General features: G+C 44.3%; 1 protein-coding gene across 1 annotated transcript; it reads left to right on the top strand.

Moving 5' to 3' along the window:
* Window positions 1-22,544: 22,544 nt before the first annotated feature.
* On the top strand, window positions 22,545-29,610 carry LOC141180559 (olfactory receptor 1468-like). Its single transcript, XM_073660659.1, has 3 exons — window positions 22,545-22,709; window positions 22,898-22,920; window positions 28,659-29,610. Exons 1-3 carry the CDS (start codon window positions 22,545-22,547, stop codon window positions 29,608-29,610), a joined length of 1,140 nt encoding a protein of 379 aa, XP_073516760.1.
* Window positions 29,611-72,089: the final 42,479 nt, after the last annotated feature.

Here is a 72,089-nt window from a genome sequence, read left to right as displayed (position 1 = left end):
ACTGTGCTTCTTATATGTGTGACTGACATGTTTCTATCTATCTAATCTATGTGTGATGCTCTATTCCTTCTTGTCTAAATTGTCGGGTACCGGTGTATGCCGCTGCTGAATTTGCCGGCCGGCTTTTTTAAAGAGAGTGTCTTCTGAGCAGTTTGTCAGCTTTTGGACACCTTTGCAGGTGTTTTCTATGTGTTTCTATGTGTTTTTGTTTGCCTGCCATTGGTTTTAACGGTGTTCGACGGTGTTCTAAGGTGTTCGACGAACAGTTCGACGAACAGTTCCTCGAACATCCCGGTGTTCGACGAACCGAACCGAACCCGAACACTACGGGGGTGGCTCAACACTATCGGAGATCCCACTTACTGTCAACCCACAGTCAGCCAAGAGATGAGGTCAGCAGAGGAGGTGGAGAAAGTAGAGGAGGAGGAGTTGTATGCGGAAGGGCTAACATCTGCAAGGTCCAGACGGTCGGCAGCACCAGGGCGGCAGGCATGTGAGGGTGGGGGAGATGATTTTACCAGGGCGCATGGTAGCAGCCAAACTAGTGAGGAAGGTGCAGGAGCCCAGGAAGAAGTGGAGGACGAACTGATGGAAGACTCATCAGATGAGGGAGACCTTGATCACATTTCTGTTGTGCGAGGTTGGGGGGAGAGGACAGAGGAAGGAAGCATGATTGTTACCTCGCCACCAACACAACAGGGACTTGGTGCTCCTGGATGCGCAACACACATGAGTGCCTTCTTGCTGCACTACCTGCAACATGACCCTCGAATTGTGAGAATTAGAAATAATCCTGACTACTGGGTTGCCACACTGTTAGATCCCCGGTACAAAAGTAAATTTGCAGAAATTATTCCTGCCATAGAAAGGGATGCATGCATGCAGGAGTATCAGCAGAGACTGTTGCAGAATCTTACATGTGCTTTTCCACAAAATACCAGTGGTGCACGTAGTGAATCTCACAGTTCCAACTTGCCAACCGTGGGACCGTCAAGTGTTCAGCACTCAAACCGTAACAGAACCACAGTATCTGCTGGTAACATCAATTTTGCGGAATCATTTCACCACTTTTTTAGCCCATCCTTTGCAAGGCCACAGGAGACAAGAAGTCTGACACATAGTCAACGCCTAGAGACGATGGTACACGAGTATCTCCAAGTAAACATTGAAGCCACGACTGTGTCACTGGACCCTTGCTCTTTTTGGGCTTCCAATCTGGATAAATGGCCGGAGCTAGCCACTTACGCCTTGGAGATCTTGTCATGCCCCGCAGCCAGCGTTCTGTCTGAACGTGTGTTCAGCGCTGCTGGTGGTGTGCTGACAGATAAGCGCACGCGGCTCTCCACTGATAATGTAGACAGACTCACGTTCATAAAGATGAACAAATCATGGATCCGAAACGACTTTTCTACCCCTGTGTCATCCTGGGGAGAGTAAAAGCTTGATGATTGGTTAAAATCACCCTACCAACCGTTTTAAGCTTTCAAATTACTAATCATGTTTATCTGTATCTTGACTGGAAAATAATTTGGGCTTTGTAGCAGTGTGCAGCACTGATTCTATTAGGCCATCTATAATAAGCTTCACCAGATTTAAAATTAAAAATAATTTTTAGCTGCATCTAGCCCGGAAAATAATTTTGGGGCTCCGAGATGCGCAAGACACATAAGTGCCTTCTTGCTGCACTACCTGCAGCATGACCCTCATATTGTCAGAATTCGAAGTAATCATGACTACTGGGTTGCCACACTCTTAGATCCCCCAAACTTTTCGATCAACCTTTTCATTTTAATAAAGACCAAAAAAATGGTCATTTTTGAAATTATAAGCATTAGCAGGTTGTTAGAAACTGAAATCAAACAGTTTTCAACTCAAAACTTTATTCTAGGTGATGTTACATTTTCACATAGGACCCCTTGTTCGAAAGGAGCTTCTGAACTCTCTCGTCCATTGAATTTGTCAGGTTTTGGATGGTTTCTGCTTCAATTGCTTTGCATGAGGACAGAATACCCTCCCAGAGCTGTTTCTTAGATGTGAACTGCCTCCCGCCATCATAGACACTCCTTTTAATGATGCTCCAAAGGTTCTGAATGGGGTAGAGGTCAGGGGAGCATGGGGGTCACACCATAAGTTTGTCCCCTTTTATGCCCATATCAGCCAGAGATGCAGATGTTTTATGTGCAGCATGAGATGGTGCATTATCATGCAGAAAAATGATCTTGCTGTGAAATACACGGTTCTTCTTCTTGAACCATGGCAGGAAGTGCTGTTTGAGAAAATCCACATACATTATGGATTTCATCTTTAGCGCCTTCAGGGATCCTAAAGGGGCCGACAATCTCTCTCCCCATGATTCCAGCCCAAAACATTACTCCACCTCCTCCTTGTTGGCGCTGTAGCCGTGTTTGCGTGGGGTGTCCATCAACCAGCCATCCTCCACTCCATTCATCTGGACCATCGAGCGCTGCACGGCACTCATCCGTGAACAAAACAGTTTTGAAATCAGTCTTCATGTAATGTTTGGCCCACTGGAGCCGTTTCTGCTAGTGTGAAGTGGATAGAGGAGGTCGACAGGATGGCGTATGCACAGCTGCAAACCTCTGAAGGACCCTGCATCTTGTTGTTCGGGGGACGTTGGAGGCACAAGCAGCTTCAAAAACTTGTCTGCTGCTATGACAAGGCTTTTTTGCCGCTGCTCTTTCAACCTGACGTAATTGCCTGTAGGAAAGAGTCCTCAATTTGCCCTTATCAGCACGCACACGTGTGTACTGTGAATCAGCTACATACTTCTTGATTGCCAAGACACTTCATCCTGATCATCGCACAATGTTGATTGTAGTCATGCCTTGACCTAAACACTCCACAATTTGTTGCTTCTCAGCAGCCGACACATCCTTTTTCTTTCCCATTTTGGCAGAAAATGTAGGCTGCTTAATAATGTGAGAGAGCCTTCTTAAGTAGTCTTGCCTTTCATTGGACACACCTGCCAAACTAATTAGCACAGGTGTCTGCAATTGCTTACAGTGATATAAAGAGCCCTGACACACATCACCATCAATGAGTTTAACTGACAAACAAACAAATTCTTCCCTTATCACTCCTAAACACTTTTTGCATAATAATTTGGAACGCGGTGTACATGTGCTTTTCCACAAAACACCAGTGGTTCACGTAGTGAATCTTACAGTTCTAACTTGCCAACCGTGGTCTGTATGGAATTGTTCAATAAAGGGCCCAAAATTAAGATAACATAGATGGGAGAGGTCTCTATGAATAGGAATTCCTAAGTATTTGATACCCTGTGAGGGCCAGGCAAAGGGAAAGTTGGACTGGATGGAATCCTATATGGATTTAGGGAGGGAGACATCGAGGGCCTCAGACTTCGCTGCATTGATTTTAAAATTTTACCATGTAACAAAGTGATCTATTTCAGCCATAACAGCAGGGATGGATATATGTGATTGAGTGATATATACTAGGACATCATCAGCAAATAGAGAGCACTTGTACTCGGTGCCTCCCACCTCAATCCACCTAATTTTGGGGTTATGGCGAATTGATGAGAGCAGGTGCTCCGTCACTAGGATGTATAAGAGAGGGGACAGAGGACATCCCTGCCTTGTCCCATTGGTGATTGTGAAAGGTGATGAAAATGTTCTGACGCACCCCCTGGGCCTTGGGACACCCGGAGCCGGACCCTTTTTGGTGGATGCTGGTGGTTGTAGTCTTCGTGGCGGCGATCCGGTTCCGTGGCTCAGGGCAGTCAAACCAGTGGCGGAACTATTTATGTGGTTTTGATGTTTAAATGTCCGACTACGCCACCCGTGGATTGCGGTCAGAGTGAACCGCCGCTACAGGGCAGACCGCTAAGGCTGGTGTTGTGGGTGCAGCAGAGCGTAGCATAACTCCCCACGGGAGGAGTATAGCCTCAGGGCAGTGTATGCGGAGGATGGGGGTGATGGTGCAGGGCAGCAGCAGTAACGACACGGAGTCAGTGATGCAGTTCAGGGCCTTTACTCACAGTTCTTATTATCCAGACCACGTCTGCAGGTAACGGCTGCCCACGTCGTACTGTGCTCACCAGGTGAGGGGCTCAGACAACTCCCAGATAACTTTGGAGCGCTTCACAGGACCCCCTTTGTGTGTCCTTTGTCTGGCCTTTCTTACCAACACTTCTGTCCGGCTGCCTCGGGCCTCCTCTTGGTAAACTTGGCGCCAGTTTCCCTGACCCTATGTGGTGCCTTCCTAGCGGGTGGAGCAAGGGGCTGCGCCACATAAAATGTCAGAGCCTCCGGTTTCTAGCTGAGGGTCGTTTCCTGCCTCCACTAGTTCGGGGACCGGTCTCCCCCTTTGGCCTGACCCCTCCACGCAGGTGGATTCGGGCGTGCGGTGGCGACTCGCCCGTCCGCACCCCTGGGATCCCTTCATTCCTCGTTCCTGGAGCCTTCTCCGCTCCTCTTCCTTCCTTCTCCCTCTTGCAGGCCTGGGTCTCTGTTACTAGGCCCGCCTCCGGAGCAGAGCTCATGCAGAGCCCCTGCTCCCTGCCACTTCTGCTCAGACTTCTCTGCACTGAACTAAGATGGTGCCCACCTTTTATACTCCCTTCTCAATGCACCCAGGAACTGTTTCCTCCCTGCTCCTGCACTGCAGGGTTCCCCTTCCTCAGTGTTCCCTCCCCCCACTCCAGCCAGGGACAGGGACTGTCGTGCCCATCTCAGGGGCATATTGGTCGCCCTGCCCCACGGCAATGTGGTGTAATGCATGCAGGTGTCGGGTCCTGATCCACACTCCATCCTTATCTGAGAGTGAGATATCACACCTCTGGGTGAGGTGCAATACGTCTGTAGCAACCGAGCCCTCGGTGCTACAGTTCCATTTATCTTCAGCCTAGGTGACGTATTGTGATACAGGGCCGTGATTTTGGCTATAAAAGGGTCCCCTAGACCCCTACCCCAAGCTTTTTAAGAGAATCATATATGGCGTGCCAGGAGACTCTATGGAATGCTTTCTCAGCATCCAACGAGAGTATCTACTTACAAATTTTTAACTGCATCTAGCCCAGGAAATACTTTGTGCCTAGTAGCAGTGTCTGCTAGTCAGCGGATTATCCCGGCTGTTAAGCAAGCTACACCACCTGTAGTTTGGACACTTAATTTTTTCAAAGGAAATGCTTCGGGACCACGGGATACTTAGTGAAGAGCATCAGGAGGCTACCCAAGGCATAGGGGCTGGGACTGGCACTAGGATGCCTTGCGGTGGACAGCCGAGCTCGATCCTTATAAAAGCTTTTTAACTGCAGCAGCTTTAGTGGACGCTACTGGAGCTGGAATTACGCGGCTGCTGGCATGAGACTTGCCCTCCAATAGATCCTTGTAAATGGATTTAAAGTGTATTCATTCAAATTAGAGGGACAATTTAAATTAAAAAGCTTAGAGCTGCCTCCACCACAGGGGGGCTCTCTCGACCCACCAGCGGACAGGCACCAGTATTGGGAGAGGGGGGCTGGCCGTCAGGGTTCACCGCGGCTCTGGCACAAACCCGGCGACACGGAGGTGGCACGGGCAGGAGCGGACTGGCCGTCTCGGCTTCTCACTTTTTGGATTTTAGAAGGGCATGACATGCCTATATCTGTGTCTCCCCCTCCTTTTACTCCTCCACCTCTTTTCTTTTCGCATGACTATATGTACTTGTCACTTTTCCATGTGTTAGTTGTGTCTTCTGAGCAGTTTGTCAGCTTTTGGACACCTTTGAAGGTGTTTTCTATGTGTTTCTATGTGTTTTTGTTTGCCTGCCATTGGTTTTAACGGTGTTCGAAGGTGTTCGACGAACAGTTCGACGAACAGTTCGGCGAACACACGGGTGTTCGACGATCCGAACCGAACTCGAACACTACGGGGGTGGCTCAACACTACCGAGCAGCTGTAAATACTCGGAGCTCGACCAAAGCATTCTCGGACAGAACATACTCTCTCAACCCTAGTGTTGAGCGAATTTGTTCTGCATTTCAAATTCGTGTTCATGTTCGGGGCTCCGATTGTTCGCTCCAAAAAATCGACTCCACCCATGAACATCCCTAATTTGCCATGCTGTCACGCAGATAACATTTGCAATGTTATTTGCCTGACAGCGTGGCAAATGAGGGATGTTCATGGGCGAAGCCGATATTTTTGGCGTGAACAATTCGGAACCCTGAAAATGAACACGAATTTGAAATGCCTAAGAAATTCGCTCAACACTAGTAACAATTATTTTTTTGTAAAAAACATATTCACAACTTATATTGATTAGTATGTACCAGACATTTTATGTTTTTTGAAGGATCACTAAAGAGGTTAGTGATGTTTATAACATGCAACACTCCCCACATAGCCATGTAGAGCTTAGTTAGTGGAGGCACCCACTAGGAGAACTGGAAGGAGAAGAATAAGTCAAAAGAGGAACTCTTCAAGGATCTGAGTGGGGAGTTGCTGTGGGAAAGGTATGGGGAGGGCCTAGGAGAAGTTATAATACGTCTATGTACTTATATTATTATATTGCCTTTACCAGCCACCATTTTCTTGAATTCACATGTTGCAAAATGCCCAGAATTCAGATTTTCCTGAATTAAAAAATGTAGGGACATTTAAATGAATTTGTTTATAAAAAAATTATCTTTTACAGTAAATGAATGTAATTGTTGTAATCTTTCCTCATAACTAAGATCCTCCTTAGCAGTTTTGTGGCTCTTCTTTGTAGCTTTTCTAACCTTTGACCATATTTTTGCATGAACTTTTTATGTACTTGTAGAAGTTAATCAAAATCTTCCATTGGACACCTCTTCTCAGCACTAAATAAATTTCATTTATTCATATTTCCTCATTATGAAGATTTCCAATGCATCTTATCAGCTTTATGGCCCTTCTTTGTACTTTTTCTACCTCCAGGACATACTTTCTATGAAATGGTGCCCAAAACTTAACTGCATATTTGAGATGAAGTTGTAGCCAGGCTTCGTAAATTAGCAGTGATGTGTCCATATCCCATAAAACTATGGCTCCTTTCATACATGACAACATCCTACTGACCTTAGAAGTAGCTGATTGACTTTGCATGCTGTTATATAGTCTGTAATAGAGGAAAATTGAAATCCATAAGGACATCTCCTGAGAGGAAACATTTCTCCCTCACATTGAATATTTGGGACTAATTATAACTTGGGAAGTGAGAAAGAGCTGACATTTCAACCTCCATTGAAGTATGGGCCTCTTGTCATGAATGGGTGATTACAGTAGCAGCCTGCCCTGAGAACCAGCCACCAAGACTCAGATTTGTTTACTCAGAGGCAGAGAAGTATGGTTCCAAGGCAAGAGCGGCCTCTGTTCCAAGCACTCATCACAGACTTTTTGGAGCCAGCGGACAGTGATGAATATTGGGGTTTGCATCGATCTGATATTTATGTGAGATATATTTTTCAGCATCATAGCAAAGGGGCGAACATAACACATTCACTTACATCACCTTAAGGCTATTCTAACCCCTCCAACTTAATATTAGTCCAATGGATGAAGCTATCCATGCCATGTTTCATCTCTTTAGAAAGGCAAAATCATGATAGCAAACATGACAACAATATCTACTGCCTGGGACCTCCATGGGCAAAGATATCCTGAAAGTTGGAGATCTCATAAACTTCTAAAAGACCTAGCACTTCCCATAACCTGCCCCTTTATGAGCTACCAATGGGAGGTATGTGGGCATAACCTTGGTCTAATAAAAATCAGAGGTTGGGTTTCTGTCATTGTTCATTTTCTTGGAGACAAAGTTCACTGTGTGAGTGTTCCATTTTCCTAATCGGGGTGCTTCTCTCCATAAAGATAAGAGCCATTTCTGCAACGTCAGGTTTAGTACTTTTCTTTTGCTATCCTTTTTATTGTATGTAATTGTATTTATCGTATTGTTTTGTTCCCATTTTGTAACATACAGTAATTATATTTTTTTTTATAAACACTGCCTACTTTTCTGGATTGAATATATAAAATGTAATAGTTGTGTTCCTCTTGCTCTATAACCCACACTCCTGAAGCCATACACTACCTATAAGTGGTTGGTGGTGGCAGCCAGAAGTTCCTTTTGTTATTGTGGAGTTGACAGTGACCGTAACAGGATATATATGTATATTCCATGCCTTGGAATCAGAGTTGTATATACCATACGCTCACTGTTACTTCCCTAATAACTGGCCTAGTAGCAGAATCAACCGCTGCTTCATCCATCACTCTTCAGTCAATTGCGTAATTGCAATGATGATTGGAGACAACAGAGTTGCATCCCCTGACTAATTGGTGACAGAGGTGGGATCAGCATGATTCCCCTTGCTGTTATCCGTGACATAGTCTATGATATAATTACACCCAGATCCTTCTCATTCGCAAAACTAGAAACAACTCTATTAATTCCATTATTTTCAATTTTTTATTATTTTCCAAAAATAGAAGCAACAATATTAATTCTGCTTTCTATACAATTGATAAAAAGTAAGCAGAATAATACCAGACCCAGATTTTAACAATTTATAATTTTTCTATATTTTCGTTATGGCGTTAATTAAGCATTGTGCAACTGCACTTGTCAATCAAGGAAATAAACTACAGGGATTGGAGCTAACTGAGATTGCTGACATTTCAGGTAGGTGCAAGCTGTATAACACAGCCATCACCCACCATGTTTTGAGGAGGCTCATCTTCTAACTCTGCTCCATATTTCCCCTGTTCCCATATACTGTATGAATACTATAGATAAACTAATCATTTAAAATCAAATTGAATTTACTTTGAATTTTATCAAAAATTCGGACTAGAGTCTCAATTTTTTTAGATTTGCTTTGGACCTTCTGCCTCCATTTTGTAGGACCCTAAAGAGCCAGGAAGGTGATAAAAACATAATAAATATAATACTTGCCTCTCCTTGGCCCAAACCTGTTCCTTCATATAGCTCTGCGCCTGGTCTCTGGTCCTTTTCTGGATGCAGCCAGTCTTCTCCAGTGGTCTTCGCTAGTGTTGAGCCACCCCCGTAGTGTTCGAGTTCGGTTCGGTTCGTCGAACACCCGTGTGTTCGCCGAACTGTTCGTCGAACTGTTCGTCGAACACCTTCGAACACCGTTAAAACCAATGGCAGGCAAACAAAAACACATAGAAACACATAGAAAACACCTTCAAAGGTGTCCAAAAGCTGACAAACTGCTCAGAAGACACAACTAACACATGGAAAAGTGACAAGTACATATAGTCATGCGAAAAGAAAAGAGGTGGAGGAGTAAAAGGAGGGGGAGACACAGATATAGGCATATCATGCCCTTCTAAAATCCAAAAAGTGAGAAGCCGAGACGGCCAGTCCGCTCCTGCCCGTGCCACCTCCGTGTCGCCAGGTTTGTGCCAGAGCCGCGGTGAACCCTGACGGCCAGCCCCCCTCTCCCAATACTGGTGCCTGTCCGCTGGTGGGTCGAGAGAGCCCCCCTGTGGTGGAGGCAGCTCTAAGCTTTTTAATTTAAATTGTCCCTCTAATTTGAATGAATACACTTTAAATCCATTTACAAGGATCTATTGGAGGGCAAGTCTCATGCCAGCAGCCGTGTAATTCCAGCTCCAGTAGCGTCCACTAAAGCTGCTGCAGTTAAAAAGCTTTTATAAGGATCGAGCTCGGCTGTCCACCGCAAGGCATCCTAGTGCCAGTCCCAGCCCCTATGCCTTGGGGTGCCTCCTGATGCTCTTCACTGAGTATCCCGTGGTCCCGAAGCATTTCCTTTGAAAAAATTAAGTGTCCAAACTACAGGTGGTGTAGCTTGCTTAACAGCCGGGATAATCCGCTGACTAGCAGACACTGCTACTAGGCACAAAGTGTTTCCTGGGCTAGATGCAGTTAAAAATTTGTAAGTAGATACTCTCGTTGGATGCTGAGAAAGCATTCCATAGAGTCTCCTGGCACGCCATATATGATTCTCTTAAAAAGCTTGGGGTAGGGGTCTAGGGGACCCTTTTATAGCCAAAATCACGGCCCTGTATCACAATACGTCACCTAGGCTGAAGATAAATGGAACTGTAGCACCGAGGGCTCGGTTGCTACAGACGTATTGCACCTCACCCAGAGGTGTGATATCTCACTCTCAGATAAGGATGGAGTGTGGATCAGGACCCGACACCTGCATGCATTACACCACATTGCCGTGGGGCAGGGCGACCAATATGCCCCTGAGATGGGCACGACAGTCCCTGTCCCTGGCTGGAGTGGGGGGAGGGAACACTGAGGAAGGGGAACTCTGCAGTGCAGGAGCAGGGAGGAAGCAGTTCCTGGGTGCATTGAGAAGGGAGTATAAAAGGTGGGCACCATCTTAGTTCAGTGCAGAGAAGTCTGAGCAGAAGTGGCAGGGAGCAGGGGCTCTGCATGAGCTCTGCTCCGGAGGCGGGCCTAGTAACAGAGGCCCAGGCCTGCAAGAGGGAGAAGGAAGGAAGAGGAGCGGAGAAGGCTCCAGGAATGAGGAATGAAGGGATCCCAGGGGTGCGGACGGGCGAGTCGCCACCGCACGCCCGAATCCACCTGCGTGGAGGGGTCAGGCCAAAGGGGGAGACCGGTCCCCGAACTAGTGGAGGCAGGAAACGACCCTCAGCTAGAAACCGGAGGCTCTGACATTTTATGTGGCGCAGCCCCTTGCTCCACCCGCTAGGAAGGCACCACATAGGGTCAGGGAAACTGGCGCCAACTTTACCAAGAGGAGGCCCGAGGCAGCCGGACAGAAGTTTTTGTAAGAAAGGCCAGACAAAGGACACACAAAGGGGGTCCTGTGAAGCGCTCCAAAGTTATCTGGGAGTTGTCTGAGCCCCTCACCTGGTGAGCACAGTACGACGTGGGCAGCCGTTACCTGCAGACGTGGTCTGGATAATAAGAACTGTGAGTAAAGGCCCTGAACTTCATCACTGACTCCGTGTCGTTACTGCTGCTGCCCTGCACCATCACCCTCATCCTCCGCATACACTGCCCTGAGGCTATACTCCTCCCATGGGGAGTTATGCTACGCTCTGCTGCACCCACAACACCAGCCTTAGCGGTCTGCCCTGTAGCGGCGGTTCACTCTGACCGCAATCCACGGGTGGCGTAGTCGGACATTTAAACATCAAAACCACATAAATAGTTCCGCCACTGGTTTGACCGCCCTGAGCCACGGAACCGGATCGCCGCCACGAAGACTACAACCACCAGCATCAACCAAAAAGGGTCCGGCTCCGGGTGTCCCAAGGCCCAGGGGGTGCGTCAGAACATTTTCATCACCTTTCACAATCACCAATGGGACAAGGCAGGGATGTCCTCTGTCCCCTCTCTTATACATCCTAGTGACGGAGCACCTGCTCTCATCAATTCGCCATAACCCCAATATTAGGTGGATTGAGGTGGGAGGCACCGAGTACAAGTGCTCTCTATTTGCTGATGATGTCCTAGTATATATCACTCAATCACATATATCCATCCCTGCTGTTATGGCTGAAATAGATCACTTTGTTACATGGTAAAATTTTAAAATCAATGCAGCGAAGTCTGAGGCCCTCGATGTCTCCCTCCCTAAATCCATATAGGATTCCATCCAGTCCAACTTTCCCTTTGCCTGGCCCTCACAGGGTATCAAATACTTAGGAATTCCTATTCATAGAGACCTCTCCCATCTATGTTATCTTAATTTTGGGCCCTTTATTGAACAATTCCATACAGACCACGGTTGGCAAGTTAGAACTGTAAGATTCACTACGTGAACCACTGGTGTTTTGTGGAAAAGCACATGTACACCGCGTTCCAAATTATTATGCAAAAAGTGTTTAGGAGTGATAAGGGAAGAATTTGTTTGTTTGTCAGTTAAACTCATTGATGGTGATGTGTGTCAGGGCTCTTTATATCACTGTAAGCAATTGCAGACACCTGTGCTAATTAGTTTGGCAGGTGTGTCCAATGAAAGGCAAGACTACTTAAGAAGGCTCTCTCACATTATTAAGCAGCCTACATTTTCTGCCAAAATGGGAAAGAAAAAGGATGTGTCGGCTGCTGAGATGCAACAAATTGTGGAGTGTTTAGGTCAAGGCATGACTACAATCAACATTGTGCGATGATCAGGATGAAGTGTCTTGGCAATCAAGAAGTATGTAGCTGATTCACAGTACACACGTGTGCGTGCTGATAAGGGCAAATTGAGGACTATTTCCTACAGGCAATTACGTCAGGTTGAAAGAGCAGCGGCAAAAAAGCCTTGTCATAGCAGCAGACAAGTTTTTGAAGCTGCTTGTGCCTCCAACGTCCCCCGAACAACAAGATGCAGGGTCCTTCAGAGGTTTGCAGCTGTGCATACGCCATCCTGTCGACCTCCTCTATCCACTTCACACAAGCAGAAACGGCTCCAGTGGGCCAAACATTACATGAAGACTGATTTCAAAACTGTTTTGTTCACGGATGAGTGCCGTGCAGCGCTCGATGTCCAGATGAATGGAGTGGAGGATGGCTGGTTGATGGACACCCCACGCAAACACGGCTACAGCGCCAACAAGGAGGAGGTGGAGTAATGTTTTGGGCTGGAATCATGGGGAGAGAGATTGTCGGCCCCTTTAGGATCCCTGAAGGCGCTAAAGATGAACTCCATAATGTATGTGGATTTTCTCAAACAGCACTTCCTGCCATGGTTCAAGAAGAAGAACCGTGTATTTCACAGCAAGATCATTTTTCTGCATGATAATGCACCATCTCATGCTGCACATAAAACATCTGCATCTCTGGCTGATATGGGCATAAAAGGGGACAAACTTATGGTGTGACCCCCATGCTCCCCTGACCTCTACCCCATTCAGAACCTTTGGAGCATCATTAAAAGGAGTGTCTATGATGGCGGGAGGCAGTTCACATCTAAGCAACAGCTCTGGGATGGTATTCTGTCCTCATGCAAAACAATTGAAGCAGAAACCATCCAAAACCTGACAAATTCAATGGACGAGAGAGTTCAGAAGCTCCTTTCGAACAAGGGGTCCTATGTGAAAATGTAACATCACCTAGAATAAAGTTTTGAGTTGAAAACTGTTTGATTTCAGTTTCTAACAACCTGCTAATGCTTATAATTTCAAAAATGACCATTTTTTTGGTCTTTATTAAAATGAAAAGGTTGATCGAAAAGTTTGGGGGATCTAAGAGTGTGGCAACCCAGTAGTCATGATTACTTCGAATTCTGACAATATGAGGGTCATGCTGCAGGTAGTGCAGCAAGAAGGCACTTATGTGTCTTGCGCATCTCGGAGCCCCAAAATTATTTTCCGGGCTAGATGCAGCTAAAAATTATTTTTAATTTTAAATCTGGTGAAGCTTATTATAGATGGCCTAATAGGATCAGTGCTGCACACTGCTACAAAGCCCAAATTATTTTCCAGTCAAGATACAGATAAACATGATTAGTAATTTGAAAGCTTAAAACGGTTGGTAGGGTGATTTTAACCAATCATCAAGCTTTTACTCTCCCCAGGATGACACAGGGGTAGAAAAGTCGTTTCGGATCCATGATTTGTTCATCTTTATGAACGTGAGTCTGTCTACATTATCAGTGGAGAGCCGCGTGCGCTTATCTGTCAGCACACCACCAGCAGCGCTGAACACACGTTCAGACAGAACGCTGGCTGCGGGGCATGACAAGATCTCCAAGGCGTAAGTGGCTAGCTCCGGCCATTTATCCAGATTGGAAGCCCAAAAAGAGCAAGGGTCCAGTGACACAGTCGTGGCTTCAATGTTTACTTGGAGATACTCCTGTACCATCGTCTCTAGGCGTTGACTATGTGTCAGACTTCTTGTCTCCTGTGGCCTTGCAAAGGATGGGCTAAAAAAGTGGTGAAATGATTCCGCAAAATTGATGTTACCAGCAGATACTGTGGTTCTGTTACGGTTTGAGTGCTGAACACTTGACGGTCCCACGGTTGGCAAGTTGGAACTGTGAGATTCACTACGTGCACCACTGGTATTTTGTGGAAAAGCACATGTAAGATTCTGCAACAGTCTCTGCTGATACTCCTGCATGCGTGCATCCCTTTCTATGGCAGGAATAATTTCTGCAAATTTACTTTTGTACCGGGGATCTAACAGTGTGGCAACCCAGTAGTCAGGATTATTTCTAATTCTCACAATTCGAGGGTCATGTTGCAGGTAGTGCAGCAAGAAGGCACTCATGTGTGTTGCGCATCCAGGAGCACCAAGTCCCTGTTGTGTTGGTGGCGAGGTAACAATCATGCTTCCTTCCTCTGTCCTCTCCCCCCAACCTCGCACAACAGAAATGTGATCAAGGTCTCCCTCATCTGATGAGTCTTCCATCAGTTCGTCCTCCACTTCTTCCTGGGCTCCTGCACCTTCCTCACTAGTTTGGCTGCTACCATGCGCCCTGGTAAAATCATCTCCCCCACCCTCACATGCCTGCCGCCTTGGTGCTGCCGACCGTCTGGACCTTGCAGATGTTAGCCCTTCCGCATACAACTCCTCCTCCTCTACTTCCTCCACCTCCTCTTGTGCCACCACCTGACTCCGAATTCTGTTTAACATGTGCTCCAGCATGTAAATCACCGGAATAGTCATGCTGATAATGGCATCGTCAGCACTAAACATCTTCATCGCCATTTCAAAACTGTGCAGAAGGGTGCATAGGTCCCTGATCTGAGACCACACCTCCAGCGTGATTTGCCCCACCTCTGAATCTCGTTGGCCCAGGCTATACGTCAGAACGTATTGCACCAGGGCTTGTCGGTGCTGCCACAGTCGCTGCAACATGTGCAGAGTTGAATTCCACCGGGTAGGCACATCGCATTTTAGCCGGTGAAGTGGCAGGCCCAACGACTTCTGTAGAGATGTAAGTCGCTGAGCTGCGGGATGCAAACGGCGGAAGTGAGCACACAGCGACCGTGCCCTCTGCAGAAGGCCATCTAGTCTGGGATAGTGGGCTAAAAATTGCTGGACAACCAGGTTCAACACGTGAGCCATACAAGGCACGTGTGTGACATTGCCCCGGCGAAGGGCCGCACCCAGGTTTGCAGCATTGTCGCACACGGCCTTCCCTGGTTTCAGGTCCAGTGGAGACAACCATTCATGAAATTGGTTCTCCAGAGCTGACCACAACTCCTCAGCTGTGTGACTCACATTTCCCAGACATTTCAATGTAAAAACCGCCTGATGACGTTGAGCCCTACTGCCAGCATAGTAAGGTGGTGTGCAGGATCCCTTCTGCGCAGTTAGAAAGCTTGTGGCATGACCAGACAGGCTTTGGGTGCAGGTGGAAGACCGAGAGGAGGTTGAGGAGGCAGAAGCAGTGGAGGAACTTTGACATAAAGAGGATTGACGCACAACTCGTGGGGACGGCAAGACTTGGACAGCAGCCCCTTGTCCTGCTGTCACCATAGTTACCCAGTGCCCAGTCAGCGACATGTAACGCCCCTGTCCATGCCTACTCGTCCAAGTGTCTGTGGTGAAATGCACCCTGTCACACACAGAGTTTCTCAAAGAAGCGGTGATGTTGTGTGCGACATGCTGGTGGAGCGCAGGCACACCTTTCTTTGAGAAGTAGTGCCGACTGGGCATCTGGTACTGGGGCACTGCGACGGACATAAGGTCTCGAAAATCCTCTGTGTCCACCAGGCGGAAAGGCAGCATTTCTGTAGCCAAGAGCTTGCAGATGGTGAAATTCAACCTCTTAGCTTTCTCATGGCTAGGAGGAAATGGTCTTTTACTTGTCCACATCTGAGGGACCGAGGGCTGGCTATTGTGCTTAGACGGGGTTGATAAGGGTGTCCCCGGCAAACTGCCGGTCTGTGAGGAAGATGCAGGCGGACATGTTAGGTTGCCTTGATCCAAAGGTGGTGCTATCGATGTCGGACAGCGCTCAAGACCAGCTGGTGTTACCACCTCCAAAGAAAATGATGACCTGCCAATCACGCTGGCTGTTGCGGGTAAAGAGGTGGCAGGTCTGCGCCCCAAAACAGGTGTGACTGCTGTCCCCCCAGTCACAGAGGATGAAGAGGCCGCGGATGCACAAGATATGGCAGACGGTGGTTGGCCCGGCCGGCTAGGCCGCATTGTAGCACACTGAGCTTCCCACTGCAACTTATGCTTCATGTCCATGTGCGGGTTCATGCATGAAGTACTCAAACTATGTATTTTTTGGCCTCTACTTAGCTTTTGCTGACAAATGTTACAGATAACACGAGTTGGGTCATCTTTATCGATCTGAAAAAATGCCCAGGCTATGCAAGGCTTAGCACCCATGCGACCTGAAGAGCCACCACGACTTGTGGTGAGAGGCAGAGTTGTGTTTGAGGATGCAGTTGTTGACGTGCTTCCAGTACTACGTCTCTGTCCAGGAAGGCGCAACCTGACCTCGTCGTCACTAGCATCTTCCTCCACCTCCTCTGCTGACCTCATCTCTTGGCTGACTGTGGGTTGACAGTAAGTGGGATCTCCGACCTCATCATCATCACCCTGTGCGTTATCACACCCGTCGTCCTCAGAGCCAACCTGTTCCTGCCCTGACAAAAAACTAAAGTTGTCGCTCCAATCAGGTATTTGAGTCTTATCATCGTCTTCCTCATTGTCTCCACCAACAGGAGTTACAGTTTGGGAATGAGGGTCTACATTATGGTCAGAACCTTCTGCGTCTGGTCCTGGATCCGACTCATAAAGATTCTGGGCATCAGTGCAGATCATTTCCTCGTCTGGATTCACAGAAGCGCTGGAGTCGACCTCTGATTCCCAGGCTATAGTATGAGTAAACAGCTCTGCAGACTCAACCATCTGTTCTACCTCATACTCAGACGGGCAGCTGGAGATTTGGGAGCTGTGAGGAAGCAAGTGCGATTTGGGTGACACCTTTGAGGACTGGAGTATTTGTGATGTTGAAGTTGATGTGGAGGAGAGCCCACTTAAAGGAGCACTTGATATCCGTTGAAGCACCTGCTGTTTTTGTTCCTCATCTGGAATTTGTAGCGATTGGCGTGGCCGTAAGAAAGGGATCTTATCACATTGTCCGCTAAAAGAAGTAGACATTTTAGTTTGGCTGGAAGATGATCTTTCTTCTGCACCTACCCCACGGACACAACCTTTTTTCCCCTTCCCAACACGCCTATTCCCCTTTCCACCAGCAGCAGGCCTTTTTCCACTCATTTTGGTGGTTAACTAATTCACAACTCTGGAGTTGTTTGCACAAAAAAACAATGGATGGTAACCGAGCAGAGCTGAGTGGCCAAACTGTGGTATTAGGCCAAAACTATTGGCTGGGTTAGATGCAGAAAAAAAATTATTTTTAATTTGCAACCTGATGGAAGTCAGTATAGATGGACTAATAGACCAAGTCCCACACACCGCTAGAAGCCCAAATATTTTTTCAGAGCTAGATGCAGAAATTTTTTTTATTCAATTTGCAACCTGATGGAGGTCAGTATAGATGGACTAATAGACCAAGTCCCACACACTGCTAGAAGCCCAAATATTTTTTCAGAGCTAGATGCAGAAAAAAATTATTTTTAATTTGCAACCTGATGGAGGTCAGTATAGATGGACTAATAGAACAAGTCCCACACGCTGCTAGAAGCCCAAATATTTTTTCAGAGATAAATGAAGAAAAAAATTATTTTTAATTTGCAACCTGATGGAGGTCAGTATAGATGGACTAATAGACCAAGTCCCACACACTGCTAGAAGCCCAAATATTTTTTCAGAGCTAGATGCAGAAAAAAATTATTTTTAATTTGCAACCTGATGGAGGTCAGTATAGATGGACTAATAGACCAAGTCCCACACACCGCTAGAAGCCCAAATATTTTTTCAGAGCTAGATGCAGAAAAAAATTATATTCAATTTGCAACCTGCTGGAGGTCAGTATAGAAGGACTAATAGAACAAGTCCCACACACTGCTAGAAGCCCAAATATTTTTTCAGAGCTTAATGAAGAAAAAAATTATTTTTAATTTGCAACCTGATGGAGGTCAGTATAGATGGACTAATAGACCAAGTCCCACACACTGCTAGAAGCCCAATTATTTTTTCAGAGCTAGATGCAGAAAAAAAATATTTTTAATTTGCAACCTGATGGAGGTCAGTATAGATGGACTAATAGACCAAGTCCCACACACCGCTAGAAGCCCAAATATTTTTTCAGAGCTAGATGCAGAAAATTTTTTTATTCAATTTGCAACCTGATGGAGGTCAGTATAGATGGACTAATAGACCAAGTCCCACACACTGCTAGAAGCCCAAATATTTTTTCAGAGCTTAATGCAGAAAAAAATTATTTTTAATTTGCAACCTGATGGAGGTCAGTATAGATGGACTAATAGACCAAGTCCCACACACTGCTAGAAGCCCAAATATTTTTTCAGAGCTAGATGCAGAAAAAAATTATTTTTAATTTGCAACCTGATGAAGGTCAGTATAGATGGACTAATAGAACAAGTCCCACACGCTGCTAGAAGCCCAAATATTTTTTCAGAGATAAATGAAGAAAAAAATTATTTTTAATTTGCAACCTGATGGATTTCAGTATAGATGGACTAATAGACCAAGTCCCACACACTGCTAGAAGCCCAAATATTTTTTCAGAGCTAGATGCAGAAAAAAAATATTTTTAATTTGCAACCTGATGGAGGTCAGTATAGATGGACTAATAGAATGATGCTATGCCCAAAAGATTTTACTTCACTAGGTGCAGTAAAAAAATTGGTATTCTATACACAGGTGGTATATCTTGCAACACAGATAGGCTACTCCACTGACTAACACACTCTGCAATAGGCCAAAAAGGATTAGCTTTGCTAGATTCAGCCAAATGCTGTGAAAAAAACTTGCACAGCACTGGCACAGACCTGCCTGGCAAAAACTGATAGGAACTGATGTAACCTAGTCCTGAAAAGGACTCCAATTACAATTAGTCTTTACTCCCACAATCTATCTATTTAAGAGCACAGACCTGCTTGATAAAAGTCGTAGGAAATGCTGTAACCTAGTCATTAAAAGGACTGCAATCACAACTATTCCCTACTCCCAAGCTATCTGTATATTTGTGCGAAAATTGGCTTGAAATTAACAAGGTATAGCGCACACAGCAACAGCGGTGCCGTCTAACACGCAGCTGCAGCAGTGAGAAAATGGTGGCGACGGGGAAAATGGCTTGGTCTTATAGGGCAAGGACATGTGACATACACTGCCAATCACACATGCCCTTGCTTGTGTGAAAAAAAGCACTTCGCTCCGTGTGTGCGCTGCTGATAGGCTGACAGATTGCACCTCCCCACTGCAAATGCGGGAAAGAGAAAAAAAAATGGAGATCTTCATTGTTCCTGCAGAGATCCATCCCCTGCCCCTCCCCCCGCCCCGCTGTACACTCAAACTGCGTATTAACATTAATTTTCATCATTACTGAGAAAAAATTCAGTTATGATTTTGGTGCACGAACAGTTATCGAACATAACCTCGAACAGCCGAATTTTTCTCAAATTGTTCGTGTTCGCCGACCGGCTCGAACACCACCCAAAACAGCTCGAATTTGAGATTGGCGAACAGTTCGAGTAGAACAACGCTCATCTCTAGTCTTCGCCACTTCCAGTACAGACGTGACCTGATGATGTCATAACATTTCCTGGAAACACACATCATGATGTCATCTGAAGCTTTGACACATAATTTTAATTGAATTTCCCAACTGAACTTGAGCAAATTGGGCAAATTTGCATTTTGATCGAATCACACATCTCTAGTAAAAGAAATAATTGATTGAGAGGTTGTTTCATGAAAACAACACAATTTTTAAGGCTACCAGTCGGCCTTAATGTGTCAATTCAGGGGAAATACTTCATCACATGATGGCCATGTGAGTAAATCGCTATATATGTAAAGTATGGTCGCACCTGTGTTCATATAGGACTCCTTCTATGCAGTCCATGAACTCTTTAAAACATAGGTTCAGCAGTTATTTTCTTGAGACAAAACCTTAAAAAATTGAAACATTGTAAACTAAATATAATTTATGAATATTATGTAATCTGTAGAGTTGGTCCAAATTGATTTTCAGAACCAAGTGCATTGGCCATGTCAGTAGTCTGTGGCCACTGGACCGGAGCCCTGAGAACCAACTCTTACCTTACCACATCTGTAGCTCTTCTTTTGATTACCTGGCCTGGCGTGACATCACATGTGCATCATGATGCAACGATGACATCACACTGGGCTTTTAATCAAAAGAAGACCTGAAAATGCTGTCAGGTAAGAGACATGTCATGGTTCACGTCCAGAGGCTAAAGTTCACCAACGTGGGCAGAAGACCTAGTCCTGCAGATTAATCTGTGTAAGGGTTTTCACACATAGTTAAATTACACTACAATGCAATCTAATGTTTATAGGAGATTATAATTTCTATGAAATTATTTGGACGGTAAAAAAAAAACAGAAAAAAAATGTTTATTCTTTCTACCGATACAGCTGCTTTTAACTTCTGCTCAACAAAGATCCTTACACTATAGCCTAACAGTGGGTGTATGAGACTTTCCCTGTCTGAGCCTCTATGCCCCCAACCACTGTGCACAGACAGGGTAATTCCTGTACAGATTTTTAGAATATAGTGTACAGATCTCTGCAGAGCAGCAGATGTAAGGAACTTCAAAATTACTATAAAATGGGCATTGACACAGCAATGCACCATAGTGATTGGGGAAGAAGAAAGCCAAATAAGACAATGAAATATATTGTAAAAATTCATCATAACTTTGCAATGCCTAGAGGATGATAATAAATGCAAAAATAAAGTTCAGTTCCTCTTTAAGTTATAATACGTTTTTATAAAAAAAAATGTGATTAATAGAATTTCTGAATTGTAAAGTCTTAAGTATTTGCTTTTTACAATATGAAATCATTTGAGATGAGTGGAGCGGATCATCATTTTTATGTATTCTATGTTAATGATTAGAAGACTGTAAATTAATTCCCACCTCGCCTATTCCTGTCCCTTCAGGGAACTTTACATTGTGAATGTACAGTATATATATATACATATATATATCGTATTCCATGCCTAGCATTCAATCCATATGACGCATCGATTAATGCTCAGAGGTAAGATGTGCTGATCATAATTATAAAAATGTCTGTAATGTGCTGGTAGAAATGACAATTGTTGTGCTTAATGCATCCAAATGTTTATTGGGAAACTCCCAACTAAACTCAAAAACAGCCCTGGCGCAAGGTGATTAAAAACTTCTGTACTAAAAATCTCAGTGCACAACTCATTCCTGGGCTTATTTGCTGTACTTATTGTCTATCTGCTAGAATTCTAGTTTGATGGAAAATTAAAAAAACATGTAAAATTTAAAACATAGTTAAGACGTGCTTCTACTTTGGATGTAGATATAGATATATATATAGTATATATATGTATATATTTATTTGTTTATTTCTTAATAGCCTTTCGTTCAATCTCGAGCCATGGCTACTTGATAGTTGAACGATCTGCTGGAAAATCGATCTTTTACAAGCCTAGATAGGTCCACCAGGGTCTTCTCCACATTAATCTTGATAGTATCAAGCCATCGGTTTGCTGGTCTTTCTCTTCACCTTGTTTCTTCTATTCTTCCGACCACAATGTCCGTCTCCAGAGATCGCTCTCTTCATATGATGTGTCCAAAGTAAGCAAGTCGTAGCTTGGTGATCTTTGATTTAAGTGATTTTTCTGGCTTGATTTGTTCCAAAATTGATTTGTTCGTTCTTCTTTCCATCCATGGTATTGGTAACATCCTTCTACAAAACCACATTTTGAAGGCGTTGATTCTTCTTCTGTCTTCTTTCTTTACCATCCAGGTTTCACATCCGTATGTTACCACTGAATAGACCAAACTATGTACGAGTCATGTCTTCGTCGCAGTGAAATGTTCAAAATTTGAAAAATAATTAATATGTGTTTCTTAAATTCATGTCAATAGCACCTTTAGAAAAATATTTACTTTGAAAATGGGTGACGTGTTTAATCCTTATTTCACCAGCTGTTTACATATTTATATAGATGTATATATTGATATATGTACCTACCTGTATATGTAGTACAGTGTAAGGGCGGTAATATTTTCGCCTATCGTTTTCTACCCCAGTTTACAGTGTTGCTCCGGTCATTTTCTCACTCATATGACTTCTATTCTGACTTGCCGGCTCACTCTTGGATAATCTGTGAGTCAGACGTCGCTTTTACAGTGTAAGTCTATGCAGTGTCAGAACGAGGTTCCATAGACTTATTTTGTAAAAGCGACTTCTGGCTCACGCGTAGACCCTAGTGAAATCCAGAAAGTCGGAATAGAAGACACTTGACCTAGAAGTAAACCAGAGTGGTGCTAGAAACCAAGAAACATTGCGTTCTTTAAGTGTATTACGGCACTTACACTACACTACATATACATTTAGGCAGGTTTAGACAATAAAAAGTTTTGAGAGAATATTGTTTTTTTTTAATGAAGGACTGCTGAAAATGCAAAAGCAGAGAAACAGAGATGCTGATCGATGATCCAAAGATCGGCACCTACAACAACGTTTTGGAGCTCTGCATTTTCAGCGCCTCTGAGTGCATGGACAGTCTGTACCAAAGTCTGTGGACTTCAGCTCACCGTGGTGATTATTACGATAATTTATCCAAAGGAAGTTTTCTAACTTTTCATGTAAGGATGGAAATTCAATAAATTGGATAAAAGAAATATTTAAAAGTGCTTTATGTGTAATTTGCCGTTTTCATACTTATTGGTTGACCTGTGCCCTCAAGCCAGGAGGAAGCAAAAACTGGTAATAGAGTTGGCAGTAGACTTACCCTCAACTGTTTCTATCGTGTTGATTCTTTAATCTATTTTAGTTTATATGCAGCAGCTTTGGAAAGTAAAAGATGCAATTCCTGTTCATGTTCTACCTCTGTTTTATTCAAGTGAATGAGATTGAGCTTTATTACTAAAAATATCTTGTGTACAACATTAGTGGTGTTCCGGGTGACAAAAAAAAACATTTTTGTCAATAAAATTACAAAGTTTTCAAGGATATTTCTGAGTATCCAGTGCAAACGTAGATAAAATCTGATTTCAATTATTTTTCGGAATGTACCAGAATTTTTATTGCCTTGTCAATACTATCACTTTTAAGCGATTTGAACTTCTGGTGAACACAATGCTAATTTCTCAGAAATTCCCCTTTTCTTTTTGGGTCTTCAACTCTTCGACATAATGTTTATGATTTTTGTGATTGGGTTCGTCCATCCTGATGTGGGTATCCTCTTTTTTTCTCTACAACTTAGCATAGTATAATTGGCCTTCAAAATCATATCTTTCAGAAAAAAAGAAAAAGTTTGGACATTTTTAGTAGGTCATCCCCACCATGACTCCTGACAGTAATCAAATTAATTTGTGGACTAGCTTTCATAACCATAAAATATCCTGGTCAATACTGACCTATAGATTTCTAGGTTGTCACTAAAAAAGACTTTAGTGTATTGGAGAACAGTAAACTCAAGTATAGTGGCCAGTGTCAGTCAGCTGCTGCCAAGACAAATAAAATTACTGTATGCATTAAAATAGGCATAAATGCTCATGACGAGAAGATAGTTTAAACTAGTATTGCCATATTTATTATACTGTGTACAAGTTTGTGCTCAAGTGAATAAGAAGAACATAGCTGAACTAGAGCGGGTACGGAGAAGAGCAACTAAGGTTATTAAGGGAATGGGTGTACCTCAATACTAAGACTATGGATTCTTTTTTGTATGAACATTAAGACTATGAGTTCTTTACGAGTAGTCAGACTATTGATTCTCTAATCCACAAGCAGTAATACTCTGTAATTTTTACTGTACAACTAGAAAGACTATGGATTATTTTCTTTACAAGCAGTTTGACTATAGATTCTTTACTGTACAAGCAGTGAGACTATAGATCTCTCTGCCACCAAACAAGTTCATTCAAGGGGGGTGTTAGGCATTGGGCTGTTACTGGATTTGAAATGGGTCCAGAACCTTCTGTGGTCTCCTATTCCAGTCCCGCCAGGGCTGATGCTGCTCACCATCGTCGACAGCCCCAACACCTAGTTGGTCCACTAGATGTACAGATTGTCTCTTGAGTATTTGTGCCTAGCAATGATAAGCATAGGTTGCAGAGGGAGACAGGGCTCTTGGAGTCTAAGTCCAGGATTCGCCACACTGAGCATGCCCGTGACCTGACGGACCGTGATTGGTGGTTTGGCAACAGTAAATCCTGCAGGTGTTTTATTAATTTATACTCCATTCACTTGGAAATGAAGGAGGCACGGTTCCCCTCCGAAAGAGCCAAAGTGGGTTATGTCATCGCGTTACTCTCTCACAGAGCTCTGGAGTGGGCTACTCCTCTGTGGGAGTGCAATGACCCGGTAGTGACTAATGCTGGTCTCTTTCTCAAAGCCCTAAAGAATATATTCCTTGGTCCTCAGGTCATGCATGATACGGCTCTTAAGCTCCTTGATCCAGGGTTTGGCCACCGTAAGCCACTATGCCATCCAATTCAGAACCTTAGCGGCTGAATTGGATTGGTCTTTAATCCCGGTGTTCTGAAAGGGTCTGGCTGGACATATTAAAGATGCTCTATCTACTAGAGAGATTCCAACCTCCCTGGAGGAGTTAATATCTCTCGCTAACCGAATAGATTTGCGTCATGCAGAACACAAGTTAGAGCTGGAGGTCACCAGACCTCAGTATCGGTTGGCACCATCCTTCTCTAGACCCAATTCCAAACCCAAGACTCCCGACCCGGATCCTGAGGCTATGGATACATCCCAAACTGAGTCTAGCTCTTCTCGTTCCCGACCTCCACATCTCTTAGAGTCCCCCGTTAATAAGGGTCCCAAGCAGTCGGGTAAACGAGTGTGTCTAGCCACTGTTGGAGGAGGTGTGTTAGATTCTGGGGCCTCTTCCTCCCAATTATTGTATAACGTGTCCTTGTCCTTTGGAGCAACCGCGGTTACTGCCAAGGCGTGGGTGGATTCTGGCGCTGACGGCAATTTTTTGTCACCTACATTTGCCCAGAGACATGTTATCCCTATAGAGTTACTGCCAAGACCAATGAACATTAGGGTAGTCAACGGTTCACTCCTGGACACGCAAATCACTCACCAGTCGACTCCCCTCACCATGTCATTTCCTCAGGGTCACCGGGAGGTTATCTCCTTTCTTATTATTCCCGGGGGATTAGATGAGGTGTTATTGGGCCTTCCATGGTTATGTTGTCACGCTCCACACATTGACTGGAATGCGGGGAGAATTTCTTCCTGGAGTGAGTATTGTGTGTCTCAGTGTATGGTTACAGTCACCTGGAGGGTAGTCTCTGACCCTTCTACCAATGTGGCTTCCGGCACAGATCCTCTGTCTGTCCCAGAGACCCAGGTCTTGTCAGATTATGTCAAAAAGATCCAGTTTCCTTCAGGGAGGGCGTTCGTTCCTCCTAATCTACAAAATGAGGTCCTCTCCTGGGCTCATGCCCCTAAGATTGGAGCCCATCTTGGGGTCAAACGTACCACTAAGTCCCTTCAACGGTCCTATTGGTGGCCCCTGTGGTGCCAGGACACAAGGAATTTGTTATTGCGTGTGCCTTCTGTGCGAGAGATAAATCATTCCGTCAAAGTCCGGCTGGTCTTCTCCATCCATCAACCGTGACGGACTTCACAGATAGTCGGTTGACACTTCTCGTCGTCCTGCCCTCATATTCTACCCGGGCGACAGAGTGTGGCTCTTGGCCCACAATACTAGTTTATGCGGGAGATCTGCTAAGTTTGCTCCTCGCTTTCTTGGTCCATTCAAAATTTTGGCCCAAGTAAACCATGTAATGTACCCGTTAAAATTACCACGACACCTGAGGAGTCACGACACTTTCCATGTGTCGCTCCTGAGACCCGTTCACCTGTCAAAACTCGCTGAACCCCAACCTGCTGCAGACACCAGGGGTGATAATCTCGAGCTGCAGGCTATTATGGGGTCTAAAATGGTTCGTGGGAAAAAAGGGTACCCTGTACACCGGAGGGGTCACGGATCTGAGGATCTTCCCTGTAAACCGGTGGACCACATTCATGCTCCCCTGCTCATTGAGGAAAGTGAGCATCAAGTCGAGGGGGATAACGTTAGGCGTCAGGCTGTTGCTGGACTTAAAATGGGTCCAGAACCTTCTGTGGTCTTCAATTCCGGTCCAGCCAGGGCTGATGCTGCTCAGCATCGTCGTCAGCCACAACGCCTAGCTGGTCCACTAGATGTACAGATTATCTCTCAGGTATTTGTGCCTAGCAATGTTAAGCATAGGTTGCGGAAGGAGACAGGGCTCTTGGAGTCTAAGTCCTGGATACGCCACACTGAGTATGCCCGTGACTTGGCGGACCGTGATTGGTGGTTTGGCAACCACCAGACCCGGTGACCTGGCAACACCTGATTGGTCCACGGGTGGCGTCACCAATGGTGTGACGGTGGGCAGGGCTTAGTCTTTAAAAGGCCCGCCCACAAACATGGCGGCGCGCTCTGATCATTGAGCAAGTTTTGCTGTTGTGTGGACGACTGTGTTCCATGAAGTTTCCATAGGCAGGTGTTGAGGAAATAGGCAGGCTAGTGGAAATAGGCAGGTATCTTCATCTAGCAGTCTGGCTCTGTCAAAGGGGTCGCCTAACACCCCGAGCTGCCTGCAGATGTCTGATCCACGGCTATCACCTGTCTGCCACAAGGAGTAGTACCCTTCAGTCCGGTAGCACGCCGGCTGGAGGCACGTGTACCCGTCGGCATAGTCACACACGCATCCTAGCGCCGCCAGTCTAGTCCCTGTGCAGTAACAGGACTACAGATAGTTTTTCACCCCATATCTCTCGTGCTGCTAAGGGAGATAGTGCGAATTTCTATACTCGTTCCTGTGTGCAGTAACACGGAAGGGTTTATCATTTAAGTTGGTTGCTTTCCTTTTCACCCGCAAAGTGTTCAGCAGCAGTGCACCAGGCTGCATCGCGGACCCAGGGGTCGGTTGCGTTCCATTATAATAAAGTTGTTTGCAACCGCCCTCCTAACAATGGGCCTGGATGATGATCAAGGAATTCATTCTGATTTTTAGAGATGATTATATCTTTTGAAATTCGATTTCTCCTGCTTCATCAAATTTTTGCAAAAAAAATTGATTTGCAGGGAATTGAATTTCTGCAAATATTTTGTATGATAAAGCCTCCAATTGAGAGAAAACACAAATGTAACACTCTGAGGTCTCCTAAGACTGCTTTAGGAATATCAAAGTGATACACACCTATGGGTGAACAAATAGTAGCTGTTTTTCAGTGCTGAGCTTTCACACCCATTATCTGTAATGTTTATTCAGTGTTCTAAAACTTTCTCTGTATTGATAAGCTGTAAGCTGTGATGTCCTCTCACTATCCAAACTCATTACAATAAATATCTGCTGCATTCCCTGCCTTTGCTTTTATACAGAATATGATATTCCCTCCTGATTGGCTGTGCTGTACCATGTGATGTGATAGCTGCAAACTATTATGAGCATGCCCGCACTGCTGCATCTGAGGTCATGTGAGTCTTCTCTGGCTCATTCACTCTTATTCTTTATGTAAAATAAAGGTGTTCATTATAGGACAATTTGTTCAAATTGATTCGCAAATTGTTTGACTTAGCCAGCTCCAGCAAAATTTCTAAAATTTGAAACAAATTACCATCAAATCGATTCACTCATCTCTACTGATTTTAATATTTGGATTCATGAAGGAATATTCTAATAAGGAACACTTAGCATCTGTTTCAAATGGTTTTTACCTTGTTCTGGATCAAAACTGTAAATTATAGGCTGGACTTGAAGGACCTTTGTCTTTTTTCAACCTTAATTCTGAAAATATAAGAAACATTATTTAGAGTAATGATTCATAGATTTGTACAAATGTTGAGGCTGTTCAGGTTCTATAGCCATCGTGATATTATACAGCCTTGTCATTTTGACTCCATGAAGAAAACTCTTGGAGCATTCCGGGATGGGTAACTATATTATTTGCTGGCTTATGCCTTTTTGGCCACCTCCACTTTTCACTTTCCCATGTGCATCCCTTAGAGCTGCTTCTTACAGCATTGTCTCCTGAAACCCCTTGACTCTCCAAAGTAGGCCAGGACTTCTGGTCGCAACCAGACCTGGAATGTCTCTGCACATGTGCAATGTAATGGCACGATATCATTACGTCATGAGCTGCAACCTTTCAATGCACATGTGCAGGTATGTCCTAGGCCTAGTCCCTGCCTAATATGTAGATGTCCAGGGTTTCAGAGCATGAAGATGTAAGAGAAGGAGCTGAGGACTCTACGTGGAACAGTGAATTGCAGATGTGACCAGTGAGGCGAGTATTAGTTTGGGGTTTTTACACCTTAAGCCCTTTCCAGACTCTAGTAATAAGGGACATTCAATAAGCACTGAAAAAAATTGCTTCAAATCGAATTTCCTAGTAAAATCTGCTCAATTTGGCAAATTCAAATCCCATCAGATCTGCTCATCTCTAATAATTATACCAACACAGTCATTTCATTTATTTATTTATTGCCAAAAAATGTATAAAATTACACTTTTCACAATGTCTTTGTCTTTTAGTTCCAGAGAGGTAACAATACCAATGGAAAATTTCACCTATGAGTTCTTTGTTTTGACCTTTACTACACATGCAAAGAATAAGTCATGGTTATCTGCAATTTTTATCCTGATATACCTGACCGGAGTGATAGCAAATTCATCAACTACTGTAGTCATATACTACGATCAGCACTTACACACCCCCATGTATCTATTCCTGTGTAATTTATCCATCGTTGACCTTTGCTATACAACCATCACAGTCCCCATGTTGGTTTACATGTTTCTGAGTGGGGACTACACATTGTCCTTCACTCAGTGCTTCGTCCAGATGTACTTCTTTGGCCATGTGGCAACCACAGAGGACCTATTGCTCTTCATTATGGCTTATGATCGATATGTCGCCATTTGTAACCCTCTACATTATCACAGTGTACTGAGTAAGAAGAACTGTATCCTGTTCATGACTGTTTCCTGGGTTTCGGGGTTTATAAATTCCACTGCGACAACCTTTGCCTTATCTAAGATACCAATGTGTTATTCTAATACGGTCTTACAGTTCTTCTGTGAATTCAAAGCCTTTGAGAAAATCTCCTGCCCCAATGCTGGTTTTCAATTAATCAGTTACCTGGAAGCTGTGTTCTTTGGTCTCGGACCTTTTTTGGGCAGCATAATATGTTATATCAAGGTCATAATTGTTATCTTACATATCAAAACTAGTGATGGGAGAAGAAAGGCTTTCTCCACCTGCTCATCCCATCTCATAGTCCTCAGTATGTATTATGGAACCTGGATGTCCATGTATATAATGCCACCATTAAAAAACACCCGGGTCTTTGAACTGACACTTTCTCTTCTGTATACAACCATTACTCCCATGTTGAACCCACTGATATACAGCGTACGGAATAAAGATGTGAAAAGAGCTCTGCTGAAAATGATGAGGAGCAAAATAATTTGGAAAACTGTGTAAAAGTAAGATAATATTAGAGATTTTATGTTTTATTGGCTCAATTTCTCCAAATAAACTTCTACGTTTTAAAGCAATCTTCAATGATCCCAAAAATACAGCTAATATCATTAAGAACTATCTTTAGTGTAAAGAAGAACAAGGAGTCCTGGAAGTGATGATGATATGGCACACTAAGCCCTGATCTCAACATAATCCAGTCGAATGGGATTACTTGAAGATATGATGGATTTGTACCTGCAAAATTTGGACCTGCCCCTATGTGGACCTTCCACTTTGTGGCTGTTATACATTAATAAAGTCCTCTTATATGGCCATAAATTAATGATGATCCCCTATGTGGCCCCCATAAAGTAATAATGTCCCCCTATGTAACCCAAATACAGTAATAATGTCCACCTATGTGGCCCCATTAAAAAAAAACGTTCTCCTACTTTACCCACATACATTAATAATGTCCACCTATGTGGCCCTATTTAGAAATAATGTCCTCCTATGTGGCCCACATACATTAATGATGTCAACCTATGTGGCCCCATTTAGAAATAATGTCCTCCTATGTGGCCCACATACATTAATGATGCCCCCTATGTGGCCCTCATACAATAATATAGCTCCCTATGTAGCCCCTATATAGTAATAATGCCCACATTTTGTCTGCCCTCACAGTACTTCTTACACTGCCATTTAAATAACAACCAAAGCTCTCACCTGTCCCTTTACCCATGCCGGGTAGTGCTGTTTCTTCCTCCTTCTCCCTGCTGGCTCCCTGCCCTGCACTTACTCTACAGCCACATACTCAACAGTGGCCTGCAGCTGCTGAGCATGAAGGCATCAAGTCACAGGCACCTGCCGTCAGCTGAAAGGCCTCAGTAAGGCTTGAGGTTGTAGAGTAAGTGTGAATTAGGGAGTGTGTTGTATAGTATAAATTGATTGTTAGTCTTGCTGGAAGCGACTGCCCAGTCCCTGACGCACGTTTCGGTACTAATGCTTTCTTCTAGGGGGAGTATAGCAAGAAGGCATGGAACAGTGAAGATGCATTATACTTAGCCTCCATAATTTTATATTCAGGAAGATGTTTGCTGCATTCCTTAAATCAAGATTCTATCCAATGAGAGTAGACTTTACCTTCTAAAGACCAGATTCTATCCAACAAGAGAAGACTTAACCTTATGAGGTTCAATCTGGGCTCTTTTGTTCTTTGTCTAACACAACCTGATGATGCTTCTGCATGCAATGTGCTCTTTGTAAAATAAACAAGTCTGAATTGAACTACTTAGAAATGTCTTCATTCTGAATTATGTTGTTACGTATAATTGAATTGTAGGAACCAGAAAGTATGACTATTACTATAATCTACTACAAGCCAGTAAAAAAAAAGGATCTTGATGTTGGGCACTCAGCTACCCTGAATGATGTAAAATAATGTAATAAATAATAAAAAAATGTAATAGCTATAAATTTAATCAATATATATTACAGATATTACAGATTGTATTAGAGATGGTCAGATTGTTTCACGAGATATTGACAAGGCCGGTAGTCCCTGACTGCTGGACGAAAGTTTCACAAGACTCATACTTTTCAGGATCCCTGGTGTGGCTTGTGCATCATGCCGCAATGTTGGCATCAAACCAGCCCGGGATCCCAAAAGAGAAGAGATTCACGAGCCTCCCTCTACAGACCTGGCAGATGGACAAGAGTCCCACCAATCCATCTGTCCATCTCTATAACAATTTATCTTATTAGTCTAAACCAGAGTTTTGTTTTATTCAAAATTCTTTCTGAGACTGAGTGCTGTATAAAATTATAAAGAAGCAGAAGAGACATTTATTGTGTCTCATTCTTACCCCATTCATTGTAAAACAGATTTATTACACATTTTCACAATTTCTGTATTTTTGCTCTCCGATGCAGAAGCCATATTTTTATATTGACATTGCCCAGAATCCCCAAATCACATAATCAAATCTGAGTCCACAGCTCCTCAGAGTAGTTATTTTCCAAAATGTAAAGTTTTCGACTGGGAGTAGATACAATTAACAAATTAATTCCCAAATGCATTTCCCTGCAGATTATGCAACAGTGAATGTCAGACCATTGTATGTTTATTGCGCAGTATATATAATTCTTATCTTGTCATCTTCACATTTTCACATTCCCAATGTTCAATAATGCTGCACTAAATATCACATGGAGGTAAGATGTACATATGATAGATAGATGGATAGATAGATAGATAGATAGATAGATAGATAGATAGATAGATCATTTCTATAATTACTGTGTTTTTTCCCTAAATAATGTTTTTTAAAAAGAAAATAAAAACTTTTTAGTTACACAATTTTAAAAATATATATTTTTTAATACAATGCATGCAATTTAACATCATTAATAAAGCTTTGCAAATAAAAAAAAAATCTAAAATGTATTTTAGAAAAGCAAAAATTTATCTTAAAAATAATTTTTTAAAATGTTTTTTTTTGCATAAATCAGTAATACGCATGACAATAAAACAATTTGTAATATATCTTATTGGAGAGATCTGCTTCTTTTTCCTCCTAGACTGCTGGTTTATTCTTAATAATCCCAGTTCAAAGGTTTTATCTGTCTTCAATGAATACAGAATTTCACATCTAGCTCTATGCGGAGGGGAGGTGGAGGAGAGAGGAGCTAGGACAGATATAGACGTGATGCTGAAAGTCATCCTGAATCAACAGTTGTAATTTAAGATTGTCGTTATGACATTCAATCATATATACAGTAGTATTTGAAAGTTTAAGAACCCTTCACATTTTTCCATATTTCTGATAAATTTGCTTTAAAACTACTTCAGATTTTCACACAAGTCCAAAAATTTGATAAATAACCAAATAAAACTAATGAACCAAACATTTTTTTATTGAGGAACATGATCTAAGATCACGTCTGTGACTATCAAAAGTTTTTGAACCTTTAGAATAAGCAAATAATTTCAAGGATTCTGTTGCTTTCAATTAATGGGATAATTACGAGGCGACCTGTTTTATAAAAAGAATAAGGTCCATCAAAGTCTAATCTTTATACCATATTTGTGTTCATGGCAATCACAAAGGAGACTTACGAGTAGACATGAGCGTTGTTCTACTCGAACTGTTCGCCAATCTCAAATTCGAGCTGTTTTGGGCGGTGTTCGAGCCGGTCGGCGAACACGAACAATTTGAGAAAAATTCGGCTGTTCGAGGTTATGTTCGATAACTGTTCGTGCACCAAAATCATAACTGGATTTTTTCTCAGTAATGATGAAAATTAATGTTAATACGCAGTTTGAGTGTACAGCGGGGCGGGGGGAGGGGCAGGGGATGGATCTCTGCAGGAACAATGAAGATCTCCATTTTTTTTTCTCTTTCCCGCATTTGCAGTGGGGAGGTGCAATCTGTCAGCCTATCAGCAGCGCACACACGGAGCGAAGTGCTTTTTTTCACACAAGCAAGGGCATGTGTGATTGGCAGTGTATGTCACATGTCCTTGCCCTATAAGACCAAGCCATTTTCCCTGTCGCCACCATTTTCTCACTGCTGCAGCTGCGTGTTAGACGGCACCGCTGTTGCTGTGTGCGCTATACCTTGTTAATTTCAAGCCAATTTTCGCACAAATATACAGATAGCTTGGGAGTAGGGAATAGTTGTGATTGCAGTCCTTTTAAGGACTAGGTTACAGCATTTCCTACGACTTTTATCAGGCAGGTCTGTGCTCTTAAATAGATAGATTGTGGGAGTAAAGACTAATTGTAATTGGAGTCCTTTTCAGGACTAGGTTACATCAGTTCCTATCAGTTTTTGCCAGGCAGGTCTGTGCCAGTGCTGTGCAAGTTTTTTTCACAGCATTTGGCTGAATCTAGCAAAGCTAATCCTTTTTGGCCTATTGCAGAGTGTGTTAGTCAGTGGAGTAGCCTATCTGTGTTGCAAGATATACCACCTGTGTATAGAATACCAATATTTTTACTGCACCTAGTGAAGTAAAATCTTTTGGGCATAGCATCATTCTATTAGTCCATCTATACTGACCTCCATCGGGTTGCAAACTGAATATAATTTTTTTCTGCATCTAGCTCTGAAAAAATATTTGGGCTTCTAGCAGTGTGTGGGACTTGGTCTATTAGTCCATCTATACTGACCTCCATCAGGTTGCAAATTAAAAATAATTTTTTTCTGCATCTAGCTCTGAAAAAATATTTGGGCTTCTAGCAGTGTGTGGGACTTGGTCTATTAGTCCATCTATACTGACCTCCATCAGGTTGCAAATTAAAAATAATTTTTTTCTGCATCTAGCTCTGAAAAAATATTTGGGCTTCTAGCAGTGTGTGGGACTTGGTCTATTAGTCCATCTATACTGACCTCCATCAGGTTGCAAATTGAATAAAAAAATTTTCTGCATCTAGCTCTGAAAAAATATTTGGGCTTCTAGCGGTGTGTGGGACTTGGTCTATTAGTCCATCTATACTGACCTCCATCAGGTTGCAAATTGAATAAAAAAATTTTCTGCATCTAGCTCTGAAAAAATATTTGGGCTTCTAGCGGTGTGTGGGACTTGGTCTATTAGTCCATCTATACTGACCTCCATCAGGTTGCAAATTAAAAATAATTTTTTTCTGCATCTAGCTCTGAAAAAATATTTGGGCTTCTAGCAGTGTGTGGGACTTGGTCTATTAGTCCATCTATACTGACCTCCATCAGGTTGCAAATTAAAAATAATTTTTTTCTGCATCTAGCTCTGAAAAAATATTTGGGCTTCTAGCAGTGTGTGGGACTTGGTCTATTAGTCCATCTATACTGACCTCCATCAGGTTGCAAATTAAAAATAATTTTTTTTTTCATTTAGTTCTGAAAAAAAATTTGGGCTTCTAGCAGTGTGTGGGACTTGTTCTATTAGTCCTTCTATACTGACCTCCAGCAGGTTGCAAATTGAATATAATTTTTTTCTGCATCTAGCTCTGAAAAAATATTTGGGCTTCTAGCGGTGTGTGGGACTTGGTCTATTAGTCCATCTATACTGACCTCCATCAGGTTGCAAATTAAAAATAATTTTTTTCTGCATCTAGCTCTGAAAAAATATTTGGGCTTCTAGCGGTGTGTGGGACTTGGTCTATTAGTCCATCTATACTGACCTCCATCAGGTTGCAAATTAAAAATAATTTTTTTCTGCATCTAGCTCTGAAAAAATATTTGGGCTTCTAGCAGTGTGTGGGACTTGGTCTATTAGTCCATCTATACTGACCTCCATCAGGTTGCAAATTGAATAAAAAAATTTTCTGCATCTAGCTCTGAAAAAATATTTGGGCTTCTAGCGGTGTGTGGGACTTGGTCTATTAGTCCATCTATACTGACCTCCATCAGGTTGCACATTAAAAATAATTTTTTTCTGCATCTAGCTCTGAAAAAATATTTGGGCTTCTAGCGGTGTGTGGGACTTGGTCTATTAGTCCATCTATACTGACCTCCATCAGGTTGCAAATTAAAAATAATTTTTTTCTGCATCTAGCTCTGAAAAAATATTTGGGCTTCTAGCAGTGTGTGGGACTTGGTCTATTAGTCCATCTATACTGACCTCCATCAGGTTGCAAATTGAATCAAAAAAATTTCTGCATCTAGCTCTGAAAAAATATTTGGGCTTCTAGCGGTGTGTGGGACTTGGTCTATTAGTCCATCTATACTGACCTCCATCAGGTTGCAAATTAAAAATATTTTTTTTCTGCATCTAACCCAGCCAATAGTTTTGGCCTAATACCACAGTTTGGCCACTCAGCTCTGCTCGGTTACCATCCATTGTTTTTTTGTGCAAACAACTCCAGAGTTGTGAATTAGTTAACCACCAAAATGAGTGGAAAAAGGCCTGCTGCTGGTGGAAAGGGGAATAGGCGTGTTGGGAAGGGGAAAAAAGGTTGTGTCCGTGGGGTAGGTGCAGAAGAAAGACCATCTTCCAGCCAAACTAAAATGTCTACTTCTTTTAGCGGACAATGTGATAAGATCCCTTTCTTACGGCCACGCCAATCGCTACAAATTCCAGATGAGGCACAAAAACAGCAGGTGCTTCAACGGATATCAAGTGCTCCTTTAAGTGGGCTCTCCTCCACATCAACTTCAACATCACAAATACTCCAGTCCTCAAAGGTGTCACCCAAATCGCACTTGCTTCCTCACAGCTCCCAAATCTCCAGCTGCCCGTCTGAGTATGAGGTAGAACAGATGGTTGAGTCTGCAGAGCTGTTTACTCATACTATAGCCTGGGAATCAGAGGTCGACTCCAGCGCTTCTGTGAATCCAGACGAGGAAATGATCTGCACTGATGCCCAGAATCTTTATGAGTCGGATCCAGGACCAGACGCAGAAGGTTCTGACCATAATGTAGACCCTCATTCCCAAACTGTAACTCCTGTTGGTGGAGACAATGAGGAAGACGATGATAAGACTCAAATACCTGATTGGAGCGACAACTTTAGTTTTTTGTCAGGGCAGGAACAGGTTGGCTCTGAGGACGACGGGTGTGATAACGCACAGGGTGATGATGATGAGGTCGGAGATCCCACTTACTGTCAACCCACAGTCAGCCAAGAGATGAGGTCAGCAGAGGAGGTGGAGGAAGATGCTAGTGACGACGAGGTCAGGTTGCGCCTTCCTGGACAGAGACGTAGTACTGGAAGCACGTCAACAACTGCATCCTCAAACACAACTCTGCCTCTCACCACAAGTCGTGGTGGCTCTTCAGGTCGCATGGGTGCTAAGCCTTGCATAGCCTGGGCATTTTTTCAGATCGATAAAGATGACCCAACTCGTGTTATCTGTAACATTTGTCAGCAAAAGCTAAGTAGAGGCCAAAAAATACATAGTTTGAGTACTTCATGCATGAACCGGCACATGGACATGAAGCATAAGTTGCAGTGGGAAGCTCAGTGTGCTACAATGCGGTCTAGCCGGCCGGGCCAACCACCGTCTGCCATATCTTGTGCATCCGCGGCCTCTTCATCCTCTGTGACTGGGGGGACAGCAGTCACACCTGTTTTGGGGCGCAGACCTGCCACCTCTTTACCCGCAACAGCCAGCGTGATTGGCAGGTCATCATTTTCTTTGGAGGTGGTAACACCAGCTGGTCTTGAGCGCTGTCCGACATCGATAGCACCACCTTTGGATCAAGGCAACCTAACATGTCCGCCTGCATCAACCCCGTCTAAGCACAATAGCCAGCCCTCGGTCCCTCAGATGTGGACAAGTAAAAGACCATTTCCTCCTAGCCATGAGAAAGCTAAGAGGTTGAATTTCACCATCTGCAAGCTCTTGGCTACAGAAATGCTGCCTTTCCGCCTGGTGGACACAGAGGATTTTCGAGACCTTATGTCCGTCGCAGTGCCCCAGTACCAGATGCCCAGTCGGCACTACTTCTCAAAGAAAGGTGTGCCTGCGCTCCACCAGCATGTCGCACACAACATCACCACTTCTTTGAGAAACTCTGTGTGTGACAGGGTGCATTTCACCACAGACACTTGGACGAGTAGGCATGGACAGGGGCGTTACATGTCGCTGACTGGGCACTGGGTAACTATGGTGACAGCAGGACAAGGGGCTGCTGTCCAAGTCTTGCCGTCCCCACGAGTTGTGCGTCAATCCTCTTTATGTCATTTTTCCTCCACTGCTTCTGCCTCCTCAACCTCCTCTCGGTCTTCCACCTGCACCCAAAGCCTGTCTGGTCATGCCACAAGCTTTCTAACTGCGCAGAAGGGATCCTGCACACCTCCTTACTATGCTGGCAGTAGGGCTCAACGTCATCAGGCGGTTTTTACATTGAAATGTCTGGGAAATGTGAGTCACACAGCTGAGGAGTTGTGGTCAGCTCTGGAGAACCAATTTCATGAATGGTTGTCTCCACTGGACCTGAAACCAGGGAAGGCCGTGTGCGACAATGCTGCAAACCTGGGTGCGGCCCTTCGCCGGGGCAATGTCACACACGTGCCTTGTATGGCTCACGTGTTGAACCTGGTTGTCCAGCAATTTTTAGCCCACTATCCCAGACTAGATGGCCTTCTGCAGAGGGCACGGTCGCTGTGTGCTCACTTCCGCCGTTCGCATCCCGCAGCTCAGCGACTTACATCTCTACAGAAGTCGTTGGGCCTGCCACTTCACCGGCTAAAATGCGATGTGCCTACCCGGTGGAATTCAACTCTGCACATGTTGCAGCGACTGTGGCAGCACCGACAAGCCCTGGTGCAATACGTTCTGACGTATAGCCTGGGCCAACGAGATTCAGAGGTGGGGCAAATCACGCTGGAGGAGTGGTCTCAGATCAGGGACCTATGCACCCTTCTGCACAGTTTTGAAATGGCGACGAAGATGTTTAGTGCTGACGATGCCATTATCAGCATGACTATTCCGGTGATTTACATGCTGGAGCACATGTTAAACAGAATTCGGAGTCAGGTGGTGGCACAAGAGGAGGTGGAGGAAGTAGAGGAGGAGGAGTTGTATGCGGAAGGGCTAACATCTGCAAGGTCCAGACGGTCGGCAGCACCAAGGCGGCAGGCATGTGAGGGTGGGGGAGATGATTTTACCAGGGCGCATGGTAGCAGCCAAACTAGTGAGGAAGGTGCAGGAGCCCAGGAAGAAGTGGAGGACGAACTGATGGAAGACTCATCAGATGAGGGAGACCTTGATCACATTTCTGTTGTGCGAGGTTGGGGGGAGAGGACAGAGGAAGGAAGCATGATTGCTACCTCGCCACCAACACAACAGGGACTTGGTGCTCCTGGATGCGCAACACACATGAGTGCCTTCTTGCTGCACTACCTGCAACATGACCCTCGAATTGTGAGAATTAGAAATAATCCTGACTACTGGGTTGCCACACTGTTAGATCCCCGGTACAAAAGTAAATTTGCAGAAATTATTCCTGCCATAGAAAGGGATGCACGCATGCAGGAGTATCAGCAGAGACTGTTGCAGAATCTTACATGTGCTTTTCCACAAAATACCAGTGGTGCACGTAGTGAATCTCACAGTTCCAACTTGCCAACCGTGGGACCGTCAAGTGTTCAGCACTCAAACCGTAACAGAACCACAGTATCTGCTGGTAACATCAATTTTGCGGAATCATTTCACCACTTCTTTAGCCCATCCTTTGCAAGGCCACAGGAGACAAGAAGTCTGACACATAGTCAACGCCTAGAGACGATGGTACAGGAGTATCTCCAAGTAAACATTGAAGCCACGACTGTGTCACTGGACCCTTGCTCTTTTTGGGCTTCCAATCTGGATAAATGGCCGGAGCTAGCCACTTACGCCTTGGAGATCTTGTCATGCCCCGCAGCCAGCGTTCTGTCTGAACGTGTGTTCAGCGCTGCTGGTGGTGTGCTGACAGATAAGCGCACGCGGCTCTCCACTGATAATGTAGACAGACTCACGTTCATAAAGATGAACAAATCATGGATCCGAAACGACTTTTCTACCCCTGTGTCATCCTGGGGAGAGTAAAAGCTTGATGATTGGTTAAAATCACCCTACCAACCGTTTTAAGCTTTCAAATTACTAATCATGTTTATCTGTATCTTGACTGGAAAATAATTTGGGCTTTGTAGCAGTGTGCAGCACTGATCCTATTAGGCCATCTATAATAAGCTTCACCAGATTTAAAATTAAAAATAATTTTTAGCTGCATCTAGCCCGGAAAATAATTTTGGGGCTCCGAGATGCGCAAGACACATAAGTGCCTTCTTGCTGCACTACCTGCAGCATGACCCTCATATTGTCAGAATTCGAAGTAATCATGACTACTGGGTTGCCACACTCTTAGATCCCCCAAACTTTTCGATCAACCTTTTCATTTTAATAAAGACCAAAAAAATGGTCATTTTTGAAATTATAAGCATTAGCAGGTTGTTAGAAACTGAAATCAAACAGTTTTCAACTCAAAACTTTATTCTAGGTGATGTTACATTTTCACATAGGACCCCTTGTTCAAAAGGAGCTTCTGAACTCTCTCGTCCATTGAATTTGTCAGGTTTTGGATGGTTTCTGCTTCAATTGTTTTGCATGAGGACAGAATACCCTCCCAGAGCTGTTGCTTAGATGTGAACTGCCTCCCGCCATCATAGACACTCCTTTTAATGATGCTCCAAAGGTTCTGAATGGGGTAGAGGTCAGGGGAGCATGGGGGTCACACCATAAGTTTGTCCCCTTTTATGCCCATATCAGCCAGAGATGCAGATGTTTTATGTGCAGCATGAGATGGTGCATTATCATGCCGGAAAATGATCTTGCTGTGAAATACACGGTTCTTCTTCTTGAACCATGGCAGGAAGTGCTGTTTGAGAAAATCCACATACATTATGGAGTTCATCTTTAGCGCCTTCAGGGATCCTAAAGGGGCCGACAATCTCTCTCCCCATGATTCCAGCCCAAAACATTACTCCACCTCCTCCTTGTTGGCACTGTAGCCGTGTTTGCGTGGGGTGTCCATCAACCAGCCATCCTCCACTCCATTCATCTGGACCATCGAGCGCTGCACGGCACTCATCCGTGAACAAAACAGTTTTGAAATCAGTCTTCATGTAATGTTTGGCCCACTGGAGCCGTTTCTGCTTGTGTGAAGTGGATAGAGGAGGTCGACAGGATGGCATATGCACAGCTGCAAACCTCTGAAGGACCCTGCATCTTGTTGTTCGGGGGACGTTGGAGGCACAAGCAGCTTCAAAAACTTGTCTGCTGCTATGACAAGGCTTTTTTACCGCTGCTGTTTCAACCTGACGTAATTGCCTGTAGGAAATAGTCCTCAATTTGCCCTTATCAGCACGCACACGTGTGTACTGTGAATCAGCTACATACTTCTTGATTGCCAAGACACTTCATCCTGATCATCGCACAATGTTGATTGTAGTCATGCCTTGACCTAAACACTCCACAATTTGTTGCTTCTCAGCAGCCGACACATCCTTTTTCTTTCCCATTTTGGCAGAAAATGTAGGCTGCTTAATAATGTGAGAGAGCCTTCTTAAGTAGTCTTGCCTTTCATTGGACACACCTGCCAAACTAATTAGCACAGGTGTCTGCAATTGCTTACAGTGATATAAAGAGCCCTGACACACATCACCATCAATGAGTTTAACTGACAAACAAACAAATTCTTCCCTTATCACTCCTAAACACTTTTTGCATAATAATTTGGAACGCGGTGTACATGTGCTTTTCCACAAAACACCAGTGGTTCACGTAGTGAATCTTACAGTTCTAACTTGCCAACCGTGGTCTGTATGGAATTGTTCAATAAAGGGCCCAAAATTAAGATAACATAGATGGGAGAGGTCTCTATGAATAGGAATTCCTAAGTATTTGATACCCTGTGAGGGCCAGGCAAAGGGAAAGTTGGACTGGATGGAATCCTATATGGATTTAGGGAGGGAGACATCGAGGGCCTCAGACTTCGCTGCATTGATTTTAAAATTTTACCATGTAACAAAGTGATCTATTTCAGCCATAACAGCAGGGATGGATATATGTGATTGAGTGATATATACTAGGACATCATCAGCAAATAGAGAGCACTTGTACTCGGTGCCTCCCACCTAAATCCACCTAATATTGGGGTTATGGCGAATTGATGAGAGCAGGTGCTCCGTCACTAGGATGTATAAGAGAGGGGACAGAGGACATCCCTGCCTTGTCCCATTGGTGATTGTGAAAGGTGATGAAAATGTTCTGACGCACCCCCTGGGCCTTGGGACACCCGGAGCCGGACCCTTTTTGGTGGATGCTGGTGGTTGTAGTCTTCGTGGCGGCGATCCGGTTCCGTGGCTCAGGGCGGTCAAACCAGTGGCGGAACTATTTATGTGGTTTTGATGTTTAAATGTCCGACTACGCCACCCGTGGATTGCGGTCAGAGTGAACCGCCGCTACAGGGCAGACCGCTAAGGCTGGTGTTGTGGGTGCAGCAGAGCGTAGCATAACTCCCCACGGGAGGAGTATAGCCTCAGGGCAGTGTATGCGGAGGATGGGGGTGATGGTGCAGGGCAGCAGCAGTAACGACACGGAGTCAGTGATGATGTTCAGGGCCTTTACTCACAGTTCTTATTATCCAGACCACGTCTGCAGGTAACGGCTGCCCACGTCGTACTGTGCTCACCAGGTGAGGGGCTCAGACAACTCCCAGATAACTTTGGAGCACTTCACAGGACCCCCTTTGTGTGTCCTTTGTCTGGCCTTTCTTACCAACACTTCTGTCCGGCTGCCTCGGGCCTCCTCTTGGTAAACTTGGCGCCAGTTTCCCTGACCCTATGTGGTGCCTTCCTAGCGGGTGGAGCAAGGGGCTGCGCCACATAAAATGTCAGAGCCTCCGGTTTCTAGCTGAGGGTCGTTTCCTGCCTCCACTAGTTCGGGGACCGGTCTCCCCCTTTGGCCTGACCCCTCCACGCAGGTGGATTCGGGCGTGCGGTGGCGACTCGCCTGTCCGCACCCCTGGGATCCCTTCATTCCTCGTTCCTGGAGCCTTCTCCGCTCCTCTTCCTTCCTTCTCCCTCTTGCAGGCCTGGGCCTCTGTTACTAGGCCCGCCTCCGGAGCAGAGCTCATGCAGAGCCCCTGCTCCCTGCCACTTCTGCTCAGACTTCTCTGCACTGAACTAAGATGGTGCCCACCTTTTATACTCCCTTCTCAATGCACCCAGGAACTGCTTCCTCCCTGCTCCTGCACTGCAGGGTTCCCCTTCCTCAGTGTTCCCTCCCCCCACTCCAGCCAGGGACAGGGACTGTCGTGCCCATCTCAGGGGCATATTGGTCGCCCTGCCCCACGGCAATGTGGTGTAATGCATGCAGGTGTCGGGTCCTGATCCACACTCCATCCTTATCTGAGAGTGAGATATCACACCTCTGGGTGAGGTGCAATACGTCTGTAGCAACCGAGCCCTCGGTGCTACAGTTCCATTTATCTTCAGCCTAGGTGACGTATTGTGATACTGGGCCGTGATTTTGGCTATAAAAGGGTCCCCTAGACCCCTACCCCAAGCTTTTTAAGAGAATCATATATGGCGTGCCAGGAGACTCTATGGAATGCTTTCTCAGCATCCAACGAGAGTATCTACTTACAAATTTTTAACTGCATCTAGCCCAGGAAATACTTTGTGCCTAGTAGCAGTGTCTGCTAGTCAGCGGATTATCCCGGCTGTTAAGCAAGCTACACCACCTGTAGTTTGGACACTTAATTTTTTCAAAGGAAATGCTTCGGGACCACGGGATACTTAGTGAAGAGCATCAGGAGGCACCCCAAGGCATAGGGGCTGGGACTGGCACTAGGATGCCTTGCGGTGGACAGCCGAGCTCGATCCTTATAAAAGCTTTTTAACTGCAGCAGCTTTAGTGGACGCTACTGGAGCTGGAATTACGCGGCTGCTGGCATGAGACTTGCCCTCCAATAGATCCTTGTAAATGGATTTAAAGTGTATTCATTCAAATTAGAGGGACAATTTAAATTAAAAAGCTTAGAGCTGCCTCCACCACAGGGGGGCTCTCTCGACCCACCAGCGGACAGGCACCAGTATTGGGAGAGGGGGGCTGGCCGTCAGGGTTCACCGCGGCTCTGGCACAAACCCGGCGACACGGAGGTGGCACGGGCAGGAGCGGACTGGCCGTCTCGGCTTCTCACTTTTTGGATTTTAGAAGGGCATGACATGCCTATATCTGTGTCTCCCCCTCCTTTTACTCCTCCACCTCTTTTCTTTTCGCATGACTATATGTACTTGTCACTTTTCCATGTGTTAGTTGTGTCTTCTGAGCAGTTTGTCAGCTTTTGGACACCTTTGAAGGTGTTTTCTATGTGTTTCTATGTGTTTTTGTTTGCCTGCCATTGGTTTTAACGGTGTTCGAAGGTGTTCGACGAACAGTTCGACGAACAGTTCGGCGAACACACGGGTGTTCGACGAACCGAACCGAACTCGAACACTACGGGGGTGGCTCAACACTACTTACGAGGATCTTAGAAGAAATGTTGTTAAAGTTCATCAAGCTGGAAAAGGTTACAAACCCAACTCTAAAGAGTACGGACTCTATCAATACACAATGAAACTTATTGAGTAAATGAAGAATATTTAAGTCCATTATTACCCTGCCCAGGAGTGGATAGCTAATGAAGAATACTCCAGAAGAAAGGTGTATAATACTAAGGAACCCAAGGTAAAATCTAAGCAACTAAAGGCCTCTCTCACATTAGTTAATGTTCATAAGTCCACCATCAGGAGAGCATTGTACACAAATGGTGTGTATGGCAGGATTACAAAGAGAATGCAACTGCTCTCTAAAGAAAACATTGCTGCCCATCTGCAGTGTGCGAAAGATTACCAGGACAAGTCAGAACATTATTTGAACAATATTTTGTCGATGAATGAGACCATAAAATATTGTTAACTAAGTACCCTATATTATTTTCATGCACTGTTGTTTAATATTTATTGCAGGGTATTATGTTTCTGTATTTGTTTTTATTTCTCTGTTTAGTGGCTATGTGTGAACATGCACTTACATGCTGCATGCACACCAATTAATATTCCAGTTAATTTTTTTAGTTTTTTATCCATTCAAAAATTGTAAAGTATAACATTTGTGACTAATTTGTCGTATTTGGTTCTTTATATACTTTTAGGGCTTGAGTGAAAATCTGACTTATTTTTGTTAAGTTTGTGCAAAAATAAGGAAACATTCTGAAGGGTTCACAAAAAGCAGTCTTTCTCAAACTATTGCCTTGACCAGGGTATTTAGATGATACAGATATGGACAATTCATCATGTATTTACAAACTTTTAAAATGTTGGTAACTTATAAATAAATGGATGTATAAAAAGAATTTTATTTTTGACGCTTTATGTGGAGTTCCGTCTGATGTCTTCATACAGAGATGCTCTTTTCTTCTTAGTCATATTGGGCAAGTCTTTGTATGATCTTACAAAAACTTTAGCCGTCATTTTTACAAGTATTTATCAATTCAATATCTAATGTTTAATTTATATCTGTAGTTTACCAGGTGGATATGATTTTATTGTTATTTATAGAGAAGACTTGATTAAAGAAAAAATACAACTTTGCCATATGAACACCTAAAATTTCCCTAATAACAAAAAAGAAAAAAAAAGAGATAAAAATGTCCTGGAAAAAAATACAATAAAACATGTTTAACAATTACAACTATAGTAAAGAAATTATTTCACACACCATTGTCATGGAGAATCACACGTATAGCTTCTTCATTTTGACATTTACTAATGACTCAGAGAATAAGCCATTTTTATCTCTTTTCTTTATCCTGGTATACCTGATTGGAGTGATCGCAAATTCTGCCACCATCATAGCAATATACAAGGATCGACACTTACACACCCCCATGTATCTATTCCTGTGCAATTTATCTATTGTTGACCTTTGCTACACATCGTCCACTGTTCCTAATTTGGTTTATATGTTACTGAGTGGTGATTATGACGCGCCCCCTGGGACATATTCCTTTTTGAGGGGAATACCCGGCACCGGATCAGATGGGGGGGGGGTTTGTAGTCTCCGAGCGGCTGTGACCCGGCCCGTGCCCAGGGCGTCAAGCTCAGTGTTATGTGGCAGTCCTACAGATGTTATTAAGAGTTCTTTTGTGTCGACTACGCCACCCGTTGTGATGCGGTCACTGTGGCCGCCGCTGCAGCAGGGTCCGCTGAGGCTGATGGTGGGTGCGCAGCTTGGTGGGATAACCCCCAACGGGAGGGGTATAGCCTCAGAGGGGACAGGCGCAGAGGATGGGGGTTGTGGTGGTGTAGTGCAGACGGCAGTGAAGACAGAGTCGGGTTGTGCAGTTAAGGGTGTTTACTTACTGCAGATGTTGTACTGGTCACTCCAGCTGCTAGTGACCACCCGAGCCGTGCTGCGTCCACCAGGTCCTGGATCCAGCCAACCCCCAAACAAGTCCGGAGCGTGGCCCTGAGCTCTCTTTCTGTCCCGTTCTCTGGCCGTCCCCACCAGTAATCCACCTAGGTCCAGCTCCCTCGGGCCTTCTGTTGGGACACCCTTGGCCCTGGGTTCCCTGACCCTTCATGTGGTGTGCCTTCGGGGTGGATGTGATGGGTGACCGTGGCAGACGCTGCCCACGGTCTCCGGTCTCTGGCTGGGGAATGTTTTTACCCCCACCAGCTTGGGTTCCGGTACCCTGATGCCGACTCTTCACCCGGTGCTTTTAGTTGGGATCTCAGAGTCCTTCTCTTCTGTGCTCTGGGTCTCTCTCTTTTCTCCTCTCTCACTCTGGGTCTTTGTCTTTCTTCTCTCCTCTGCTCCTGACTTGTTCTCTGCAGCTGACTGACTCTCTGCATCTGATCCTCTGCATCTGACTCTCTGCGTCTGACCCTGATTCTAGTTGGTGCCCACCTTATATACACCCTCTATGTGTGAGCTCAGGTGACCAGCACCCAATGAGCTCCTATCTTTACCCAGGCTGCTCCCCCTATCTGCCCCTACACTACATGGGATGTTCCACCCCCCTCCCACTCCAGCCAGGAACAGACTCGGTCGTACCTGCACCTTTCTAAGTGGGAGTACCGTCGGCCTGTTCCTCGGAAATGGGATGTGTGTAGTGCATGCAGCCTACCGAGCTCAGTTCCACACTCCATCCTTACCCGGGAGTGGAATATCACACCTCTGGGTTGAGGTGCAATACCCCTGTAGCAGCCGAATCCTCAGGGTGCTACATTTACACTTTATCTTTCACCCAATGCTTCGTCCAGATGTACTTTTTCATACATGTGGCCACTACAGAGGACCTACTGCTCTTCATTATGGCTTATGATCGGTATGTCGCTATTTGTAGCCCTCTTTATTATCAACGCAGGTTGAGTAAAAAGAACTGTGCCCTGCTAATGTCCACTGCATGGGGAACCGGATGTATAAATTCATCTCTTGCAACATTGACTGCATCGAATTTATGTCTGTTTTCTAATATAGTGTCTCAATTCCTTTGCGATTTCAAAGCTTTTGCCAAAATTTCTTACCCTAATATTGGTTTCCAGCTATATTCCTACATTGGAGCTGTAATATTTGGTGTTGGACCTTTTCTATGTAGTATAATATCTTACACTCGGGTGATCATTGTGATCTTACATATTAAATCTAGTGATGGGAGAAGAAAGGCTTTCTCGACCTGTTCATCCCACCTCATAGTCCTCACCATATATTTTGGAACCTGGATGTGCCTTTACATAATGCCACCATTGAAGGATCCTCGGGTCTTTGAACTGACACTTTCTATTTTATTTTCCATCATCACTCCCATGGTAAACCCTCTGATATACAGCGCACGGAATAAAGATGTAAAGAGAGCTCTACTGAAAATGGTGGGGATCAAAGTCAGAGCAGAATAAAGACAATCAATTGAATGATGGGAATAGTTTTTCTTTGATGGAGTCATTTACTTTGGTCAAGATCCCAATATCTAAATTCATCAGTTTTTAGGTAGGGGGTCATGACTATAAAAACAATAAATAAAAATCTCCACTGGATATGTCATATAGTCACGAGACTGAAAACAAGACACAAGACTATCAAGTTAGACTTTTCTTGATCAATAATACAATATTCTTTGCCTCCAAGCTGTCTTTTTTCAAAGCTGAAGAAGCCAAATGTTTCCTTCTTTCTCAGTATAAGGCCAGTTTTACATGTCTAACGTTAACAGTCATTGTAGGGTTATAATTTCCAGCAAAATGGCAGCTGGAAAGGGGTCAAAAAACTCTCCCTGTACTTTTCCCACCATGCCAATCCTACGGAAAGCTCTTCTAACACCTTTCTTCTATCTTCTTTCAAATTTGGAGTTAGCGACTACCTCCACAATTGGCTGAGCACTTCTCCCATCGGTCTAAGATGATTTTTAGTTAATGCTCTATCCTACCTATAGGCTTTTCAACCAGGAGAAGCACGTCTGATAGAAATAGGGCCTTTTCAGAGAAAAATCGCCTTTTCATGACTGGTGGGCTCTCACGAATTGTCCAATCTGTGCGCTAAATACCTTCATTTTATAACTATAGTGTATATAGCAGTAATAGAGTTTACCTTTCACACATTCAATATGTGCATACACCTTGATGCATACAGTGTACTGTGGTACTCTTTGCTTTGCATATAGGCCCCACATTGTCAAAGATATGTGTCACACCACAATAACTGCATGAGGCATGATGCACATTAATGATGTGCATCACACCCCATGTGACCACGTAGGCGCTAATGAATAGAAGTTCTTGCCAGGAAGATGATATTGGTGGCAAAACAGGTAAGGGGTAAGTAGAGGAGAGGTGATACTTAATGTGAATTGAATGTGAATTAAATCCTCTCCCCCCCCCACACACACACACACACACACAATGAGAGAATTATTCCCTGACTCGAATTTCTAGACATTCGTTCAACTCTAGAAATATATTTATATTGACATAGTATTACCGTTGGTTTACTGGATTTTATCTCTCTTTTTATATGTGAGATGAAGCCTGGTTTTGCACATGGAGAGGTAGGACATTAGTGATAGATACCATCCATATTATCACACACCTTGACATGGTTTGATGGCTTTTGCACTTTTTGATCAAAAAATCTTGACTAAGTACCTTATGTACTTTACAGCACCATTGGAGTTCATGTATTCATCAATCTCCTCATGCTGATGCATCATGTATGGTTATCTCCTGTATTCTTTGTCTAACACAACCTGATGATGCTATTGGATGCAATGGTCTCTTTGCAAAAATAAACAGTGGTTTGACGTATCAGTCTCAGAATAAGCAAAACAAAGTCATACAGAAACTTAGACAAAATAAAAAAAAGCATACAAGATAATAAATGATGTCATCAAATGCTACTTACAAGGCAAAATGCATAGGGATATGCAAGCAAAAAGTATAACAACAAGATATGCATTATACTCAGCCTCAATAATTTTATATTCAGGAAGATTTTTCTGTATTACATACAACATCATGATTTTAACTAATGAGGGTAGACTTAACATTCTGCATGCCAGATTTCATCCAACAAATGTAGACTTAACCTTCTGCAGTTCAATCTGTGCTCCTCTGTTCTTTGTTTAACACAACCTGACAATGCTATTAGATAAAAGTGTTTGTTGTAAAAATAAAAAATGGTCTGGCTTCTCAGTCTCAGATTAAGCACTTAGGAATGTCTTCATACTGTATTATCTTATTACATGTAACTAAATTGTAAGAACATTGCCCAGAGCCCCCCGAATCACATAATCAAAAATATCCCTCTCATTGTTAAACTCAAATTTACTGTACATTTAAACAGTTTGTGCATTTTGTTCTCCAAAGCAGAAGCCATGTTTTTATATTGTCATTACCAGAATCCCCAAATCACATAATCAAATATGAGTCCACAGCTACTCAGAGCAGTTACAGTGGTGTGAAAAAGTGTTTTCCCCCTTCCTGATTTCTTAATATTTTGCATGTTTGTCACACTTAAATGTTTCTGATCACAAAACAAATTTAAATATTAGACAAAGATAACACAAGTAAACAGAAAATGCAGTTTTAAATGAAGGTCTTTATTATTAAGGGAAAAAGAAATCCAAACCTACAGGACGCTGTGTGAAAAAGTGATTGCACCTTAAAACATGAAGTAATCCAAAAATCCTCAAAAGCTAGACATCATGCTGCGATCCAAAGAAATTCAGGAACAGATGAGAAACAAAGTCGTTGAGATCTATCAGTCTGGAGGGGTTATAAAGCCATTTCTAAAGCTTTGGGATTCCAGCGAACCACAGTGAAAGCCATTATCCACAAAAGGTGAAAACATGGAAAAGTGGTTAACCAACCCAGGAGTGGCTGGCTCGCCAAAATTACCCCAAGATCGCAGCAATGACTCATCTAAGAGGTCACAAAAGACCCCACAACAACAATCAAAGAACTGCAGGCCTCACGTGCCTCAGTTAAGGTCATTGTTCATGATTCCACCATGGCAGAGTTCCAAGATGAAATCCATCCAACAGCAAAAAGAACATAAAGACTCATCTCAGTTTTGCCAGAAAACATCTTGATGATCGCTGAGACTTTTGGAAGAATACTCTGAAGACTGATGAGACAAAAGGTGAACTTTTTGGAAGGTGTACAGTATGGCCCATTACATCTGGCGGAGAAGTAACACAGCAGTTCAGAAAAGGAACATCATACCAACAGTAAAATATGGTGGTGGTAATGTGATGGTCTGGGGCTATTTTGCATAGGTAAATTAAACCATGTATTATGCTGTCTACCAAAAAATCCTGAAGGATAATATCCAGCCACCTGTTCATGGCCTCAAGAAGAAGTGCACTTTGGTTTTGCAGAAGGACAATGATCCAAAACACACCAGCAAGTCCAACTCTGAATGGCTTAAGGAAACAAAATTAAGACTTTGGAGTGGCCTAGTCAAAGTTTGACCTTTATCTGATTGAGATACTGTGGCATGACCTTAAAATGGTGGTTCATGCTCAGAAACCCTCCAATGTGGCTGAATTACAACAATTTTGCAAAGCTGAGTGGCCAAAATTCCTCTGGAGCCCTGTAAGTTTGGTTTTATTTTTCCCTTAACGCCTTTACCCCCGAAGGCTGTTTACACAGTAATGACCAGGCCAATTTTTACAATTCTGACCAGTGTCACTTTAATAAATCAGCAACGCTTCAGCAGATCCCACTGATTCTAAGACTGTTTTTGTGACATATTGTGCATCATGATATTTGATATGACTGGCATTTATTTGTGAAAAAAATTGGAAATTTGGCTAAAATTGTGAAAATTTCGCAATTTTCTTACTTTGAATTTTTTACATTTTAATTTTTCGGCTGACAGAGCTGTATGGCAGCTTGTTTTTTGCGGGATAAGACAAAAGCAAAAGACCTTGTAAAGATGATGGCAGAAGCTGGTAAGATTGTGTCAATAACCACAGTGAAATGAGAACTTTGTTAACATGGGCTGAAAGCCCACTGTGCCAGGAGGAAGCCATTACTCCAAAAGAAACATAAAATGCCAGATTAATGTTTGCAAATGAACACAAGAGCAAAGACCTAAATTTTTGGAGACATGTCCTTTGGTCTGATGAAACTAAAATTGAACGTTTCGTGCTTAATGGCCATCTGTGAAACACGGGGGTGGCAGCATCATGTTGTGGGGTTGTTTTGCTGCAGGAGGGACTGGTGCACTACACAAAATAGATGGCATCAGGAGAAAAGAAGATTATGTGGTAATACTTAAGTATCATCTCAAGACATCAGCCAGAAAGTAAAAACTTGGGCGGCAATGGGTCTTTCAAATGACAAAATGGCAACAAAGTGGCTTAAGGATAACAAAGTCAATGTTTTGGAGTGGCCATCACAAAGTCCTGATCTCAATCCTATTGAAAATTTATGGGCAAAGCTGAAAAGGCAGGTGCGAGTTAGGCGACCTACAAACCTGGATCAGTTACACCAGTTTTGTCAGGAGGAATGGGACCAAATTCCGACCAACTATTGTGAGAAGCTTGTGGAAGGATATCTCAAACGTTTGACCCAAGTCATTCAGTTTAAGGGCAATGGGACCAAATACTAATGAAATGTATGTAAACTTTGGACTTTGCAGTAAGTAATAAAAATGCCTTAAAACATTCTCTCTCTCTCATTATTCTGGCATTTGGCAAATATTTCCTAATTGACCTAAAACGGGAAAGGTTTATTCTGATTTCATGTCAGATGTTGAGAAAAACATGCATACAGGGCACGACTCCTGACACTGCATACAGGGCACCACTCCTGGCACTGCATACAGGGCACCACTCCTGACACTGCATACAGGATACCACTCCTGGCACTGCATACAGGGCACCACTCCTGACACTGCATACAGGGCACCACTGCTGGCACTGCATACAGGACACCACTCCTGACACTGCATACAGGGCACCACTCCTGGCACTGCATACAGGGCACCACTCTTGGCATTGCATACAGGGCACCACTCCTGACACTGCATACAGGGCACCACTCCTGGCACTGCATACAGGGCACCACTCCTGGCACTGCATACAGGATACCACTCCTGGCACTGCATATAGGGCACCACTCCTGGCACTGCATACAGGGCACCACTCCTGGCACTGCATACAGGATACCACTCCTGGCAATGCATACAGGGCACCACTCCTGGCTCTGAGTGCCGTGTGTCACCTGTCAGAATTAGAGAGAGAGCTGAGACATAATAATACGTACCTGGTCATTAAGGTCCAGGTCACAGGGATGTATTATTATATCTCACGTCAGAAAGGGGTTAATAATAAAGACCTTCATTTATAATCTGCATTTTGTGGTTACTTGTGTTATCTTTGTCTAATATTTATATTTGTTTTGTGATCTAAAACATTTAAATGACAAACATGCAAAAGAATAAGAAATCAGGAAGGGGACAAACACTTTTTCACACCACTGTAAATTATTGGACAGGGAGTAGATGAAAGAAATTAATTTGCAAACACATTAACCTGCAGATTATGTAACAGTGAATGTCAGACCATTGTATGTTTATTACACAGTATATATAATTCTTATCTTGTCATCTATTCTTCAAATTGTCAATGTTCAATAAAACTATACTAAATATCACACAGAGGTAAGATGTGCCGAACATGAATAGAGATAGACAAATGGATAGATAGATGAAAAGATTTTATAAAATAACTGTGCTTTTTCACTACATAATGTTTTGTTAAAGAGAGTAAAAACTGTTCAGAAACTTTAAAAAATTAATTATTTTTTTTTAATTCAGTGCTTGTAATTTAACATTAATAATAAGTTAATCATTAATAAACTTTTAAAAATACAAAGAAATCTAACATTTATTTTAGAAAAACAAATATATACAGTATTTACAGTACAGACCAAAAGTTTGAACACACCTTCTCATTTAAAGATTTTTCTGTATTTTCATGACTATGAAAATTGAACATTCACACTGAAGGCATCAAAACTATGAATTAACACATGTGGAATTATATACTTAACAAAAAAGTGTGAAACAACTGAAAATATGTCTTATATTCTAGGTTCTTCAAAGTAGCCACCTTTTTTCTTTTATGACTGCTTTGCACACTCTTGGCATCCTCTTGATGAGCTTCAAGAGGTAGTCACCGGAAATGGTCTTCCAACAATCTTGAAGCAGTTCCCAGAGATGCTTAGCACTTTTTGGCCCTTTTGCCTTCACTCTGCGGTCGAGCTCACCCCAAACCATCTCGATTGGGTTCAGGTCTGGTGACTGTGGAGGCTAGGTCATCTGGCGTAGCACCCCATCACTCTCCTTCTTTGTCAAATAGCCCTTATACAGTCTGGAGGTGTATTTGGGATAATTGTCCTGTTGAAAAATAAAAGATGGTCCAACTAAACGCAAACCGGATGGAATAGCATGCCGTTGCAAGATGCTGAGGAAGACATGCTGGTTCAGCATGCCTTCAATTTTGAATAAATCCCCAACAGCGTCACCAGCAAAGCACCCCCACACCATCACACCTCCTCCTCCATGCTTCACGGTGAGAACCAGGCATGTAGAGTCCATCCGTTCACCTTTTCAGCGTCGCACAAAGACACGGTGGTTGTAACCAAAGATCCCAAATTTGGCCTCATCAGACTAAAGCACAGATTTCCACTGGTCTAATGTCCATTCCTTGTGTTCTTTAGCCCAAACAAGTATCTTCTGCTTGTTGCCTGTCCTTAGCAGTGGTTTCCTAGCAGCTATTTTACCATGAAGGCCTGCTACACAAAGTCTCCTCTTAACAGTTGTTGTAGAGATGTGTCTGCTGCTAGAACTCTGTGTGGCATTGACCTGGTCTCTAATCTGAGCTGCTGTTAACCTGCGATTTCTGAGGCTGGTGACTCGGATAAACTTATCCTCAGAAGCAGAGGTGACTCTTGGTCTTCCTTTCCTGGGGTGGTCCTCATGTGAGCCAGTTTCTTTGTAGCGCTTGATGGTTTTTGCAACTGCACTTGGGGACACTTTCAAAGTTTTCCCAATTTTTCACACTGACTGATCTTCATTTCTTAAAGTAATGATGGCCACTCATTTTTCTTTACTTAGCTGCTTTTTTCTTGCCATAATACAAATTCTAACAGTCTATTCAGTAGGACTATCAGCTGTGTATCCACCAGACTTCTGCACAACACAACTGATGGTCCCAACCCCATTTATAAGGCAAGAAATCCCACTTATTAAACCTGACAGGGCACACCAGTGAAGTGAAAACCATTTCCGGTGACTACCTCTTGAAGCTCATCAAGAGAATGCCAAGAGTGTGCAAAGCAGTCATCAAAAGAACCTAGAATATAAGACATTTTCAGTTGTTTCACACTTTTTTGTTAAGTATATAATTCCACATGTGTTAATTCATAGTTTTGATGCCTTCAATGTGAATGTACAATTTTCATATTCATGAAAATACAGAAAAATACTTAAATGAAAATGAGTGTCCAAACTTTTGGTCTGTATTGTATATATATCTTAAAAATAATCGTAATTTAAATTTTTATTTTTTTCAATAGTACGCGTGAAAATTAAACGATTTGTAATATATCCTATCAGAGAAATCTGCCTCTTTTTCCTCCTAGACTGATAGTTCATTCTTAATAATCCCAGTTCACAGGTTGTATCCATCTTTAATGAATACAGTGCTTCACATATAGTTCTATGCAGAGGGGAGGTGGAGGAGAAAGGAGTTTGAAACAGCTAGACACAGATATAGACACGCTGCTACAAATTCTCCTAATCATGCTGTTAGACATTCAATCATATATACAGCTGTGCTTGAAAGTTTGTGAAACCTTCCAAAATTTTCCATATTACTGATAAATTTGATCTAAAACGACATCAGATTTTCACACAGGCCATAAAAGTAGATGAATAACCAAATGAAGCACATAAGTCGAAAATATTGGACTGTCAATTTTTTATTGAGAAACATGATCTAAGGTCACATGTCTGTGAGTGTCAAAAGTATTTGAACCTTTAGTATTAGCAGATAATTTCAAGGAGTCTGTTGCTTTCAATTAATGGGATGACTATGAGGTGTGATTGGGCGACCTGTTTTGTATAAAGATTACGCATCTATCAGAATCTGATCTTTACATAGAGTCTGATCTTTGTGGAAGTTCATGACAAGAACAAAGGAAATTTATGAGGACCTCTTAAGAAATGTTGTGGATTTTCATCAGGCTGGAGAATTTTCAAGCCCATTATTACCCTCCCCAGGAGTGGATAACCATCATAGAATACTCCAAGATCAAGGCGTATAATATTACTCAAGGTCACAAAGGAACCCAAGGTAACCTCTAAGTAACTAAAGGCCTCTCTAAGGAGGGCACTAAACAACAATGATACACAATGAAGGATTAAAAAGAAAATGCAACTGTTCTCCAAAAAAAACATTCTTGCCCCCTGGCAGTGCGCTAAAGATTACCAGGACAAGCCAGAAGACTATGGGAACAATATTTTTTCAATTGATGAGACCATAAAAGAGCTTTTCAGTTTAAATGAGAAGTATTGTTCATGGAGAAATAAAAAAAACTGCATTACAACATAAAACCTCATCCTATATGTGAAATACAGTGGTGGTACAATTCTGGTTTGGCATGCATTTGCTGCATCTTGGTCAGTATGACTTGCCATCATTGATGAAACAATGAATTCTGAGTTATATAAGCACATTCTAAATGAAAATGTCAGGACATTTGTCTTTGAGCTGAATCTCAAGAAAACGTGGAACATACAGTAAGACAAAAACCCAACGTACACTAGTTGTTCTTCAAAAGAATGATTCAAGAATAATAAAGTTAAAGTCTTTGGAATGGCCAAGTCAAAGTCTTCATCTTAATCCTATAGAAATGTTGTGGAAGGATTTGAAGCAAACAGCTCATGATAGAAAACCACCAACAGAAAGGTCCAAAGCTGTTTTGCAGGGAGTGATGGTCTAAAAGTTCTCCTAGCCGATGTGCAGGACTAATCAACAATTACCATAAACGTTTAGATGCAATTATACAGTAGCTGCACAAGGTGTCACACCAGGTACTGGGAGCAAAGGTTCACATACTTTTGCCACCCACAGACTTGAGATATTGGATCATTTTTTGTCCTCAAAAAAATTGTAAAGTCTAATATTTGTGACTCATTTGTCTGATTTGGTACTTTATCTATTTTCAGGACTTGTGTAGTTTTAGAGCAAATGTATAAAAAACATGGAAAAATGTGAAGGGTTCACAAACTTTTAAGCACCACTGTAAGTTTATGCTTATGTAAAAGAGATAGAAATAAGATAGATAAGTAGACAGATATGTAAATGAATGAATGATAGATAGACAAATAAAAACTCACGCGCATGACCCTAAAGCAATGTGCCTGTGCGCCTTTGGGTCATGCCCGTAGGACAAGTAGAATTTCTCAAACTATTGCCTTGGTTAGGTTAATTAGATTATGCCAGATATGGACAACTCATCATGTAGTTAAAAAAATGTCAGATGTCAGGACCTTATAAATACAGGTATGTAAAAAGAATTTGGGTGGTTATTGGTCTATGTAGAGTTCAGAATAATTTTTTAATTTCGAGCTCCTCTTCTCTTTTTAATCATAGTGGACGAGTCTTTATACAATATTACAAAACTTTTAACTTTAGGCATCATTTTTACAATTATTATTCAATGTAAAATCTAATGTTTAGTTTACATCTGTAGTTTACCAGATGGATATGGTGTTATTGTGCTTTATACAGAAAGTTTGATTACAGAAAACAACAACTTCGGCAAATGATAGACACAATTTTTCCCTAATAACAAAATAAATCAAAATGTACTGGAAAAAAATACAATAAAACATTTTTAAAAATTACAACTATTGTAAAGTAATTATTTGCACACTCTTCCTTGTCTGGAAAATCACACCTATAGCTTTTTCATTTTGACATTTATTACTGAGTCGGAAAATAAGCCATTTTTATCTCTTTTCTTTATCCTGGTATATCTGATCGGAGTGATCGCAAATTCTGCCACCATCATAGTGATATACAAGGATCGGCACTTACACACCCCCATGAATCTATTCCTGTGCAATTTATCTATTGTTGACCTTTGCTACACAACGTCCACTGTCCCTAAGTTGGTATATATGTTGCTGAATGGTGATTACCCTTTATCCTTCACCCAGTGCTTCATCCAGATGTACTTCTTCATACATGTGGCTGCTACAGAAGACCTACTGCTTTTAATTATGTCTTATGATCAGTATGTCGCTATTTGTAGCCCTCTTTATTATCATCGCAGGTTAAGTAGGAAGAACTGTGTCCTGTTAATGTCCACTGCATGGGGAACCGGATGCATGAATTCTTTTTTTGCAACCTGAACCGCATCACATTTACTTCTGTTTTCCAATGTAGTGCCTCAATTCTTCTGTGATTTCAAAGCTTTTTCCAAAATTTCTTACCCTAATCCTGGTTTCCAAATATAGTCTTACGTTGAAGCTGTAATATTTGGTGTCGATCCTTTTCTATGTAGTATAATATCTTACACTCGTGTGATCATTGTGATTTTACATATTAAATCTAGTGATGGGAGAAGAAAGGCTTTCTCCACCTGCTCGTCCCACCTCATAGTCCTCACCATATATTTTGGCACCTGGATGTGCCTTTACATAATGCCACCATTAAAGGATCTTCAGCTCTTTGAACTAACACTTTCTATTTCATTTTCTGTTATTACTCCAATGATGAACCCTCTGATATACAGCATACACAATAAAGATGTAAAGAGGGCTCTACTGAAATTGGTGGGAATCAAAGCCAGAGGACAATAAAGAAATCTCTTGAATGATTGGAAAAGTTTTTCTTTGATTGAATTGTTTGTTTTGGACGACCCACCAGTCTTGGTCCTTTACATAACAACTGATAAATTTTGATAAATGTATCAGTTGTTATGTAAGGGACCATGACTATAAAAAACAATAAAAAAAATCTCCACTGGTTATATCATATAAACACAAAAGATATAAAACATGACACGGGTCTATCAAGCTTGACCTTTATTGATCAATAACCCATTGTTCATTGCCTCCAAGTCATCTTTTTTCTTATGGAACTGAATGAGCCAAAATGTCATAGCTTTCTTAGTATAAGGCTAGATTTATACATTTGACATTCACAGTCATTGTAGGACCAGAATGTCTGCACTGCCACGGGACTCCTGTCTCAAACTCAACTTGGCCAGATCATCAACGCTGAGGTTAGTTTTTGGAGCTTGCACTTTAGGACTGAAGAACGAGTAAAAAGTGCAAATAGTCATTTAGGATTGTTGGACATTGAGGTGATAAGAGCATTGAAGTAGGTTTGTTTACATCGCCACGGTATTCTATGTGTAATGGGTTCAGATTCATCAAGGGTACTTTCCAGTTTTTAATTGTAATGTTTCAGAGTTGAGTTGTGCCATGAAAGGGAAGAGATCAGGCTAATGATGACTGCAGAATCTTCATAAGTTGCTGGGTATTGAGGGCACATAGATATCTATAAGTGTGGTAAGTGAGGGTGTCCTGAGCCGGGTGACAATTATTGACAGAGAAGGAAAGTAGTTTGTGGTCAGAGAGCGGGAAAAGGGAGTAAGTTAATTAAAAAAATGCACTGTGTAGAACCAGGAGAAGACCAGATTCAGTGTATTCATGCCTTCATGTGTAGGAGAGTTGATAAGCTGTGAAAAGCTTTGACAGGAGTTTAGAGATAGAAGATGAGTGGCAGATGATAAGGGTGGATTATCAGAAGAGTACAGTAAAGTCTCCCATGATGTGAGTGGGAATTTCACAAGATAGAAAGTAAAGGTGGTAAAATGATCCAGCAATTCAGCAATTGATGAGATTGGCCTGGAGGGCGGTACACTACCGCTACTCACAGGGAAAAGGGATGGAAAAGTCTGACAGTGTGGCCCTCAAATGAAGGTAATATAAGGAACTGAGTGTAAAAAGCACATTTTGCTGAAAAAAGCAGACCAACCCCTCTACCTTGTCTTTTCTCAGGTCTGGGGGGCAAGTGAAAAATGTTGACCACCATATGCAAGAGCAGCAGCGAATGTGATTTCAGTAAGATCCAGAAGGTTAATAGAGTTTGAAAGAAAAAAGTGATGAATGTAGGGGAGTTTTGTTATACGCTGAACATGAGTTCCAGAGCAAAAGGAGAAAGGAGAAGGCTTACAAAGAATGTTAATAATATTAGCAGGATTTCTGTTTGCAGCAGAGAAGGAATTACATTTACTATTACAAGGAGGGCTGGGGTTAGGTGAGATACCTCCTGTGACTATGAGAAGGAGAACAGAGGGACTGAGTAGTTAGCTCAGTGATTTGTGAGGACATCTCTTGTGCTAAACTTATAGGGAATAGTGATGAGCGAGCATACTCGCAAGTTCTCGGTACTCGCCCGAGCACCTTAGTACTCGAGATGCTTGGAGCTCACCGAGTACTTGCCAGATGCTCAGTCGGGTCTCCTCCCTGCATGTTTGACGCTCTTTAGAGTGCCAATCAACATGCAGGGATTGCCTGCCACTCACTGTAATGCCACAGCCATGGTGGTTGTGGCATTACAGTGATTGGCTGGCTGCACAGAATCATCAGGTATAGATCAGACCTGGCGCCGCTGTGCTGTCACTCCAGAATCAAGTAGTCCTTCTGAGGACTAATCCATCTGCAGATATATCAGGCAGGCAGTGTATATAGGCAGGAAGGCAGGGTATATAGCAGACTGCACAAGAGGCTCCATTACAGTGTAGCCTTCTGCTGCTGTTAGATATTTCTAGACAAAGGCCCAGGTCTCAGGGGCTAGGAATACTTTTTTTGGCATAATCATCATTATTTGCTTAAAAAGCAATCCAGAGAACAAAGTTTTTCTGCGCCATTTGCTTGTTGGCACTGCAGAATACAGAAAGGTCCTTTCCATATTACAGCTATTTAAAACTGTGTTTTCTCCATCACACGGATCACATATACAGTTTCAGAAAATACTGCCATTTTTGGACTCCATTCAAATTTTTTTTCACTGTGTCAGCGAAGTTTTTGACACCGGTTTGCTGTTCAAAATAGTTACCTACAGGTCAGGTATTTAAAACTGTGGTTTGTCCATCACACGGATCACATATAAGTTTGCTCCAAATTCAGTCATTTGTAGTGAGCGTGGAAGATATTGTCCTCTATTTAAAATGGCCAAGGCACGTGGCAAGGGATGGGGAAATGGACGTGATGGTGATGGTGCATGCAGAGGCCGAGGCCAAGGCCGTGGGCAAGCTGAAATTGTGCCACAACAAACAGCCCATCTTCTCGCCCTACCTTCCTGTTCCAATTCTTAGGGGACCACAGCACACCACTGTTGAACTCAGAGCAGTGTCAAAAGGTTGTTGGTTGGATAGCGGATAATGCTTCCAGTCACTTAGCCACCACCACCACCATCCTGTCTTCCACACGGTCAAGTCTCAGTAGCTGTGAGTCTGGACTGCATTTTCCTCACCCTGATCCTCCTTCCTCCCACCATGTCGACTGCCTGGAGACAAATGATCCCACACTTGGACACTCTGAAGAGGTGCTCACTTTTCCATTTATAGATTCGGGCCTCTCGCCCGGTCCGCTTGAAGCAAGGCAAGAGGAGATCGCATGCAGCGATGCCCAAATATTTGAGCAGCCACGGTCACATGAAGGCGACGGTGGGAAAGTGTCACTAGAGGTGTATGATGATGAGACACAATTGCCAGAAAGTCAGGAGGAGGACCAGGGTGCGGAAGTGGAAGACGAGATGGTGGATGATATAGTAAATGACCCAACCTGGCATGAAGACATGTAGAGCCAGGAGAGTAGCACACAGGGGGAGAGAGGCAGAGCACCCAAACAGGCAGGAAGAAGCAGTGTGGTGGCCACAGACAGAAGGCAGGCAACCATTCCCCAGAGCACCAACATGAAGGAAGTTGCCAGTACAACTGTTAGGTCTTCCCGAGTCTGGTTGTTTTTTAAAGACTCTGCCGATAACCCCAAAAAGGCCATTTGCACCACCTGCCAGGCCAGCATCAGCAGGGGTGGCAAAACGACCAGCCTGACCACCACCAGCATGAGCAGGCACATGGCAGCAAAACATCCGACTTTGTGGGCTGAACTCCAGGGTCCAGGAACAGTGTCTGCGGGTGGCACCATTGCTTCTTCCGCTGTTGTGCATGCAAGCCAATCCCCTGTCCATGGTGCATGCGAAGATGCCTCCTGCCCTGCACCTGTCGTTGCACACTCTCAAGTAGCAGCATCAGGAAGCACGTACATGTCCTTGTCCCAGCGCAGCCTTCAGTTGTCCATACCCAGTCCTTGGAATGCAAGTGTAAATATGCAGCCAATGCCCCACAGGCCACACTACTAAATTCTCACATTTCACAGCTGCTTGCGCTCGACATGTTGCCTTTTAGGCTCATGGAGATGGAAGCATTCCACAACCTGATGGCGGCGGCCGTCCCTCGGTATTCGGTCCCCAGCCGCCACTGTTTCTCCCGGTATGCCGTTCCCGCATTACACAAGCACGTGTCCCAAAACAATAGCTGTGCCTTCAACAATACAGTTACCGGGAAAGTCCACCTAACCACAGACACGTGGACAAGTGATTGTGGGCAGGGACGGTACATCTCGCTGACGGCACACTGGGTTAACATAATGGAAGCCGAGACCCAGTTTGACCTTGGGATGGAACACGTCCTCCCTACGCTAAGGATTGCGGGCACTAGGTCAACCAGGTTTGCCCCCACGGTCTACAGCTCCTGCACCTCATCCTCCTCAACCTCCTCCTCCTCTTCAGCCTCCATCTCCGAAATGACCACATCAGTCACAAGCTGGAAACACTGCAGCACTGCCTCGGCCAAGCGGCAACAGGCTGTGCTGAAGCTAATATGCTTAGGTGACAAACCACACAATGTTGAAGAGTTGTGGACAGCTCTGAAAGAGCAGGCAGACCTGGGGCTCACACCGATGAACCTACAGCCAGGCATGGTAATGTGTGACAATGGCCAGGACCTGGTGGCGGCTCTGAGGCGAGGCGAGCTCACACACGTACCATGCCTGGCTCATGTGCTTAACTTCGTGGTTCAGCTGGTTCTCAAATCCTACCCGGAGCTGCCGGATCTGCTTGTTAAAGTACGCCGCCTGCGTGCCCATTTTAGAAAGTCAGCTACAGCTTCCACCGCCCTTTCCGTGTTTCAGCAGTGTTTGCAGCTTCCGGCTCACAGACTGGTGTGTGACGTCCCCACGCGTTGGAACTCTACACTGCAGATGTTGGGAAGGATTTGTGAGCAGAAGAGGGCAGTTGTTGAGTAACAGCATCAACAAGGCTGTCGGCATTGAGTTCAGACACCACACATAATACCTCAGGAGTGGACATACACTGTGTGTCGAATTATTAGGCAAGTTGCATTTTAGAGGATTATTTTTATTATTGATCAACAACTATGTTCTCAATCAAACCAAAAGACTCATAAATATCCAAGCTTAATATTTTTGGAAGTTGGAGTGGGTTTTTTTTAGATTTGGCTATCTTAGGAGGACATCTGTTTGTGCAGGTAACTATTACTGTCCTGAATTATTAGGCAACTTAATAAAAACCAAATATAATCCCATCTCACTTGTTTATTTTCACCAGGTAAACCAATATCAGTGCACAAAATTTAGAAATAAACATTTCTGACATGCAAAAACATAAACCAAAATAATTAGTGATCAATATAGCCACCTTTCTTTATGATGACACTCAACAACCTTCCATCCATAGATTCTGTCAGTTGCTTGATCTATTTTCGATCAACATTGCATGCAGCTGCCACCACAGCCTCCCAGATACTGTTCCGAGAGGTGTACTGTTTTCCCTCCCTGTAGATCTCATATTTTATGATGGACCACAGGTTCTCTATGGGGTTCAGATCAGGTGAACAAGGGGCCCATGTCATTATTTTTTCTTCTTTTAGATCTTTACTGGCCAGCCACGCTGTGGAGTATTTGGATGCATGTGATGGCGCATTGTCCTACATGAAAATCATGTTTTTCTTGAACGATACTGACTTCTTCCTGTTTCACTGCTTGAAGAAGTTGTCTTCCAGAAACTGGCAGTAGGTCTCGGAGTTGAGCTTCACTCCATCCTCAACCCGAAAAGGTCCCACAAGTTCATCTTTGATGATACCAGCTCATACCAGTACCCCACCTCCACCTTGCTGGCTTCTGAGTCGGAGTGGAGCTCTCTGCCCTTTACTGATCCAGCCTCTGGCCCATCACGAGTCACTCTCATTTCATCAGTCCATAAAACCTTTGAAAAATCAGTCTTAAGATATTTCTTGAACCATTCTTGAAGTTTTATCTTATGTTTCTTGTTCAAAGGTGGTCGTTTTTCAGCCTTCCTTACCTTTGCCATGTCCCTGAGTATTGCACACCTTGTGCTTTTTGATACTCCAGTAACATTGCAGCTCTGAAATATGGCAAAACTGGTGGCGAATGGCATCTTGGCAGCTTCACGCTTGATTTTCCTCAATTCATGGGAAGTTATTTTGTGCCTTTTTTGGCCAACACACTTCTTGCGACCTTGTTGGCTATTTTCCATGAAATGCTTGCTTGTTTGGTGATCACGCTTCAAAAGTTTGGAAATTTCAAGACTGCTGCATACCTCTGCAAGGCACTTTTCAGAGCCCGTCAAAACTCTCTTCTGACCCATTTTGCCAAAGGAAAGGAAGTTGCCTAATAATTAAGCACACCTTATACAGGGTGTTGATGTCATTAGTCAACACCCCTCCTCATTACAGAGATGCACATCACCAGATTTACTTAATTGGTAGTTGGCTCTCAAGCCTATGCAGCTTGGAGTAGGACAACATGTATAAAAAGTATCATGTGATCAAAATACTCATTTGCCTAATAATTCTGAACACAGTGTAGATGTCAGACAAATGTAACATCCTCCAAAACTTTAAGAACTCCACCAAGATGGTGAGTGGCGTTGATGCCATAATTAGTGTCACCATCCCTCTTCTCTGTCTTCTGAAATGCTCTCTGCTCACAATCAAAGAGGATGCATTGCAGGCGGAGCACGTTGAGATGGAGCAAGGAACCATACAGGGTGATTACACACAGCCCAGCCTCATCTCATCCCAACGTGGATTGGGGGACAATGAGGAAGAGGAGGAAGAGGAAGAACAGGAGCTTGTTTCATGTGCTATAGACGGTACTACCTGCAAAGCTGTCATACCGTCTGTTCAGCGTGGATGGCCAGAGGACAGAGAGGAGGAGGATGAGGAGGAGAGCATGGTCAGTCATCCTCTTGGTGAGTGCACGGAAGTCTTGCCTGTTAGTAGTCTGGCACGCATGGCTGAGTTTATGTTACGCTGCCTTTCCCATGACCGTGGCGTTCTCAAAATTTTGGGTGACAATCATTACTGGTTGGTGACACTTCTAGACCCACACTACAAGGAGAACTTTATATCTCTTATTCCTGAGGCGGACAGGTCTACAAAAATGGGTCTGTACCAGAAGGCCCTTGTTGCGGAACTATTAAAAAAATTCCCATCTGAAAACACTGGCGGTAGAGGTTACAGTTTGCTGGACAACCAAGGAGTAAAGGAGAGTGAAACACAACTTCAATCCAGCAGAGGCAGGGGAACAATTTTCTCAGCCCCTCCCATCGCACAAGCCCTGAGGCGTGGGGTACACTCACGAAGAGTGCAAAGTTTTGGTAGATGCTGAGGGAGTACCTTGCCGACCATACCAACGTCCTCCGTGATTCCTCTGTGCATTATAATTGTTGGGTATCCAAGCTGCCACCAGCGTTTTATCAGAGCGGGTTTTTAGTGCCGCTGGTGGAATTATAACTGATAAGCGCATCCACCTGTCAACTGAAAATGCTGACAGGCTGACTCATAAAAATGAACAAGGGCTGGATTGGGCCAGACTTCTCAACACCACCGAATGATAGCAGTGTAACATAAACTCAAATACAGTGTCTTTTCTAGGGAGGTGCATTCCAATGCACCTTTTCACACCCAGACATGGGTATAGGCTTCCTGATTTTGGCTATTTGCTCTTGTCCTCCTCCTTCTCCACCACCATATCACCAGGGTGACCGTGGTCTGTGATGCAACACCCACATAATTTTTTTAAAGGGTGTTTTTGATGCCCGTAAAAAATTTTTGTTATACAGTATGTTCATGTGATTCACCCCCTGGGGCCGTGGGGTACTCGGCAGCCGGGCCGGTCGGTGCGGGGGATGTCACGGTGGCAGTGAGCAGGTCCGTGGCCCCGGGCGGTCAAGTAAAGGGAAAGTAAAGGGGAATAAAGTTTCTGAGATAATAATGTTTGTGACGCCACCTGTGGTATGCAGCTATGTGGGGCCACCGCTGCGGTGTAGATCCACTGGAGCTGATGGTGATGAAGCAGAGTTGGTTCAGCTCTCCACAGGCAGAGCTGAACTCCAGGGCAGTGTAGTTAATGATTTGATGATTTATATGTTACTGGTGCGGTGCCGTGCAGGGCTGAGGGCGCAGATAATGAACAGACAACAAATTAATGTCGGTTTCCTCTATTTTTACTTGCGGTTTTACAGAGCAGACCGGGGCACTGGTAGCAGTTGGTGGTGGAGGCCCGGGCAGCCTGGAAGGCCTTCCCTCGGCACTATTCTTTTTGGCCCTGCTGCTCTGCTTGAAACTGTGCTACAGCACTCGTCCCTGAGTAAAAACGTCTTTTTCCTCACCCGTATGGCAGGCAGCTTGGGTCTTCCTCAAGTGTCGCTCCCACGTGGCGGTACTGGGCCCTATGATGCTGCTGAGTTGCCGGGCATCAGGTGTGGCCCAGAGACCTGCAGTCTCCTGCCCTCCGGATTTAGCTGCTGGGCCTTCAGTGCCTCACAGCCACAGACTCCAGTGTCCATTTCCTTTGCGCTGCTCTCTGGGGTGAGCTTGTTCACAGCTCCCCTCCCCAGGTCCTTCCTCGTCACTGTCCGGTCTCCAACTCCTCTCAACTCTCTGCTCTCCCTTGCACTAACCCCGCATCTGGATTCCAGTTTCAAAGGGGAGGAGCTCCCCTTTCTTATCTGGAGCCAGGAAAGTGTTGGATGCTGATATACTTGATTAGGGGACCCCTCCTTGCTTCCAGTTATGGCTTCACCCCCTGTGAGGGAGGCAATGCCAATGTGGCAACTGGACTCCTGGGGTGCCACATTCCCCCCTAGTTAAATTCAGTACTCCCGGACTGAGGACACCTTTTTGACTTAAACAATTAACAACAATAACGATGCATATTACAAAAAATTTACATAGTCTCAAAAGGCAAAAATCAAAAAAAAAAAAAAAAAAAAATTGGTGGCAGTCACTGCGGCGCTTAGTCTTTACGCCGCTATCTGGGAATTGTCTTTTTCTGGATACTTGAAGATTGGTTTGTGGGAACCGCCTCAACCCGCTTTGTGTATCGTCCCTGGGCGTGGCTGCAGGGCACTCTATCAGTGGGCCTGTTCTTTGGCCACGCCTGCGGCTTATTTTCAAGGACAAAAATTAACTTTATTCAACATTGTCCTGACCACACCTAGTCCTGTGGTCCATTTGTCCATAAACTTAACAACTATATACTTTACATTTTTATTTTATTACACTTTAGTCCCTCCATCGTGCAGGGAGCTGAACTTTAGTACTAAGGGTTGATCTACGCAGTACACTTGTTGCCAATGACCTACCCGGATCTCTAGTGCCTACCGCTGGTGTAGTGGGTGCACTATTCACTACGCTTCTTGTGGACCTACGCAGTACTGGTATACCAGATTCCCTTCTGCGAACTCCTAAACTCACCATGGGACTGACAGATTCACAGCTCACATGGGGTAGATTCACTCATTCCACACCGGCTGTGGCATCTGTTGCCGGGGCCGTCTGGTCTTTCAGATGTTCTGGAGTCGCTGTGGCTTCTAGTAAGGCTACTTGGGGAAAGGTCAAGACAGGTACCATGATTGCTTGGTTCATGTGCGTCCAAGACCGGGGAAATTCACCAAGGATGGTTTGGACTGTCTCTTCCACCTTTTCTGTGTGCTGGGGGCTGTTTGGATCTTCCTCTTGGTATCTCAATTGATCAGGGCATACCTTTAGGTGGTCTCTTGAGGCTGCCGCCGAAGTCTCTCCACCTTCTTTACTGATGAGGCACACTTTGGTGTTGTCGAAATTTGAAGGTAAGACGGTGTATGGCTCAACCTCCCACTGATCATCTAATTTGTGAACTCGTCTCTTCCTTTTGAGTACTTGTTCTCCAGGTGACAAGGGAACTGCAGGTGCGTGCTGATTATAAGTTCTTTCCTGCCTCTGTCTTGCCGGGGACAAACTTCTCTCTACACATTCTTGCACCTTGTGGTATTGTTGCTACCGCTCCATATCCCAGTCTGCATCTGGTGATGTCGTCTCAGGTGTTAAAACTCCCATGTCTAAGTCAATGGGTAACTTGCCAGGTCTTGCCCTCATCAGGTAGGCGGGTGTACACTTAGTGAAGTTCACCGGGATGTGGTTATATAGAACTACCAAATCCGGTAACTTCTCTGGCCACAGGCTACATTCTCCAAGGGACAATGTCTTCAACAGGTCTATTACCATCTGGTTCATTTTCTCGCACAACCCATAGGTCTGGGGATGATACGGCGTCATCCTTATTTTCTTGCAGCTCTACAAGTTACAGAATTCCTGAAACACTTCTGCTTCAAAGGCTGGGCCTTGGTCGGTAAGCACTCGTTCAGGGTAACCGTGCGGGCGACAAAAGTGTTGTTGAAATGCTTTTGCTGCCGTCTTAGCCGTCTGATTCTTCACTGGCACTACTACTAGGATCCGGGAGTAGTGGTCTACTATGGTGAGAGCGTAGACATAGCCTGACTGGCTTGGGGCTAGCTTCACGTGGTCCAAGGCTACCAGTTCAAGTGGTTGTTTGGTGACTATGGGCTGTAGGGGAGCCCTCTGACTATCACGGTCTTTCCGTCTCAGTTTGCATCGGCCACATTCTCGACACCATCTCTCGATTGCGTTCCTCATGACAAACCAGTAGAATCGCTCATGTAACAGGACTTCAAACTTCTTCCACCCGAAGTGTCCTGCTCCATCGTGGTACACCTCTAAAACCATTGGCGTATCCCTCCTCGGGACTACCACCTGCCAGACCAGTTCGTGTGTCCGGCAGTTGAAGCTTCTTCAACACAGCTTTCCCTTATACATGAACAGCTTGCCCTTCTCCTTCCACAACTGTTGGGTTTCCTGTGGTGCATCAGGACCAGGGTGCAAGTCAGCTTGTGTCAGCAACTCCTTTACTAGGCGGACAGCAGGGTCAGTCTCTGCCCATCCATGGTGGGGCAATGGGTTAAACGTGGCCTCCCTGCTGGCGGAGAGCCTGTCCCTCACACAGTGAGAGCACTGGGTCACCCCGTGACAATGGAAAGCCGGTAGCTCTATCTCCTCCATCTTTTCCGGGACTTCTCCCCCATCTGGCAAGTTGGGCATCCTGGACAGCACATCAGCATTAGAGTTTTTATGCCCCACCCGATATTTGATGGTAAACTCGTAGTTGGACAGTCGAGCCATCCATCGTTGTTCTAGGGCACCAATCTTCACAGTCTCCAGATGAGTCAGCGTGTTGTTATCTGTGAAGACCGTAAATCTGGAGGAGGCGAGGTAGTGTTTGAAGTGCTCTGATACAGCCCAGACTATGGCTAAAAACTCCAACTTAAAGGAACTATAGTTGTCGGGGTTCCTTTCCGTGGGCCGGAGCTTCCTGCTGGCATAGGCAATCACTCTCTCTCTCTGCCCAGCTGTACCGGTGTCAGCACAACTCGCAATCCCATGTTGCTGGCTTCTGTATAGAGTAAAAAGGGCTGGCCATAGTCGGGGTAGGCCAGGACTTCATCTCCTGTAAGAGCCACTTTCAGTTGAGTGAAGGATTCGTCTTCTGGTTTACCCCATTTGAGCGGAGGATTCGGGTTCTTGGCCTTTTTGGACTGGCCCGAATTTCCTGTAGTAGCCTACCAGCCCGAGGAACTGCCGTACTTCCTTGATGGTGGAGGGTCTTGGCCAATCCTTGATCATGGTGACTTTTTCAGGGTCTGGTGCTACACCTTCGGCACTTACCACATGGCCTAGGTACTGCACCTTGGGCTTCAACAGGTGGCACTAGGACGGCTTTACTTTCAGGCCAAAACCAGCTAGGGCCTCGAACACCTCGGCCAGGTGCTCCAGGTGGTCTTCGTATGTCGTGGAGTAGATGATTATGTCATCTAGGTACAGCAGAATGGTTTCAAAGTTTTTTTTTCCTAGGCAAAACTCCATTAACCGCTGGAATGCTCCCGGGGCATTGCAGAGCCCCAATGGCATGCAATTGAACTCGCAGAGGCCCATTGGTGTCGTAAACGCGGTCTTCTCTCTGTCCGCCTCAGCCACGGGAACCTGCCAATACCCACTGGTGAGATCTAAAGTGGAGAAATAGTTAGCAGATCTCAGTGCAGCTAATGATTCCTCAATTCTAGGTAATGGGTAGGCTTCCTTATGTGTAATGCGGTTAATTTGCCTATAGTCAGCACACGTCCTCATTGTACCATCTTTCTTTCTAATGAGGACTAATGGAGCTGCCCAGGGGCTACAACTATCTCGGATCACCCCAGCCTCCTTCATCTCCAATAACATTCCCTTGGCACATTGATAGTGAGCTGGGGGTACAGGCCAGTACCTCTCTTTAATGGGCGGATGTCTCCTGTGGGGATATGATGTTGGACTCCTTATACATGCCCAAAGTCTAGTGGGTGTTTGCTAAAAACTCGCTCATATTCTTGGACCACCTGGTACAGCCCATGCTTTTGGTGCAAAGGGGTGAAGTCAGTGTCTACTTGTAGCTTCTGACACCAATCCTCCTTCTGCCCCTTGGAGCCACTGTCTTCCGCCTGTTCGGACGTAGGCAAGGGTTCCACTGCCTTTAATGCATTGTTACTGACAGTGAACAGCTTAGCAAGAGTGGCATACCGGGGTAAATGGACCTCTTTCTCCCCACAGTTCAGGATGCATATCGGTACTCTCCCCTTGCGGACATCGACTACCCCCCTGGCTGTCAAAATGGTGGGCCTACTATCAGAGTACATGGGTTCTATCAGGGCCTGATAATCTTGACCCCTGAGACCGATTGCTGCACGACACCATATTAACATTTCACTCCTAGGGGGCATTGCAATGAGGAATGGATCGCTCATTCTGACACTGCCGACATCTCCACCAGACAGCTCTACCTGTTGTCTCTGCATCAGGGCTTTGATCTCCTTTTGCAGAACTCACTGCTGACTAGAACTGGCAGTCTCGGCGACCTGTTGCAACAAAACAATTTCCCCAAGACAATTCTCTATCACATTGGTGCCTATAGTTATCATAGGATGGCTTTCTCGGCGATCAATATCAACAATAATCATCCCTTGTGATAGCAATTCTACTCGGCCAACCTTTATGGTCACCTCTTTAAACCCCACCTGAGTCAAGGGCTCACCATTGCTGGCATAGATGTTAAGATGTTCATCTGGACTGCGGGTAATGTCTGAATCAGTTCAATATCGCTTATAAAGTATATATCGCATCGTTGTCACCTGGGAACCAGTGTCCAGCAATGCGTTCATCGGGATGCCATCAATCACAACTGGTAGGACCGATCATCCTCCCACGTACTTGTCTCGCCAGATGTGTGGGCCTGGTTGTCTTACTCCTGGTGGTTGGCCCTCTGCCCCAGGGGTTGCTCGTTTAAATTGCAGAATCTCGCAAGGTGTCCCGCCTTTTGACAGCGGCGACAGATGGGTTGTCCGTCCTGGTCGTAGTGATCGCTGTTTCTCCCTCTGGTCAGTGGAATCCTTCTCTGCTGTTGCCACGGGACGTCATCTGGACTGGAAGCCAGCTGGATCCTTTCCTTTGGAGACACTTGCATGGCCTGCACGGTTTTAGTTAGTCTAGAAATACTTTTGGTCAGCTCCTGGACCTGAAGGTGCAGGTTTGCAGACGGGTCATTATCTAGGGTCTGCGCCTCAGCCTCCCCAGGTGCCGGGGAAAAGGACGCCACCTCCTGGTGGTATGTGATAGCCGGTCGTTGGATGGGTGCAGTACCACTTTAAATTGCACAAAGTCCAGATCAGGGTTTTGCAGAGCCATAATGCGCAGCTGTGTCCGGTGAGCATTAGACAGGAGCCCCTCAATAAACTGTTTGGTTAGCAATCTGTCCTCATCTCGCACACTGTCGGGGTCTTCCTATTTAATGGCCTGCAGAGCCTCTTGCAGGTTTAGAGCATAGTCCCGTACACTGTCCTGCACCCTTTGTTTGCACCCGTAGAACTTCATTTTAATCTCCGCTGCTGTGTGGGTGTCAATGGTATCCTTCAACCTGGCCAGAATTTGCTTAACAGAGCTTTTGTCCCTGCCCGGCCAGGACTTCATCTCCCTCTGAGCTGCACCAATTAGCTGGCCTATAAGGATGCTGACTTTCTGTTCCTCAGACAGTGGGTACACTTGCAACAAACTGTGCAGTCTCTCCTCAAATTCGCTCAGGGTGTGCGACTCCCCTAAATATTAAGGCAACCATGCCACCACTGAGATATATGGCATGGATAACGGCATCACAGTGTCGGCGGTCGCACTTGTGGCTGGATCTTCTCCTAGGTTGGTCATCTTCCTCCCCCCTAGTGAACCTCAGGCAGGTCCTGCTGACGCACCAACCTGCTGCTCTGCAGGCGAGAGGGATCGCTTACCCGGCGGTTCCGGATCGGGGCTTCCTGCTTCCCCTCGGCTGACGGCAGATGACATGATGATACAGTTCAGCAGAGTCTAAGGCAAACAGTACCCGGTTATACTGGGCTTTGTTAATCCTGTTCGAGACGCCAAGTTGACGAGCCCCCTGGGGCCATGGGGTACTCGGTTGCCGGGCCGGTCGGTGCAGGGGATGTCACGGTGGCAGTAACCCAGTCCGTGGCCCCGGGCGGTCAAGTAAAGGGAAAGTAAAGGGGAATAAAGTTTCTGAGATAATAATGCTCGTGACGCCACCTGTGGTATGCGGCTATGTGGGGCCACCGCTGCGGTGCAGATACACTGGAGCTGATGGTGACGCAGCAGAGTTGGTTCAGCTCTCCACAGGCATAGCTAAGCTCCAGGGCAGTGTAGTTGATGATTTGATGAGGTACATGTTACTGGTGCGGTGCCGTGCAGGGCTGAGGGCGCAGATAATGAACAGACAACAAATTAATGTCGGTTTCCTCTATTTTTACTTGTGGTTTTACAGAGCAGACCGGGACACTGGTAGCAGTTGGTGGTGGAGGCCCGGGCGGCCTAGAAGCAAGTTGGGAGATCCACCTCACCAGGTGGAGTGGTAGGCCTTCCCTTGGTGCTATTCTCTTTGGCCCTGCTGCTTGAA

Source organism: Phyllobates terribilis, unplaced genomic scaffold (genome assembly GCF_046119375.1).
Source record: "Phyllobates terribilis strain yellow unplaced genomic scaffold, ASM4611937v1 Scaffold_33__1_contigs__length_13283291, whole genome shotgun sequence".
NCBI classification, from domain to species: domain Eukaryota; kingdom Metazoa; phylum Chordata; class Amphibia; order Anura; family Dendrobatidae; genus Phyllobates; species Phyllobates terribilis.
This window is presented reverse-complemented; position numbering and strand designations above follow the sequence as displayed.

Coding starts and splice junctions, on each gene's coding strand:
- LOC141180559 (XM_073660659.1), top strand. CDS start 22,545: ATGCTGATCGATGATCCAAAGATCGGCACCTACAACAACGTTTTGGAG. Junction 22,710..22,897: donor GAAGTTTTCTAACTTTTCAT/GTAAGGATGGAA, acceptor AATCTATTTTAG/TTTATATGCAGCAGCTTTGG. Junction 22,921..28,658: donor ATATGCAGCAGCTTTGGAAA/GTAAAAGATGCA, acceptor TTTGTCTTTTAG/TTCCAGAGAGGTAACAATAC.